At 40.6% G+C, this 59,314-nt stretch overlaps 1 protein-coding gene across 1 annotated transcript; it reads right to left on the reverse strand.

Moving 5' to 3' along the window:
• Positions 1-31,334: 31,334 nt before the first annotated feature.
• Positions 31,335-41,343, reverse strand: LOC145401635 (ionotropic receptor 21a-like). The gene is made up of 6 exons (XM_080273828.1): positions 41,172-41,343; positions 38,826-39,007; positions 38,084-38,242; positions 36,806-37,054; positions 31,951-32,118; positions 31,335-31,454 (listed from the first exon to the last, which is right to left on the reverse strand). Exons 1-6 carry the CDS (start codon positions 41,341-41,343, stop codon positions 31,335-31,337), a joined length of 1,050 nt encoding a protein of 349 aa, XP_080129954.1.
• Between the last annotated feature and the right edge of the window lie 17,971 nt (positions 41,344-59,314).

Below are 59,314 nucleotides of genomic sequence, written 5' to 3' on the forward strand. Positions count from 1 at the left end.
CAAGGCTTGGCGAATAAGTTTAATAGAGTATATAAGAAAAGAAATCTAACGGTGAATATAAGGAAGAGTAAAGTTTTTTTTTTTTTTTTCGAGAGAAATGGTCACTGAGTGCACAGTGAGGTTGGATGATGAGGAAATGGAAAACATGAGCAGTGCATTTATATACCTGGGTTGTGTGATGAGTAAGGATAGAGGTTTAAAGGATGAAATGCTTGAAACAATTCAACAGGGAAGAAATGCTGCTGCTTCTTAGGAAGATGTGATAAGCATATGGTACATGCCCATAGAAGTAGAAGTCATTGCATGATAGCATTGTGATACCAACTCTAACATATGAAAGCGAAGCTTGGACAATGATGGAAGAAAACAAGTCAGGAGTGAGAGCAATGGAAATGAGTTGTCTGAAAAGAGCTTGTGGAGTTACATGCAAAGAAAGACTGACAAAAGAGGAAGTGAAGGAGCGTTCTGGTGTGGATGTGGACGTGGCTGAAAGCGTTAGTATAAGTACAATGAGGTGGTTTGGCCATGTAGAGAGGATGGGGAGCGAGAGACTAATGAGGAGAGTGTATGTTAGTGAGGTGGGGGGGGGGAAGAAGGATGAGGAGATCGAGAATGAGTTGGCTGGAAGGAATGGAAAGGAATCTGAGAGAGGGATATTTGAGCTGGGAGAAGGGCAGAAAAAGACGACTGTACAGTTTTACATTAATCAGAAAGAAGACAATGGTACAGGTCTAAATTCTTTTTATAGGACTAGCATTATAAACTAAGGTTTTTTGTTACGGCCTAGATAGAAGGTGGAAAGATGAGAAAGTTTGCAGGGAAAACGTTGCCGTTATTGGCTCAGTCAAGGAATTCGTGGAAAATGATGGGGGAGGCCTTTGTTCAGTAGTGGACTTGCCGATGATAATGGTGATAACTGTGTGTGTGTGTGTGTGTGTGTGTGTGTGTGTGTGTATATATATATATATATATATATATATATATATATATATATATATATATATATACACTAAGGAAAAAATGAAACAGACTAAATCCTGTTCTTTCTCCCCTAGAAGTCATAAGATCCTCTGTTGTAGCAGTTTTACAGAGAAGTCAGAAGTTCTTTGGACAACTCAGCCATGCTGGATAACAATGAGTCGCCACTCAATGAGGGTCGGGGCACAGCCAGAAACTCATGGTTTTTGCCTCGGTGCACATTCTCCTTGCGAAAATCCCTTCTAACTCCACTTATTTTATTTGAGTTGACAGACTCCACTGACATGGGTTACATTCAGCGATTGCAGTCAAACAGCATTATATTAAGGGGTAAACGGGACACACACATCGCTCCGGTACGGCCTGTGGACCCTGCAAAATAACGTCGTCTGTGGTACTTTGGAGCTGCGGATTGCGAGGCCATCAGGCAGTGCTTCTTTGATTTTCCCAGGAATAATTATTGCTTCCATGGCCGGGAGCCATATGAGTGTGCCTTGCACATGACGCAGGCTATTCTCTCGGGCATGGAAGCATACATTTCTTTCTCATATCCTGTGACTAATGCAAGAAAGCCTTGGTTTAATCACGCTTGTTCTAATGCTGTCCGCAACTAGGAGAGGGCCTATAAAAGGTACCAGAGCCAACCTACCCCTGAATCACATCTATACGTTTCTGCCCAGAATCGTGTTAAGTCTGTTCTTCACTCTGCTATAAATAATTTCATCCGTACCAAATGCTCTCAACTCTCCAACTCGAAATCTTCCCGCTCCTTCTGGCACCTTGCTAAAAACCTTTCTAACTACTTTACCTCATCATCCTTCCCTCTTCTTTTCTACTCTGATGGTTCTGTAGCTCTTTCTTCTACTGATAAAGCAGATGTCTTCGCTCAGACTTTCTCCTCCAATTCCACCTTAGACAATTCCAGTGCTGTTCCTCTATCACTTCCCCCCTCTGACTTCTTCATGGCTGACATTAAAATTTCTTCAGCTGATGTATTTTCTGCCATTATAGGCCTCGATACTGACAAGGCATATGGGCCTGATGGAGTCCCTCCTGTTGTTCTCAAGAACTGTGCTTCTGCCCTTACACCCAAACTAGGTAAACTCTTTCGTCTTTGTCAACTTGTACCTTTCCTTCTTGCTGGAAGTTTGCTCTCATTCAGCCAGTCCCAAAGAAGGGTGGCCATTCCCAACTTTCTAACTATCGTCCAGTCACTTGAACATCTTGTATCTCAAAAGTTTTCAAGTCAATTCTTAATAGAAAAATTTTAGAGCATCTTTCCTATCACAACCTTCTTTCTGCTCGTCAGAATGGGTTCCATCAGGGACGCTCCACTGGCGATCTTCTCACCTACCTTTCAGACTCCTTGTCATCCTCCTTTCGGGACATTTTCGAAAGTTTTGCCATTGCACTTGACATCTCAAAGGCTTTTAATCGAGTCTGGCATAAATTTTTAATTTCCAAACTGCCCTCTGTATGGTTTCTATCCTTCTGTCTGTGCCTTCATCTCTAGCTTCCTTTCTGGTCGTTCTATAGCTGCTGTAGTAGACGGCCATCGTTCTTCTCCTAGATCGATCAACAGTGGTGTTCCTCAGGGCTCTGGCCTATCACCAACTCTCTTCCTTTTATTCATCAATGACCTTCTAAGCTGTACATCTAACCCTATCCCCTAATATGCTGATGACTCCACCCTTCACCTTTCCATTCGATTCCCACAGCGTATATCACACCAGTTACTTCAATAAACAAGGGATGAGGCTATGGCACACCTAATGTCTGACTTGGCTCGTATCTCTGACTGGGGTTGGTTTTAATGCATCAAAGACTCAGTTCTTACACCTATCAACCCGACAAAATCCTCCACAGGTATACCCACTAATGTTTACTACTATTCAGCTTAATCCTGCATCATCCTTGAACATGCCTGGGGTTTCATTTACTCGGGACTTATCTTGGAAAGATCACATTACATATCTCGTAAAATCTGCTTCCAAGAGATCAGGTGTGCTAAGCCGACTCCATTCCTTCTTTACCCCTGCACAATTGCTGACTCTATACACGGGTTTTATTCCCCCCCCCCCCTGTGTGGAATACAACTCTCGTGTGTGTGGAGGTTCCCCAATACAGCTCTTGTAAATAGGGTGGAGTCACAGTTTTTTAGTCTCATTAATTCCTCTTGCTCTTACTGACTCCCTTCAAACTTTTTCTCTTCGCCGCACTGTTGCATCTTTAGCTCTTTCCTATCGCTACTTCAGTGTTCACTGCTCCTCTGAACTGTCTGCATGCATTCCTCCACCTCTACGACAGGCGCGTAGCACCCATCTAGCAGCAAACTCTCATCCCTTTTCTGTCCAACTCTTTAATGCAAGGGTTAAATGTTACTTCCAGTCCTTCGTCAATGCAACAGGTCAACTCTGTTACTGTCTCCCTCTGTATTTCCTGCTTCCTATGATCTCCAGTCTTTCAAATGCAGTGTGTCCAGGCATCTCGAAATGATCAGATCTTGAATTTGGCTATTTCTTTATTTTGCTTTTCTCTTGGAAGGAACTTTTATTGCTGGCTTGTGGTCTTTGGTTCCTTCTTCCTTGCATACAAAAAAAAAAAGGTTTTACTTCCTCGTCCTGGTAAATGGTAAAGTTAGACCGTCCTCAGTCTATCCACTGTATGCGACAGCATAAGATTCATCGTCAAGCATTTATGTCAAATTATGGTTTATCCAAAAATTCTCCATCAGGCACTGCTGGACAGGATTTTGACCTAACCAGACACATTGCAGACTAATCTGCACACCAGCCTGGTATGCAAATCATCAGGTTGTGCCAGCCCTCCTTGGATGTCTCACTGACTAAAGGGGAGTGGGAGGAACAATCTTCACCACGTTGACCCTGCACTAGGGCGAGGGACTACCCTGGATCTTATTATCCCTGAACAATAACAGCATCCCTGTAGCAACACCAGAAGCTAACACTCAATGAGGGTCGGGACACAGACAGAAACTCAGTCAACCTCTTGCTCCATTGGCAGGAGCTCCCATTTCATCAGCCGTCATGACTAACTCCTGACCATCCCCATTGCTGAACTTTTTTATAGTTTCAAGAATACAGAGAGTAGGCCAGAGAGCAGTCCAATACAAGTTCCTCTTACTGTCAACACCAAACTACATGCACATTACACAGTACATTTCTTATTCAAAATTAGCAAAATGATGTGCCAAGATCAATCCTCAGAGTACCCAGCAGGGGATGGGGACCACAAATGCCCCCACCATCTCCCCCTTTCCTAGTGATGACCCAGAGAGACGCCTGGAACCACTGTCACAAACGTACATCTTTTCCATCCTTAATAACCTAGAACAACTTGTACAGTACCTTACCTGCATCCCTGACTGCCTTGGTGAGTGTTCCAACATACTTGACCTCTTCCTTACAACAAATCCTTTTCCTTAATGCTGTTAATCTTTTTTCTGCATTGAGCACCTCCGATCAAAACCTTATCGCCTTAACCTGTATTCTTGTTCCAGTATGGCCTATGGATCCTCCAAAGAAACGTCGGTTGTGGTACTCTGGAGCCGCTGATTGAGAGGCCTTCAGGCAGCACCTCTCTGATTTTCCCGGGAATGATTATTGCTTCCATGGCCGACAGCCTTCTGAGTGTACCTTTTGCATTACGGAGGTTATTCTCTCGGGCATGGAAGGATACATTCCTTTCTACTTATTTGATTTTCCTTGGAATGATTATTGCTTCCATGGCCGAGAACCATCTGAGTGTGCCTTGCGCATTACAGAGGTCATTCCCTCGGCCATGAAGTATACATTCCATTCTCATATCCTTTGACTAACGCAAAAAAAAAAAAAAAATTGTTTTAAGCCCACTTGTTCTAATAGTGTCCACAACAAGGAGAAGGCCAACAAAAGGTACTGGATCCAGTGCACTCCTGATTCTCATCTCTTTTATGTTTCTGCTCGGAATTGTATTCAATCTGTTCTTCACCCTGCTAAAAATAATTTCATCCATACTAAATGCTCTGAACTCTCCAACTTGAATTCTTCACGCTCCTGGCACCTTGCCAAAAACCTTTCTAACTTCATCATCCTCCCCTCCTTTTTTCCATGCTGATGGCTCTATAGGTATTTCGCCTACTGATAAAGCAGAAATGCTTAGACTTTCTCCTCCAATCCCACCTTAGACGATTCCGGTGCTGTCCCTCCATCACTTCCTCCCTCTGACTTCCTCCTGGCTGACATTAAAATTTCTTCCAATGATGTTATCTCTGCCATCACTGGCCTCAATACTAAGAAGGCATATTTGCCTGATGGGGTCCCTCCTGTTGTCCTCACGAACTGTGCTTCTCTTCTTACACCCTGCCTAGGTAAACTATTTCCCTTTTGTCTATCAACTTGTACCTTTCCTAATTGCCGGACGATTGCTCTCATTCAACATGCCCCCAAAAAGGGTGACCATTCGCAACTCTCTAACTATTGTCCAATTACTTTAACATCCTGTATTTCAGAAGTTTTCGAGTCTGTTTTTAGCAAAAAAAAATTTAAAGCATCTTTCCTGCCACAACCATCTTTCTAATCGTCAGTAAGAGTTCCGTCAGGGACGCTCCACTGGTGATTTTCTCACCTACCCCTGAGATCACTGGTCATCCTCCTTTCGGGATTTTGGCGAAAGGTTTGGCATTGCACTTGACCTCTCAAAGGCTGTCGATCGAGTCTGGCATAAATCTTTAATTTCCAACTGTCCTCTTACGATTTCTGTCCTTCGATCTGTGCTTTTATCTCTAGCTTCCTTTCTGGTTGTACTATAGCTGCTGCTGTAGACGGGCACCGTTCTTCTCCTATAGCTATCAAGAATAGTGTTCCTCAGCGCTCTGTCTGATCACAAGCTTTCATTCTTTTATTCATCAATGACCTTCTAAGCTGTACGTCTAACCCTATGCACTCATACAATGATGACTCCACCCTTCACCTTTCCATTTGCTTCTCAAACTCCCTTCACCTTTCCATTCACTTCCCACAGCGTCCCTCTCGGCAGTTACTTCAACAAACAAGGGATTAGGCTATGTCACACCTAATATCTGACTTGGCTTATATCTCTGTTTGGTGTCAAAGTAAAGTTGTTTTTAATGCATCAAAAACTCAGTTCTTACATCTATCAAACCAACAAAATCTTCCACAGGAGGATCCTCTATTTTTTAACAATCTCCAGCTCAATCCTGCATCATCTTTAAACATACTTGTGGATTCGTTCTCTCGGGATTTATCTTGTAAAGAACACCTTACCCCTCTCATAAAATCTGCTTCCAAGAGATTAGGTGTGCTAAGCCGACCCCTTACCTTCTTTATCCCTGCACAGTTGTTGACTTTATATACAGGTTTTATTCGCCCCTGTGTTGAGTACGACACTCATATGTGGGGAGGCTCCCCACATACATCTGCTCTCAACAAGATGGAGTCGATGGCTTTTTGTCTCATCAACTCTTCTCCTCTTACTAGCTCCCTTCAACCTCTGTATCTTCTACGTACTGTTGCAGCTTTATCTTTTTACGATCGCAACTTCAATGGTCACGTCTCGTTTGAACTGTCTGCTTGCATTCCTCCTCTACTACGGTGGGCACAAAACACCCGTCTAGCAACAAACTCTCATCCCCTTTCTGTCCAACTCTCTAATGCAAGAGTTAACCGATGCTCCCAGTCCTTCATGTATGGAACAGGTCAACTCTAGAAGTGTCTCCCTTTGTCTGTATTTCCTACTGCCTATGATCTTCATTCTTTGAAATGCAGTGTGTCCAGGCATCTCGAAATGAATAGTTCTTGAGTTTGTCTCTCTTATCGCTTTTGTTTTTTGTTTTTTTCTGGGAGGTAATAATTTACAGGCTCCTGGCCTTTGGTTCCTACTTCCTTGGATAAAAAACCTTACACACTAGCTCACATCTCTCTCTCACCCAGTCTCTCATATATATATATATATATATATATATATATATATATATATATATATATATATATATATATATATATATATATATATATATATATATATATATATATATATATATATATATATATATATATATATATATATATATGTATATATATATATATATATATATATATATATATATATATATATATATATATATATACTGCATATGTTTTCATTTCCATATGATCCTATTCACCTCAGACGAGATCTCTTGTCCTCAAATGGCCTAGGCTCACCTGGATGTGAACCCAGTGGGCTGCAGGCTGAAGTTACCCTTCTCCTGCAGCTCATCATTGTCTTTTCATGACACAGAGATGGAGCTGAGGGACGTTTGTATAAACAGGCAGCACAGCTCCCCAATCATGACAGTGCTACCAAGTTAAAACCTCCCTTTTCATCATCTGAGAGTTAATGCCGGCTATATTTAATTCTACTGTTAAAAGAAGGAAAACACTCCTGATCCGAGTATAACAGTACTGAGATATAAGTCATCCCAGAGTTCACATGTCCATATTCCTCCTTATCATTCTGTATACATTATCAAAATACCTCTCACACTGATACAGTGAGGAAATAAGTATATTGTGAACTCCTCTTTCCTTCGGGAGTTTTTCTAAGTCAATCTGTTATCCATTATTAAGTCTGGGACAACAATTCACCAATATATCCACTGTGTCACTTTCACACTCCGGCATGTATTACCATCCTCAATGACGCATTACATAACAGAACGATCTTTGGGCAGAGAAACATGCCATGCGCCTCACAGCATAACAAGTACAAAATTAGTAGATGTAGGACCTTCAAGGCAAATCGATGAATGCCTCTGGTGTAGTGTGATGTGAAAGGATGATTTGGTGTGATGTGGTGTGGGAGGATGGTTTTGTGTGGTGTGGTGTGGGAGGATGATTTGGTGTGGTGTGATGTGGGAGGATGATTTTGTGTGGTTTGGTATGGAAGGATGATTTTGTGTAGTGTGGTGTGGTGTGAAAGGATGATTTGGTGTGGCGTGGTGTGGGAGGAAGATTTTGTGTGGTGTGGTGTGGGAGGATGATTTCGTGTCGTGTGGTCTGGAAGGATGATTTTGTGTGGTGTGGGAAGATGATTTTGTGTGGTGTGGTGTTGAAGGATGATTTCGTGTCGTGTGGTCTGGAAGTATGATTTTGTGTGGTGTGGGAAGATGATTTTGTGTGATGTGGTGTGGGAGGATTATTTTCTGTGAAGTGGTGTGGAAGAATGATTTTGTGTGGTGTGGTGTGGGAAGATGATTTGGTGTGATGTTGTTTGGGAAGATGGTTTTGTGTGGTGTGGTTTGGGAGGATGATTATGTGTGGTGTGGTGTGGAAGGATGATTTTGTGTGGTGTGGTGTGGAAGGATGATTTTGTGTGGTGTGGTTTGGGATGATTATTTTGTGTGGTGTGATGTGGGAGGATTTTTGTGTGGTGTAGCGTGGCTGGGTGATGTGGCTTGGATTCGTGTTCTTGTCGGTTAAAGACACTCCCTAGCACCTCATTTTTAGCTATTTACTTTGTATATGGCTGTTTAATATACTTTTGTACCATGTATATGCTGAGTATGGCAATGTTAATAGGATTTGTGTAACACAGTATAGGACAGTAAGCTGCAATAAGCAAAATAACTCTCTTAGGAAAAGGTGTTAGAGAGCTTAACCGACGAGAAAAGGGGCCTTGGTGTGGTGTGGCTTCATTAAAATTACTAAAGTCTATGGGAAGGAAACACCTCGCGTCTGAATACTGTTAGTGGGCGACTTACAGCCTTGCTTCTTGAGGGTCCTAAAAATGAATAAATAAATAAATAAAGCCAGGAGGGAACTGTAAAAAGTAGACGTGAATATTAGGTGACAGTTTATCCCAGTTTGTAAGTATTCTTTTTTACCATCTGACTCTGTGTGGTATATACAGTAAGGAGCATAATTGTTTTTTCCTCACCAGTGTCACTGAACCATGAAGTTACTTTTTGGTGGAATATGTAAGGGTGAAATGTAATATGCTACCGACACATATCTTTATTGCTGTGTGTGTGTGTGTGTGTGTGTGTGTGTGTGTGTGTGTGTGTGTGTGTGTGTGTGTGTGTGAGAGAGAGAGAGAGAGAGAGAGAGAGAGAGAGAGGTTCTTGTAGTAGAGGGGACAATGGCAAGTGGGACTTCCGAGGTTTATGTTGCTGTGAGGTGGTGTGTACTATATTATCACAGCCAAAAATACATGAACACTTCCAAGGCTTTAAATTATAACGCAAAATTTAAATACTTGCCAACTTGAAAATTTCTTCCAATATTCCTTGTTTGGTTGCGTCTTCACTAATAATTTATTCCAGCTGACGCCGGACAATTTTATTGAGCTAAGAGTGAATTAGAGAAACCCAAGAATGACAATACGATTATCATTTACCCTTCCATAGACGGAACTGCTCAAGTACTCTCTTATGCTTAGCATTAGGGGATTTTGTTAAGCTTGGAGTGTCACAGAAGGGTGATTCCTATCCAGTCTATGCCTGTTAATTACTTACTTTTCTTAATGTTTTGGTTATTGACAGACATTAGGCTTAAAAGAAACGTAGTGCACCTATGCTCTACTCTGTTTAACTACACTAAAAATGATGATGAGCTATACCACGAAGTTAAAACAAGACGTGTTAGTCGGGAAAAAAATTCTGTAGGAAGGAAGTGGGGTCGTAGTACTGCTTCATTCAGCCACTGAACTGTGACAAATAGGCTGAAAAACAACGAAAATCGCCAAGTAATTAAACTGTAGTAAGACCGCTGTGGGCGTGACCAAGAAATTCAGTATTAAACTCAGATCATGAATGACGTTTCCTTAAGCTGACAGATACTCACAGTAGTCTATCTATCTATTTCCATACGTCTTAATCCCGAAAGGGGTGGCCACAAACGAATCGTCTCCATGTCGCCCTTTCCAAAGCCATTTCACTGCCATGCTCCCAGCTCACACACCCCTCTCTCATATACCTCTCCACTCCATCCCTCCATCAGATCCTTGGCCTCCCCCTCCCTCTCTGTCTCCATCCACTTCATTCACATACACTCTCCTCGTCAGTCTCTCACTCTCCATCCTCTCCACATCACCAAACCACCTCATTGTGTTTCTCTTAACGCTAGCTCCTTCATTTCCTCATTAGCCAGTGTGTCTCTCAATGTGACTCCACATGTACCTCTCAAATAACTCATTTCCACTGCTCTCACTCTTGACTTGTGTCCCTCCAGGAAGGTCCAAGCTTCACTTTCATACGTTAGAGTTGGTATCACAATACTGTCATTTAGTAAAATTTTCACTTCCATGTGCACTGCTTTCAAGGAACCAGCAACCTTTCTTCCTTGTTGTGCTTTTCCAAGCACTTCACAGTGGTCATAGGGTTAATGCAGGGTGGTTCATGTATTGCACTCCTATTCCACGTCATCCAGGGATTTCCCGTGTATTGAGGGAGCGGTTCAGTCATCATTATTAGTGGCTATCCTGCATCCTTCATTCATTTGACTCTCAGTGCCACACCCACGCCCATATCAGCAGACTAAGCCGTTCCATATCAACTAAGATTGGTGGAAATCGGTTTCTAGTGGTGTGCAGTATATGAACCACGTTGTGCAAGGATGTCTTTTAATAGCTTAGTCTTTTAGCTTCCAGACCAACAGATTCAGGTTACGAAAATCACTTGGTACTAAAGCCTTTGCTGAAAACTGTATCTAACCCCTCCAGTTCTCTCAAGACACTAAAATGTCATAACAGAGTAAATATTAGCTAGTGACATATATGATGGTAATATGTAATATAGAAGTTTGAGGAAAGTTGTGCCTAAAATTGAGAGAGATGGAGGAAACAGCAGTGGAGATTCTAGCCATAGAATTTTGTACATAGCATATTATGACGGATTGGAAAACTCACTCCACACACCTGATGGAACTAACCAAACGTGCTCACACACTTGACCCAACTTGTCATATACAGGGGAAATTGGAGAGTAAAGGCTGAAGGAGTTCGGACGCGATAGGATACAGGAGAGGCACGGTGGAAAAGGAAAGAGTAGAGGGCACAGAGTTACAGTAGCTAGCATAAACCACTCTCACCTTAGTACTGCTCTTGTCAATATAACTTCCTCTTGAGAATAAAACTGCAATCAAACCCCAAATTCATCTTTATCTTTCTCCTGCCATCCACGGCAAGATCAGCTTGAAAATTCTCTCCTCTTACAACCCCAACATTCTAACATTTTTGGGAACGTCTCGGCAATGGCTTCAAGATTTTTGGTGGCAGCAATCCCACAAACATGACTACAATTCTACAGTTGAGTTTACATTAACCTCTTAACGCGGGGCGTCACTTTCGTGACTCTTGGGAGCAAGGGATCATACCGTGGGGCATCACTTTTGTGATTCTGTTTTATTTTGAATTTGGCTTTCAAGTGGTGGCTTCTATCATCTATCAGTACTCCCAGTGTCCAACACTAGTCAGCACTCCTAATCTCATCTGAACTCCCATCCATTGTTGACAATTTAGCCATTATTCCCCGTTCTTCACTCCCTTCCCTACCTCCCCACCATTACCCTCTCCTCTCGCCTGCCCGGCCGTGCTACGCAAAGTAAATCTTCCCTGAAATTTTCCACTCATTTCACCCATTGAAATAAGCCCTATGCCCTATTCCTATACCAAATAATACATACAAAAATGAAATAAGGTAAGTGAGAATGCCATACGCCTGGAATTGGTTAATTATCACCTTACAACACCTCACGTGCACTTGTTCACTAATTTTTGCTGTTTATTTCCCCTTGCAATATGCCGTATAATCTATTCTCGTAATAAAAATATATATAAGAAAGGAACCGAGAAGCCTAAGTGATATTTACATTCACCTGGAACTACCTAATTATTGCAGGCCAAGCACTGTATTCTATGCTAAGTAAATCTTTCCTGGAATTTTCCACTGACTTCATCCATTGAAATAAGGCCTATGCCCTATTCTTATACCAAATAATATATACAAAAAAGAAATAAGGTAAGTGATAGTGCCATACACCTGAAATTGGCTAATCATCACCTGACAACACCTCACGTGCACTCGTTCGCTAATTTCTCTGTTTATTTCCCCTTGAAATATGCCGTATAATCTATTCTCGTAACAAAAATATATATAAGGAGAGAAGGGAGAAGCCTAAGTATTATTTACATTCACTTGGAACTACCTAATTTATTATGTATTGTCTAGATTTCCTGCCAATCATTTCATTGCTATATATTAACAGCTGTCACAAGGCTGACGTTGGCAGTATTGCACTCCCCCTAGGCAGGCCACCAGTATCAGTTTACTGTTCTCTTTCAAGGTGAAAGTACGTCGGATTCACGCCTGTCAAATTCCGACACTTTTTAGCGCCATGCAAAGGGCCCTGTAACCTCTACCCCCTACTAAACCTCGTGTGGAAAGAGGTAAAGGGCTGACAAATGATACAGAGTGATTACGATCTTTCTGGTGAGTAAAACAGTGCAAGTGGAAATGTAAATGATGTGTAAACAGCAAGTGAAAACAGTGAAAGTAAATATAAGTGAACAGTGGAAAATAGTTTTATAAGTTACTGCAAGTGACAGTGCCTAACACAGTGTAAATAAAATAGAAATGTAAATAATGTAAATAAAATAGAGAATGTAAATAGAAATGTAAATGATTAGTATTATAAGAATACGAGTATGTAGACTAAGAGTAATGAAAGTGAAAGTTTCACTCTAGCATGTATGAATACTATGAGTTATGAAAGTGAAGGTGAAAGTGACATTCACTCTCAACGCTCGTATACAGGACGAGAAAGTGAATGGTACGTATTTTACTGAAAGGGAAATTGAATGCCTACAATGACAATAAACTACTATTACTGAAGGAAACTTATGGATAAAGACTGTAGATATATGTAAGTGTTATATAGTAATAGAAATATAAAGTGTGAGGGGTTTTATGAATAATAAATGACAGAAGACCAGCGGTGAACGATGTCAAGTGGGAAGATCATGCGCCCTCGTAATTTTCATTGCTTTCACAGTTTTTTTTTTTTTTTTTTTTTTTCGGAGTATGGATTCCAAACTATTTGAGAATCATAGACTAGTGTTTCTAGTGATAATATAAGGCTGTGGTAATCATATTACGGGTTGTCGGGAAGTGTAGAATGGAGACTTCGTTACACAACTTAAGAGGTCTCTACAAGTCCTACGGTACTAGACGAAGGCTCAACAAACATCCCAGGAGAAAGCTGAAGGTATGTGCCTTAAGCATATTTAATTTAAATATTCTAGGAATAATAACTGATTTTTCACAAATATTTTTAGACAGTCTGTCAGAGCGCGAATATGCCCGCAGGAGCCGCAAGTCAAAGCAAAACAACCCCGTGGTTTAGAGGTTAACAAGACAGAAAATAAGAACTGCTACCGGTACAAGTTTCCGCCATATGATGTCTTACGACTTTATATGCACCAGCTGACTACCCTGAACCGCTACGAAGAGAAACAACAGCAGAAAACAAAGCCTATTGCAGTCTCTATAAACATTCAACGAACAGCTTAAGAATCATCGCTACAGTCAAAACAAGATACTGTACTATGATTCTAAAAGTAAACTACAGGCAGGTGAGACAGTAACCGAGATCAGCTATAAGTTCGCACCATACAGCAAGAAACTACAATTAAATGCTGGACAAGTAATCACAAGCCTACAAGTTAATCACAACAAGAAGAGGAAGTCATGCAAACAAGCAATACAGCAGAGTGTGAGGAGGCACTGAGGAGGTGACGGGAGATACAATGCAGCAACACCTAACCCTGCATTCACCGGCCCTGACTCACCATTACTCACCTCACTCACCAATACTGGCCGTTACTCATCGTTATTTCATCACCACAATGCTGAGTCTTTGAGGGTGACGGGGCAAGGTGACGCCAGCAAAACAACCATCACCCACCTGCATAACCTAATACACCTTCACCTTCAGTCTAGTGAGTGAATATACTTTTACTCTATTTCTTCCAAGGAGCTTAAACATACAATTCTGTATTTTCTTATAAATTCACAAATGAATTTCACCACTAAAACTTCACTGATACTTTATACTGCTTATATGAAAGTGATAGGGAAAACACTTTGCACAAAGATATAAAACGTGCTTTATAAATACTTCGTACAACTAAAAATTATCATTTTTTCGACAGTCAAACTAAATAACAGTTAACCCTTTCACATGCGGATAAGTGAATAAGTTTTCTGTACCATGACACATTGGCTTTTTCCCCTCCCCCCTCAGCCACCGCGCGCTCCAAAACAGTGTATCCTCGGCTTATTTTCACCAAACATATTTATTTTGCCACAAAACCCACATATTCCTATTCGTTGATGTTTATTGTACACGATAAGCAAAAACAAACACACACACACACACACACACACACACACACACACACACACACACACAAATGTACTATACATACATTAGGGCTGTGTGAATAAACATTCAGGAACAAACATCTCACATAAGTCAAATGTTTACTAATCAATCTCTACATGTTGTACAATCACCGGAAAGAGAATTTTATTAGCTTTCGAATGCCGGAGGTTTCAGTTTGATACAAGGTATGGTGTTCGGGTAATATGGAAAAAAGTAAAACCCTTTTCCAACAGACAACAGATTTTTTATTCGGGAAGCTCTAGCGAAAAATTATCTTGCCACTGTTATGTTTTTATTTTATCATCCTATGCAGAATTTCATTGGCTTTTATTTGAGCCAAAAACGGTGATCCTAAGCCTAATAGTTAGCGAGAAAAATGCAAAAAAACTACAGTGTACCCACGCCATGTCGTGAATGTAGGGCCGTTTCCTGCCTTCCTCTAAGCTACTGCTTGTATTTCACCAATTCTTTGTATACTAGATATGCACAATGTATTCACATGATTCACTCACTTTTTTTCTTATAGCTGAATACTCACATTTGGTGCAGGGTAGAGGCAGTGTAGTTGATTAGAAACAGTAGCACAATCTTCTTTGGGCCAATGGCTGATAACGACCAGGAATGCTTCACAAACACCCAATTTCCTATTGCAAACACCAAATCTAATCGCAACAGTGTCCAAACACTATCCACAAGCACTGCTGGTGTAATGAAATATGATGCACGGCTGAGATGGGGGTAAGAGTGGAAATTTAAAGGGCCAATGTCAGTTGATAGTCAATAACCTGTCCACTCTCTTGTCAGTACTTGGACCCACAGTTGCCAACTCATTACTTTTGAGGAGGAGCAGGGAAGCTATGACGCCTCCAAAATTGACACCGATTGGCCGAAAACTCTTCCTTTGATGAAAGTTTTTATGCTTTAATGATGACAAAAGTGTCATTGTGTATGGGCGCAGCCACACCCTGTTGACAACCAACGCGTAATCGTGTACAAAGGGGTTAAGATAGGGTTATTGGGGATAACAGAGTTAAGAGAAATTAAAAGCTAACATGCAGTGAGAACAATTACGACCTGACTTTGACACACAACTGACCCTGACCGCCCTCTATCACCCACTATAAGCTATATTAATTTTTACTGTTTACGACATTTAACCATATTCTTTCTAGTAATATAACAGTAGCACTTCATTTATATACAAACTTAAGTATGAGCGCTGAAAGAAGTGATGACTCGCTTTCTTTAAGTTTTGGACAAAACTTTCAGGGTCTAGCAATGTTCACTTGGGAGACGATCTTTACCTGCTTTGCAAACATATTTATGGCATAAAAAACCTAATCCTGTGAAAATATTAGTTAAATTTAGCATTTTTTACATCAATCAATAATTAAAAAGTGACATCTGGCACATTTTCACGATGATTTAGGGGTTTTAAAAGCAATCTAGCTGGCTAAAAAATTAAATTATTACAATTATATGTTTTTTTTTAAAGGTGTTGTCTATTTTTTGTTTCGTCTGTTTCCCACAGTCTGGCGGATTTTTACCGCATTTGAGACTAATTTAGCGGATTTTTATCATTTTTCCTTTGGTAACATTGCACGCCAAGCCTTCCATGTTCCATCAGTCATTACCAAGCCATGGGCAGTAGGGGATGTCTCGGCCTTTGTCACTGACCCCCCCCCTTTTTTGTTTTACTACAATCCTTTTTGTCTTTAGTTCTCTTCGTTGTCACACCCTTGCTGTTGACTATCACCCTCTCCCTCTTTAGTTCATTCATGAAACTACCCTAAATATTTTATAACATGTTGGAATTTCATCGTGTGAATACAAATGTCCAATTTTCCGCTTATAATTGTACTGCTTTCATTAACTTCACTGAATGCCAGCAGATTAATTTGCTTTTTGATAGCAACACAGGTGTTATGGGTTGTTCCTGGGTACATCGTATTAATTTGTGTGTCTTGGTCTTGTTTTGTGCTATGGGGGGACTCCATTTGGGAAATATCCCTTTGTTCTACCCCTCTCTCTATCGCTTATCTGTCCATTAACTCTCTTCTTGAGGTTAAGCTGCCGGTATATCTGTCTTACTGGAATATTTGCTAAATAAAGAGCAATAATCTGCTTACACTGGCAGGCTGTAGTATCGTGTTGACGATCCATCTTGCTTACAGTGCTCACGGGTTTTCCCATGTAAATATCCTGCATAGAGAATTAAATGTGGATGATAGTATATTTTTAGATGTTAATTGATGGCAATAGTGATTTCGACATTACCATTATCTGGGTTTTATTTTACAGGACATTTTTCCTTCAGTATTGTTAATTAAGGATGCATTTTAACCCTGAAAGTGATAGGCTGTTTCACATTCTTTCGTACGGCTAAGTCTTAACTTTAGTATACTATGGTTTCCTCTTCCGTAATACATGATATACACAGTAAAAAATCTGATATATTTCTTTTTGGCGTTGTTTTCCTAAATACTGCTCTTTCAGGTGATATATATAGATATAGGAAATATAATATGGCCGTGGCAGTTGCCAGATACCACTTTCTGAGCGAAAGGTACTGAGAATCGGGTCATTACTTCCTTGGACGTTTGTACAAATACCTTTTTCAGATGTCTACAGTATATTAAGTCCATTACTAAGTACTTGCACCAGCAGTAACAATTAGACAAAGAGAGAGAGAGAGAGAGAGAGAGAGAGAGAGAGAGAGAGAGAGAGAGAGAGAGAGAGAGAGTGAGAGAGAGAAATAGAGAGAGAACATTCATACATCAGATGTTTCATTAGTACATCTAAGCAACAATCCATAGCAATATGTTCCCCTTAATTAGTGATTAGTGTTGTTACGGGACGTTAAATTAAACACACACACACACACACACAGCTTTAGTGTCAGAGGGGAGAGCATTAGAATTACCCTGTGACGATTCACGGTTAGCAGATCGAGAGGAAAATATAACTAACACACACAGTTCTCCACAAACAGGAGATCAAAAAGCAAACACTTCTCCTGTGTGAGTTGTGGAAAATGACGTTTCTTGGACAGTTTTCTCTGATGTAAAAATCAAAGATTATAGATCAGTCCGTCATACTTATGAAAACTTATACAATAGGATAGATAGGTCCGGAAATACATATGCAGCAATTCCTCATAATGACAAGGGATTTCAAGTGAATTTTTACAAAACAGCAAGCAAACAAACAAACAAACACAATGGTAAGCAGACCTAACACTACAGTTTCAACTTTCTCACATCAAGTATTTGTGTACCATGGAAATAAAAATCTCACAAAATTCTGAGGCATAGACAATGATCGCATCGATGTAATGTCACTCTAAATGAGTGTGAACAACTTTTTGTTAAAAGGCATATAACAGATGAGAATGAAAAGATAGCTGTTTTTTTTCACCAAGGACTAACCAAGAAAGGTGCCCAGTTGGCGATCTGCTTTGATCTGATAAGCTCTTGCGAGCTCAGACATATGAAGAGTTTGAAACAGATTTCCTGAAAAAAAGTTTTCTAGAGGTAATTTTTTTTTGCCTGGAATAACTTCAGAATTACATAAGATCATGGATCTTATGAGACAATATACCACAAACCCTGTTTTATGTGACATAATCGAGATGTGTCCACAATTAAGAGAACTCTGTTAGCCAGTATAGAAAACTAAAATTGGGTCACATCTGATGGGAAGATGTCACCAAAGCATGTTGTTGACACCCTTGGTTATGTAGCTGCATTGTGGTAATTACTTGATGGTGTACTAGAGATAGCAAAAACAGTTGCTTATACCTGAGGAATGTGTTTATTAGATTTTATGACCCAGGTAGAGATAAATTGAAGCAACGCAGGGTTGAGTGAAATATCACAATCCAATTCAACAAGGATGAGAATCACAGACACAGTGGCAGCTATGAATACATCTAGCACAAGTACAGAACAAGAAATATCGCGACCTGAGGACAAACAAAAGCAACATCTGACATCAAGGCAGCATTCCCAAACACAAGGCCACAGGCATCCTAAAAAAAATTTGTATGTAGTCCATGCAGAAAACGTGTCACAGAAAAATCAAGATATGGAAAGCCATCTCGTGGGTCACATTCGGATAGGCCTACTCTATGTTATTACTGTGTTAATCCCGGTCACATGAAAGCTGAGTATTATATCAAACACAAGGAAGATAAAGAGGAAGGGGTGCAGCCATACTGCACAAAGCATAAAACCACAGGAGACTGGAAGTCACACTGCAACACAGATGAAAGATTATCTGTTTCTAAGTCGGTGGAAGGGCATGCCACTACAAAAAAAAATGACCATACACAAAGAAAAACAATCATAGAGTGCATATAAGAAGCATACACAGAAATGAGTGTATTTTGTTGTCCGCTTCCTGTGAAAATCAAAATAATTCATTATTTAAGGATTTAGGCTCACCAGTGAATTTAACAGCACACGACGAATTAGAGAGGGTTTTTAGGAATAAGAAGAAAGTAACCTTCGTAAAAGAATCGAATTTAGACTGATATGTTGCAGATGGTAAGCAAATAACTGTAAAGGGCATGATACAGTTAGACATCAATTTTACAGAGACTGCAAAAACAATCACCAGTAATTTCTATATAGTAGAGAACTTAGCAATAAGAGCTAATGTGTTAATGAGCTAACATGTTTGAGAACCATGAGGAAAGAGAATATTATATTGTTCCCACACATGGATGTGATAGAATATGACAATGAATTTATACGGGAAATTTCACCAGAAATATCATCCGACAACTGCACAAAATTGAAGGGTGTTGGAACTGTTAAACAGCTTAGCAGAACGATTCAGTCTGACCCTGAAGAAAACGAGAATAGAAATCCACTCACTAAGACTACTCAACCTTCCCTCCCGTCCCTACCATCCCCATTACCCAGGGACCGAGGTGACAGTAAATTTCCATCATTAATTCCCGCACATCTCACCAATGATGTAGTTATTCCACCTAAATCATATATGAAGGTCACTATAAAGGGTAAATTGAAGAATGGTAATGTCATTATCATAGAAGAATCATGTAAAGTGAAAAGACCCACGGGGAAAACTTATCTAAATGACAACAGGGAAACATGTCTTCCTAATTAATCAGATGAATGGAGAAGTGCAGATCAAAAAAAGGAACTTGTATATGCAATTTAGAATATTGTCCAGATCCTATACGTGAAGTAATAATAGGTGGAACATCAAGTAAGAAAAAATCGACGGACAAAGAGTGCATAAAGGAGAATTATTTTGATTTACTTATGAAATTCCAATGTGGAAAATGATCTACTGGATTTATTACAAAAACACCAACAGACAGTCACATTACCTGGGGAAAAACTAGGTTGTACTAACCTGATTAAACACAAGATTAAAATGCACCTGGACACACAACCATATTATGTACCAGCATATAGGGTACCACAATCACAATGTACCCTTGCAAATGAATGTGTTGATGAAATGTTAAAAATGGGTCTTACTGAGTCTTCAGTCTCCCAATGGAATGCCCCATTATATTTCGTGCCCAAACGAAACGGTGAAATGCGTGCGGTCATTGATCATCGTAAATTAAACCAACACACAATCCCAAATCGGTTTACTTTGACAATGTTAAGTGATGTCTTGCAAAATTCTGGACCAGAAAATATTGTATTTTCCACAACCGATTTAATTAATGGATATAATCAAGTTAGACGACGAGTCACGAAAATACACTGCTTTCTTTACAGATACAAGGCATTATCACTATAAAGATTGACGGTGGGGTTAATGATAGCTCCAGGCACATTCCAACGATTATTGAATAGTATACTGTCAGGAATGTTAGGAAATAAGCTGTCTTAATGCAAATTTTGCTTTAAAGAAAAAAAAATCATAGGCCACAGGCTTGATGCAGAAGACATACACACCTCAGACGAGAAAATACAAGCAGTAAGCGATTTCCCTGATCCCACAAATGTGGATGATGTAGGACAATTTTTAGGACTAGCAGGATATTACAGATGATTCATTCAACAATTCTCTCACATAGCAGAACCATTATTCCATATACTGAAAAAACAAGCTGTATTTCAGTGGGGAGAGGAACAAAACTAGCTTTTAATGAATTAAAAGATAAACTTACATGTGCACCTTTCTTGGCCTATCCCAATTTCACAACACCATTAATAATTTGCACAGATGCATCTCTTAAAGGATTAGGGGCCGTACTGATGCAAGAGGATAAGTGCGGAAAAAATCAACTAATTGCATTCGCTAGCAGACAAATACAAGGTGCAGAAAGAAATATTGCACTACAGACCTAGAGGCACTTGCAGTGGTCTCAGTACAAAAGTTTCGAGACTTGGTATATGGTTACGAGATTCACCTATTCACTGTCGATTAACCACTTGTGGGCATGTTCCAAGAAAAACTCCTCTCATGGAGGAAAGTAATTTGGAAATGTATGGTTGAATATTATAATGTACATATTCACTGTATAAAGTACAAGGAAAAATTATTTTAGCCACGGACGCATTATTTAGGAACCTGACGATAGCTCATGTCGCAACATTAGGTCTAAGGGAAAAAATCACGAACCATGACGAAATCTTGACAGCACAGACTTCCTCCAACGTGGTCTAAAGTTATATACAAGCTGGAGAGTGTCGAGGAAATAATATTATCTAAGCTACTGCACATGTACCACTCGAGCACTTCACACTAATCAAAAATGCCTTCTATAGGATCAACCCAGGAAAACCAAATCATAGAAGAAATAACAGACGGCTAATGGTACCTAATGATATGATACCCCACATTTTAAGGACAGTACACGGTAGTTCACATGTAGGACATCCTGGCAAAGATAAGACGGTCAGACAGGCCCGGATTTTTTACTACTGGCCATCGTCACGCAAAGACATACACAATCAAGTAGACAGATGAGAGTCATGTGCAAGACACAAAGGCTACACATTAACATGTGCACCTATAGGGAAATATCCTGTACCTAACCAACTGTAAGACGTTGTTGCGGTTGACTTAAGTTTCACTTATCTTACAGTAATAATCAATATCTCTTCGTTCCTACAGATCATTTCTCAAGATATGTTATTTTGGTCCCAATAAAAGATAAGACAGCGGAAACAGTGGCAAGGGTAATCATAAACCATATTATCTGTAGATTCACCACGCCAAAGGTGTTAATAAATTATGATGGAGGTGAACTTAATTCTGAAATCTTACAGATAATATGTAAATAATACAATATAAAAAAGGTCAGTGTCTTAGCCTATCACCCAGTATCCAATGAGTTGATAGAGAGACAAAACAATAAAGTGTTGGATGTGCTACGACACATTCTCAATGAAAATGATGCAACCTGGGATGAGTAGATCCCAAGAGAGGAAGCATCAATTAATTGTGCAATACACAAATCTGTAGGAGACACACCCCATTTCATTATCTACGGGACAGACAAAAACTTACCGTACGATATTCTGGAAGGTGAAAATTTGTCTCTATACAGTTATGACAATTATCCTAAACTCAGTTTGCATGAATTCCAAGAGATACAGAAAATGGTGAGGAAACAATTATCGATGTCCAAGGAAGAAATGACGGAGCCATTTAATAAAAAGGTAAAAGAATCAACTATCACCACAGGTGACACTGTCTATGGTATGTTACATAGCCTATGATTTCATCATCCTTTGTGTAATTTTAACGCATAGTATGCTGCATGTTTGATCATGAGCGTGTTCTGCCTCAGTCCCCCCCTTCTACCGTTATAGTAGAGTAAGTCGTCTTTTCTGTTGTTCAGAGTAGGATTGTCAGCTCTTTGTCCCCTATGGCTTCATTTGCGCATCCTTCTTACAAGTTGTATCAAGCTCTGCTGGCCCCTATATAATGAGCTCAGTCTGCATTATTGCCACTTAGATCTGCTCCTCATTTTGTTCACATCTCTGTCCTCCCCTGTACAGTTATTGTTGTGAGTGCTCAGGAAGTCTCCAACCATCTAGCATCTGTGTAATTTGAGTATAACTGTTGTTGCATTTTTCCTTGTACTGTGTAGCGTATGGTGTTGATTTGTGGGCCTAGTGAGTATTTTTTTGTAATTTATGTTAAGGTTCTTGTTGTCAGCCTTCATTAATAATATTTTGTATCTGTAATAATTTATCTTGCATTAACTGAGCATTATCCAGTGTATTGTCATTTTATCAGGGCTGACTTAGATAAATTTTTCTCTTGCTAATTTCGTGCAAATAGAGGCTGTTGCAGTTAACCATATATTTAACATGTTTTTGCCATTACATTATCCTTATGAGTCCTGATTGTTTTGTTGTTAGTTTGAGCATTAAACTTTAACTTATAATTTTACCTAACTCTGTTTTGAACCTGGAACTTTACGGGACAGAAGTGATTTTTAGTATTCTCACTTAAAGTGTACATTATCTTTCGCTGTTCCGTAACATAAATTTGGCGACCTCATATCAGGATATTCAGGATATTATCATAAGGATATTTCTTGATATTTTGTGACTGTGATTTATTCATGATGTCTACTATTACTACACTTGATGAAGCCAAAGATTTTTTGTCAAATGTGCAAACAGTGTGTGATGTAGAAAACAGAACAAAGAATGAACTTAAGCTTGTTGCTCAACAATTGGGAATTGCAGTTCACTCTCATCATTCTAAAGATCAAATTGTTGGCATGATTAATAAAAGCTTGTTTAATGTAACTCATCCAAATGAGCAAACGCAGATTGAATTAGCTAAGTTACAGCTAGCCCTGCAGGAGGCTCGTGTGAAGGAAGCTGAATTTCAAGCACGTGCTAAGGAGGCTGAGTCTCAGGCTAAGGAGGCTTGTGTTAAGGAGGCTGAATTTCAAGCAAATGCTAAGGAGGCGGAGTCTCAGGCTCGTATTCAGGAGGCACAGATACACGCACAAGTTGAACTTCCCAGGATTCAGGCAGACTATGAGTATCGCATGAAACAAGGTGGAACTGGATCATCTAGCTCTGATGATTTTGATGTGGCTAAAAATGTTAAACTTGTCCCTCCTTTTAATGAATCTGATTTAACAAAGTATTTTCAGTTGTTTGAGAGGGTAGCTACAGGTTTTAATTGGCCCAAAAAGTATTGGCCAGTACTCCTTCAAACTGTTCTCACCGGTAGAGCTCAAGTAACTTATGCATCTTTGCCTCAGGATCAATCTGATAATTATGATGTAGTTAAGAGCTTGATTCTTAAGGCCTGTGAGCTTGTTCCTGAAGCCTATAGATTAAAATTTAGGACAACTTACAAGCAAGATAAGCAATCCCATGTTGAGTATGCAAAAATCAAATGCTCTGTTAGAGCAGTGGTTAAATTCTAAGAATGTAAATTCTGATTTTGATAAATTCAAGCAGATGATTTTGCTGGAGGACTTCAAAAGGTGCATTAATAAATATGTAAGCCTATATCTTGATGAGAAAAGAATAGATAATTTGCCTGATGCTGCAGTTTTAGCTGATGAATTGTTCTCACTCACAAGAGATATTCTAAAGAAAAAGGGAAAGCTGAGAGTAAGTACGTTGCCTCTACTCAGAGTACAGGTAACAGGAAAGAGAATAAAGATGATGTTTCTCAGGAAGTAAATACCAGCTTCACCTCTAGATTTCAGAAAAGTAAATGTACTTATTGTAGTAAGCTTGGTCATACTACGGAGAAATGTTTCAGGAGACAGCGTGATGTGAACAAAAAGGAGTCTTTAAATATTCATTCAATTGGTCTAGTGTCCACTCTTGAGAGTTCCCAGAATTCTTTAATCGAGTTAACTGAACCTGCTTTGAGGGGTAACTTAAATTCTCATGATGGAGCTCCTCTTTTGAGCAGTAACGTGGGTGACACTCTCAAGAGTTCAAGTGCTAATTTCCTGTCTGATGGTTTTGTCAGTCCTCTGGACAGTAATGACAGGAAATCAGTTAAAATATATCGTGATACAGGTGCTTGCCAATCCCTTATGCTGACCAGTGTTCTAGGCTCTAATGTTAATTCCTCTGATGAAACTGTAATCTTACAAGGTGTAGGGAATAATTACTTCTCTGTTCCTCTGTGCAGAGTGAATTTAGAGTCTGGTTTTGTTAATGGTTCCGTTATGGTTGGGTTGGTTGAGACACTCCCAATGTCAGGTGTAACTTTCTTACTTGGAAATGATATTGGTGGAAGTCAAGTGTGTCCAGCTCCTCAGTTGTCTAGTGAGCCAGTGGCTGCGACCCAGGATTGTGGTGTCCCTGATGTGTTCCTTGCATGTGCTGTCACTAGGGCTAAGTCTAAAGTTACTGGTGATTTAGAGGATAATGATGATGATGTTATCCTAGCTGACACTTTTCTTGCTAATTTAGACCACTCACCAGATGAGGCAGTACCCCGTAGTGTTGATAATTTGTCTCGTCAAGAGTTGGTTGAGTTGCAGGTTGCTGACCCTGAGTTGAAAGGTCTAGCTAACTCTGCTTGCAGTGAGGAAGAGTCAGCCGGTGCTTCTACTTGTTATTATGTAAAGTCAGGAGTACTTATGAGGAAGTGGAGACCCCCAACAGCATCAGCCGACTGTGAGTGGGAGGTTGTACATCAAGTTGTCATCCCTCGTGTTTGTAGGCAGGATATCATTAGAGTGGCTCATGATTCCAGTTTGGCAGGACACCTTGGAGTGAGGAAGACTGTGGCACGCATTTTGAAACACTTCTACTGGCCAGGTATCTTCAGGGATGTTTCCTGGTATTGTAAGTCTTGTCACACCTGTCAAGTTGTGGGGAAGTGTAATCAGACCGAAAAGGTTGCACCTCTAGTTCCCATTCCTCCTTTTGAGGCGCCTTTCACCCGTGTGTTGGTGGATATTGTGGGCCCTCTTCCTAAGACTTCTTCAGGATTTTCTTATGTGTTGACCCTGATTAATATGGCTACTCGTTATCCTGAAGCCATTCCACTTAGAAATATCTCAGCAAAGAACGTGGTTAAGGAAATGCTAGGGTTCTTCACAAAGTTTGGGGTGCCCAAGGAGGTACAGTCAGACCGGGGAAGTAATTTCATGTCAAATGTTTTCAAGCAGTCTCTGAAAGAGTTGGGCATCGCCCAGATCACGTCTTCAGCTTACCATCCCCAGACCCAAGGAGCGTTGGAGAGATATCATCAAACACTCAAATCGATGCTCAAGAAATACTGTTTGGAACATCAGAAAGACTGGGATAAAGGTCTTCCATTTGTTGTATTTGCCGCAAGAGAATCTCCAAATGAATCACTGGGCTTCTCACCTTTTGAACTACTGTTTGGCCATGAAGTAAGAGGACCCCTTAAGCTACTCAAGGAATGCTGGCTGTCGGAGGAAGATGACGTCAACCTGCTGGAGTATGTGATGAAGTTCAAAGAACGGCTGTCCACTGCTTTACAGCTGGCGAGAGAGAATTTAGGAGCTGCTCAGGGGTAGATGAAGACTTGGTATGATAAGAAGTCCAGGTTACGCCACTTTCAGCCAGGAGATCAGGTTTTGATTCTACTACCAGTACATGGGCAACCTCTTCAAGCCAAGTTTAGTGGTCCTTATTTCGTGGAGAAGAAACTCAGTGATGTCAACTATGTCATCGCCACACCAGATCGTAGAAAGAACAAGCAACTTTGTCACATCAGTGCTAAAGTTATATGACAGGTGGGACGAAAATAATCCAGTCTGCACTGTAGCTGTTCCACCCGAGTCTGCAAGTGAAGCTCTCCCATGCAGCATGAGCCTGAGTGATAGTTTGGGGAAGAATCCTGATATCATGAATGATCTCCAGACTAAGCTTTCTCATCTACCTCCCGAGGAAAGGCAGGAGTTTTCGGCATTACTGCAGGAGTACCCGCAAGTGTTCCGTGCCACTCCAGGAAGGACCACTGTGTTGATGCATGATGTCGATGTTGGAGACGCAAAGCCAATTAAACTGCCTCCTTACCGTGTGAACCAAGTGAAAGTTCCTCTCATCCAGAAGGAGCTTGGCTACCTGTTGGACCACAAGATGATTGAGCCCTGTCAGAGTGAGTGGAGTTCTCCTGTCACTCTAGTCCCTAAGCCAGACCTACTGAAAAAAGGAGTTAAATTTGTCTGGACCGATAACTGTGAATCCTCTTTCAACAAACTTAAAGCTGTCCTCTTAAGTCAGCCAGTGCTCACTACTCCAAATTTTGCTAAGCCTTTTAAGATGGCTGTTGATGCAAGTGATACAGGAGCTGGGGCTGTTTTGCTGCAAGAGGATGATCAGAGTATTGAACACCCTGTATCTTATTACAGTAAGAAGTTCACTCCACCTCAAAAGAACTACTCAACTATTGAGAAAGAGCTTTTGACCTTGATTTTGGGTTTACAGCATTTTTCATTTTATTTGTGTTCTGGTTTTGACCCCATAGTCATTTATACCGATCATAACCCACTGAAATTCCTTAGTAAGTTTAAAGATAAAAATCAGAGATTGACAAGATGAAGTCTACTTCTTCAGGAGTATTCATTAGACATACAACATGTCAAGGGGAAAGAAAATGTTATTGCAGATTGCTTATCTAGACTTTAGACAGATTGTTTTAGAGTAATAAGAAATTTCCTTTGTAAATTTCTTTTTCTTTGTGGGGAGGTGTTACATAGCCTATGATTTCATCATCCTTTGTGTAATTTTAACGCACAGTATGCTGCATGTTTGATCACGAGCGTGTTCTGCCTCAGTCCCCCCCTTCTACCGTTATTGTAGAGTAAGTCGTCCTTTCTGTTGTTCAGAGTAGGATTGGCAGCTCTTTGTCCCCTATGGCTTCATTTGCGCGTCCTTCTTACAAGTTGTATCAAGCTCTGCTGGCCCCTATATAATGAGCTCAGTCTCTGCATTATTGACACTTAGATCTGCTCCTCATTTTGTTCACATCTCTGTCCTCCCCTGTACAGTTATTGTTGTGAGTGCTCAGGAAGTCTCCAACCATCTAGCAGCTGTGTAATTTGAGTATAACTGTTGTTGCATTTTTCCTGGTACTGTGTAGCATAAGGTGTTGATTTGCGGGCCTAGTGAGTTTTTTTTGTAATTTATGTAAAGGTTCTTGTTGTCAGCCATCATTAATAATATTTTGTATCTGTAATAATTTATCTTGCATTAACTGAGCATTATCCAGTGTATTGTCATTTTATCAGGGCTGACTTAGATAAATTTACTCTTGCTAATTTCGTGCAAATAGAGGCTGTTGCAGTTAACCATATATTTAACCTGTTTTTGCCATTACATTATCCTTATGAGTCCTAAATGTTTTGTTGTTAGTTTGAGCATTAAACTTTAACTTGTAATTTTACCTAACTCTGTTTTGAACCTGGAACTTTACGGGACAGTAGTGATTTTTAGTATTCTCACTTAAAGTGTACATTATCTTTCGCTGTTCCGTAACAGGTATCATTCACACTATTGACAATAAACTATCACTGAAGTTTGAAGATCCATACAGAGTAATTAAGAGAACTGCCAATAAAGTAATAATTTAGTCACTGTCGAGTGGCGAAGAAAAGCAAATTCATGTTGATCATTGAAAAAGGGTCTCAAGGAATTTAGCCAGCCATTATGTAACTTCGGACACAACCGAAAAACTGAACACAAACTATGACAATAAACTAGAACAAATTGATACATACCGAAATAAGATAAATTTGCATAACATACAAACACAAATAGGTGCAACTGTTGCTACAAATGCCACAACACAGCATTTACATGGTCTATGTATCGATTTAAATTCCTTCTATTAGTGAAACAGCAAGGAAAGTTATTGTTCTCTAAGAGCAAGTTTATAATGCGCATCATTGCTGTCATCTACCTCAGCATGACAGGATCAGCTAATTAATAATTCTTCAGTTAGACAACACCAGCAATCGTTAACAAACTTTGATAAATGGTATTGCAAATGCCGGTAATGGCAAGATCGCCATTAACTTACTTCCAGTTCACGATCTACGTCAAAGAATCAGTCAAGGCATACATAAACATGGTTTAAAGCCTTTGTTTCAGGACAGGAATCTCATATTAACCACCCTTAAAAGAGACCTTAACACCAACGTCAGTAATAGTTTATGTACCATTCATAACAGATAAGATGTTCACAGTCTATCAAATATACCCTTTGCCTTCCAAGAAGAATGACACCTTGGTCACCATCAAGATCAACACTAACACGGAACTCATCATGGTCTCCAGGCGACAGGACATTGTCACTTTCCCTAGTGAATTAACGATTGAACGCAAGTGTCGTATAACCTTACATGCTGTTCACTTTTGTCCTGCACACATCTTCACGTTTCAGCCAACTGGAAGAGTCCCTTCTGAAATGGCTATCATAAGAAATGATGACATTCATCAGCAATGCAACCTTACATTTGCTCCACATAAACTCACCCACCATCAATGTATCGGGCATAAACAGTTTTTCCACTTCATTCATAACACATCAGTTATTGTTATTTGTCCAGATACACTACCATCTCATACTTCAGCATCAGGACGATACACGTGACTATTGTACTGTACTTACACCATCTTTGTCCACCTTACAGCAGCTACAAACAATATCTATGCCATGCCTAATCACACACATAAACACTTTCAACCACTGCCTAAGATGAATTTAAACATCAGCACAAATATTAGGTCGACTTCACCTAAGTTTGAAACTATGCAATAAATCAATCAAACAATGAAGCCCTGGGAAGAATTGAGTATGAGTATGTTCAATCCATATTATATGTACAGCCCAGCTGCAGCTGTCTTTATAATCTTCCCCATTATATTTAATATATTACTATTAGCTATGCATGGAATGCAAGCAAGTATGGCAAACTTGGAATCAGTATATACGGGAGGAAGAGTAAACATTCAAGTGAAACCCCTTGAGCGAAATGCTTATATTATGCAATATTATAAGTTATATATACAAAAAAAAAAAAAAAAGATAAAATGAAGGAAAATTATCTGGTAGCATATTATATAATCTAACTATGCTTAAATGATAAAACTGATATGCATGAATCCATTTTATATAATAATATATCTCGTATATATATATATATATCTATATATATATATATATATATATATATATATATATATATAGATAGATAGATAGATAAATAGATAGATTTATAGATAGATGTTAGATAGATAATTGGTACATTACATATGCCTGATTCTTAATACAATTGACTACTATGGATTTGTCATAGTATTGCCATTATATTATCATTGTATAAAAGCCTAGATACATTATACCACTACAGTGCAATGTACTGTGTTCAGTTTTTACTACCATGTATTTACCTCATACAATATATTGCTACGATATATTATGCTTCTATAATATTATTGTGTCCGTACTACATTGTGATCAATACCATGTATTAATATATTATGAATGAATATATAAACTGTTAATACCTGCTGTCATAGGTACAACAGCTTAGCGCAACCGAGCTATGTCAGGACACTGAAATATCATATCACAGTACATAATAACTAGTGACATATATGATGTTAATATGTAATATAGAGGTGTGAGGAAAGTCGTGCCTAAGATCGAGAGAGCTGGAAGAAACAGAAGTGGAGATTCCAGCTAGGGAATTTTGCACACAGCACATTATGACGTAATGGAAAACTCACACCATACACCTGATGGAAATCAACACACACGCCCACACACATGACCCAACCAGGCATACAGAGGGGAAATTGGAGAGACAGGGCAGAAGGGGTTGGGACGCGATAGGAAACTGGAAAGGCACGGTGGAAAAGGCAAGAGTAGAGGGCACAGAGTTACAGTAGCTAGCATAAGCCACTCTCATCTTAGTACTGCTCCTGTCAAGATAACTTTCTCTTGAGAATAAAACTGCAATCAAACCCCATATTCATCTTTATCTTTCTCCTGCCATCCACGGCATGATCAGCTTGAAAATTCTCTCCTCTTACAACCCCTACAATCTAACATTTTTTGAAATGCCTCGGTGACGGCTACGAGATTTCAACAGTTCTAACCCAGGCTAAACATAATGTTCAAGTTATGGTAAGACAATTAAAAATGAGAACCTCCTGCTGATTAAGTCGATGGTGTTTCTCACTGTGATACTGTCATTGCCAGAGGATTGTATTCTACAGTATTTAAGAATGACCCCCCCCCTCTCACATTCTCTCCCTTTCTCTCCTCACTGTATATCACAGTACGTATATGCTCCATCTTTATTCATACGTGTAGGGGATGCAAGGCAACCAAAACTGGTGTACAATCTTTCAGCAGAGTTATCACAATTCTCAGGAAGTGGTTGGGTTTTCATGTTAAATGTAGATTAAGAAATAATTCTCAGAAGGTGGCTATATTATCGATGAAACTAGTAGCACCTAAGGATGATTAGGATGCTGAAAAAAACGTCCTTTGAATGAAGAGGTAAATAGTGATCAAGTAAATAACAGATGTAGTGAAAGCTTTTTGTTAGTCTATTTTTATTTATTTATTTATTTTTCTGTAGTCCCCATTACGGCTACTCCAACTGCCTCCTACATTTTCATAATATGTAAATATTATTTTCCTTTATATAATCAATTTGATTTGAATATCCCTTATCTGCATATTATTCATGTAAACATCAACAAATATTACAGAGATTAGTAGAGTGCATCAGTAGTTGCATCAGTAGTAGAGGAATTAATGAGAGCTGAATCAACTCCTCCAGTAAAAAAAAAAAAAAAAAAACCCGAAACCTGATTATAACTGCTTAGAGAGAGAGAGAGAGAGAGAGAGAGAGAGAGAGAGAGAGAGAGAGAGAGAGAAATACAATAAAAAGTTCATTTTACTTAAGGCATTATACATTTAAAGTTTTTAGGTTGATGAGGTGTGTGGGGCCAACAGCAGCTCCAGAAGCAACAGCAACAGCCCGCACCCGTGGCCTAGGAAGAACAGAAAGAAAGCTCCCTGCAGGTGATTCAAGGTGAACACAACCTGGACAAGAAGAGAAGAGACATCATGGAAAGAGATGGAGACACAAAGGAATCAAAATATACTGGTTGTTCTAGGCATTAGTTCACAGCTACACAAAACTCCGTGCCAGTAGCCTAATAGCAGAGCCAGTCACTTTCAGGTATCGTCCAAGAGACAAAGAAAATTGCTGCAATATTTACGAATACATATGAACATACTGCATGACGTTGGTCACCATTCTGTAAACAGCACAATAATTACCAAGCCAATTACTGCCAATGTTAAGAGAGGATGTGAATCTAATGCCATCTTGGTTTGCGCAAAGTATACTGATTTTTAACGAAAAAAATTCCTTGATCTCAAACCTTTGTCAGGCAGGAAATTTTCATAGTTGAGCAAAATAGTACGAAAGTAGCTAGAAAAATATGAAGATAACAATCTACAGTACAAAGGTAACAATCTACAGTACAATGGGCTTAAACCTAAACTCTCTCTCTCTCTCTCATCTAAACCTTACAAGCCTGGGGTTCTTCCCAGTGGCTGTGTCCTCCTGCTCCTGTGATGGCTTCTGGTCCTGGTAATCATTCACATAAACGGCGTACAGGTCATATAGCCACTTGTTGATTAAGCCAGCCTCCACACACCGCCGAATCACTGCGTTGAAATTTTTCAGATAAGGTGCACCCTGAACCAAGAAGCAAAATATTCTGAAGGATGCAAGCCAATGCACAGTTTCTGTTGGTTTTAAGAGAGTTGAAAATGTGTTTATCATAGAGTCACGTGGATTTCACCATATACATATAAAATTTTGAATATCTCACACATCACTTCTTTCTGCCCAGTTCCTTCCAGCTCCTCTCAAAACCACCTCACAATCTTAACCAGCATACACCATGAAAGGTCCGGTATCCCTCCTGCCTCCTCCTGAAAAGCATTCACATCAAGCAACCTTTCCTTTTCTTGCCTCTCAGCAAACACACACCACATCACAAAATGCGAGAACAACTCATATTAACCCTCTCGTCGTCGATGACGCGCAGCAAGTCTTTGGGCCTTTCCGCTACTATCTGCGACGACGCGTTTTACGTCCTCAAATCACAAAAACTTACGTCAAAGTAAAAGGTTCTGCCATCTGCGTCATTTTTGGAAGCATCCTAGTTCCCGCGCCTCTCGCCAAAAGTAATGACTAGGCAACCTTGGGGCCCGAGACGCGCGGCAGCACGCATGGGCGAGATGATTAGTAACACGTCAGCTGTCAGGCAGGAAGGCAGCGCACGGCTGGGGATTTAAATTTTACTCTCTCTACCCTGTCCCGGGACTCGCGTCATATTTCACTGTACCAATAGTGCTTGTGTGTCGTTTTTGTGCACTATTGTGATTAGATTTTATGTTTGTAATAGGGAATTAGGTTTTGGTGAATCAATCGTGCCCGTTATTCTACCGTTGGCCCAACGAAGATACTGGTAAGGCTACCCTGTTTATCGGCGTTTCCCAGCAACTACGCTGCCTCTTCTCTGCACCCAATGTGAGTATTCAACATTTGAATAACAGTGATAGTGATGCAGGTGAATGTAGTGTGCAACAGCGAGCGAGGAAAGACATGGTGAAACGTTTAGCTTAGCTGAGGGAGGCGGGAAACCGCTTGACGACACTGCGTTGTCAAGAACGGAATATTTTCCAAGGTGTGGATGAAGTCCTTGTTTTATGCTGATATATGGTGGATAGTGTTATTGTGCAATAGATAGGAGTATAGTGCAATGAGTGTACGTGATGAAATAATGGCTAGGGCAGGAGTCAGTTTCGCATTACAGCCAGGGCAAGCCGTGGTGAGTAGAGGAAATACAATAGGTTTTTATAGGAGCATTTGCTTTTATCATATTGTTATATTTATTCCATATGCTTTCTGTGTGAAATAAAGCATGAGTGTTATTGGTAGGTTTATCGTATGCTTGTGTGGATGAATGTAAACACTTCACCACATGATCATCAAAAAATTTCGTCTGCGAAACCTTAGGTATCGCAGATGTGACATACAGAGCACGATCAGGAACTGTTGTGGTGAAAATATAATGTATGTTTCATAAAATGATGGATTTCATTATGTGTATTGTGAAAATATCATAAACACTGCAGCGTCTTCTCTGCTACACCTTATGGGACAGGTAAGTGTCACGTATATCTCTTTTGGTGAAATGTACTGTTTCCTATGTATTGATAAACTGGGCTATGTTTTATGTGAAAAGAAAGTGAAAAAGTGACGCACGTCCTCGTAAGGAATAGCAGGTTTTGTTCACCTGAGTTAGCACAAAGGTAGCGAAATGCAACGCGAGGTTAGGTACACATACACACACATGCACACACACATACACATACACACACACACATGCACACACATACACACACACATGCACACACACATACACACACATACACATGCACACACACACACACACACACACACACACACACACACACACACACACACACACACACATATACACACATACACATGCACACACACATACACACACAGACACACACACACAGACACACACACACAGACACACACACACATGCACACACACATACACACAGACATGCACACACACACACACACACACACACACACACACACACACACACACACATACACATTACAAAACTCCTCTTCCAACCGATGTGGTCCTGCAGGAAGATCATCGCCACTTCAGAAGTACGTATATATATATATATATATATATATATATATATATATATATATATATATATATATATATATATATATATATATATATTTACCTCTTTCTGTCAGTATATTTACATATACATATATGTTGTTATTTACCTCAACACAAATGACAGGGAAATAAGTTCTGTTTCTGTTGCTAGCAACAGGTTTTGTGTTCATGTGTGGTTTCCGAGAGGACTAAAAACCAGTCAGTGCGGCTGCCGGCGGTTCAGCGCGCGGCAAAATACACCGTAGTTTATTGCAATTTTCTCGAGAACTATAAGGCCTTGGATTACCGTACTTGTCTTAAATGAAAGCCAATGAAATTCTGCATCGGATAATGAAATAAAAACTTATTGCTCTCACTGAAAATTCGCCATAAAATCTCTCCGATTATAAAATTTGTACTCTGTCGAACCAGAGTTTTTACTTTATCGCTTATTACTCGAAGACCATACCTCGTATCAAACTGGGACACCCGGCATTCGAAAGCTAATAAAATTCTCTTTCGATTGATTGTATAACATGTAGAGATTGATTCGTAAACATTCGACTTATGATGTTGGGAAGTGAAATCGGCGTCACGAATGTTTATTCTCAGCTTCCTAACATCTGTATACAGTAGTGTGTGTGTGTGTGTGTGTTTTTTTTTTTTTTTTTTTGGCTTATCGTGTAGAACAAACATCGGCGAGTACCATATGTGGCTATGATGGGAAAATAAATATTTCTGGGTCGTGAAAATAAGCCGAGAATACACATTATTGGAGCGCGTGGCCGTGGGGGGGGGGGGAGATTGTCACACCCGCGAAAACTTAAAAACTTATGTGAGAGCGAGGGGGTTAATATATAGAAAAGCAAAACAATAATTTACAGGTGTCAGATAATAAGGGTGCATAAGAAACAAGAAGGATCACATAGAGAGCACAACACTCATGCCCACCAATTAGTTTTAGGGCCGACCATCTGACTTTGCCTGCGACCTTTATCTTCGACTGATTGCTCTCAAAGTCGAATTAATCTTCCCTGACCTTTAACTATGTTATGAAAACTGGACCAAAGCTTTTCTGCACTGAATTGACCTTGTCCTGTTGCCCTGACCCTTTGACAAATTGATCACATAATGGAAGCTCTGTTTCCTTGCCTTTCCACGAAAACTTCCTCAAAATTTGGTTTAAATTAACTTCACCAGTTACCCTTCAACGTTGACTTTTTTTCTCTCTCTCAAAAACAATAAAAGAATCCCTCGTCTGATCCTTAACTCATCCACCAGGTACAGTCGAATTGAGATCAACTCTGTTTTACTTATTTTGTTTATACAAGGACACATGGGCAAACTTTGATCTTGTCCTTTGACCTTAGCCTTTGACTGATTGATATAAAAACTGAATTCTTTCACACTTCCCTAATCCTTAGCCCTTCAACCAGATTTGGTATAAACTGGATAAAAACTGGCTAAGATTGGTCAAACTTTTGTTTCCTTATAATCTTGACCTCTGACCCCTTGTCTGACCCTCAACACTTTTACCATTATTTTGTTCACACACACACACACACACACACACACACACACACACACACACACACACACACCAATCAAAATATATATAAATAAAGGGCATCTATTAGCCAAGCCTCATAGTCCCCAGGGTGGAGGGGGAAGCATAAATGTCCCCACCATCCGCCCCTCTCCCGATGACGACTCAGCGAGCTGTCTGGATCCACTGTTTGAACCACTTCTTCATTTCTGCAACATTCACTGCCTTTCCTATAACTTTCTCTCTGTTGAGCACCACCTCTCCTCCTCTAAACTTCACCTTCCCTTCATAACTGAGACTCAGCTGTCTGAGGCAACTGATAGCAAACCTTTTTCTGTATCCTCCTACTTTCTTTATATCATTTCAAAGCCAAAGGTGGAAGTTTGTAAATGTATGTAAAGACTTATCTTCCTCTCGTGTTCCTGAAATTTATTCTTCTGAAATCTCTACTCTCTAGCTTCGGCATTCCTGTCATTCTCTAAGTAAATCTGTGCTGTTTACTAATCTCCTAATTCTGCTGACCTGGCTATGTAAAATTGTTTGACTATCTTACCTCTACGATGGAACACATCTTCTTCATTTCTCTTTTCTCTGAAATCTCCATTCTAGGAGATCCACCTGGTGATTAAACCTAACTCATTTCTATCCTTAATGATCTAGTGCAGTTTGTACAGCACCCTACCAATATCCCTGACTGCCTTAGAAAGAGTTCCAACATACTTGACCTCTTCCTTACAACTAAACTTGCTGATTGCACTTTTAATCTTCCCTCTCCATTGGGCTCCTCCGATCACAACCTTATTACTTCAACCTGTCCTATCTCTCTAGTACGGCCTGTGGACCCTCAAAAGAAACGTCCATTGTGGCACTTTGAAGCTGCGGATTGGGAGGCCCTCAAGCAGTACTTCTTAGATTTTCCCTGGAATGATTAATGCTTCCATGGCCTGGAGCCATTTGAGTGTACCTCGTGCACTAAAGAGGTTATTCTCTTGGGCATGGAAGCATATATTCCTTTTTCATATCCTCTGAATAATGGTTAAGCAGAGAGATATCTGATTAGGTGAACGAGAATGCTAAAAATGACTCTAATTTCTTCTGCCCTTACTTACTTTGGGCAAATACCACACGGTTACGATTGGAAAGAACATCTCCGTGGCCACATGTAGATCAGTCTTTCTCATGGGGTTGCTGTTGTGTATCAACATCTGAAGATCGAGGGAGCTGCGGTAATGTATATAAGAGTAAGTGCCCTCCACCACCATGCGCCTGCTGCTTTCGTCGTTGTAGAATTGCACGTTCCTCCACAGCCTTTGGTACAGTGGGATGCGGGATGTGGAGAGGAGCTGGTATTCTGCTCCCTGATTGTTAAGAACAGTAGATGAAGTTAAAATGCTTATCATTTTAAGTAACCTTTATCCTAGTCAGTGCAAGATGTCAATACATTGATGAATACAATTATATGATAAAGACAAGAATAAATGATAACAAGATGTTGTAGGGGATGTGCTGTTGTTGCTATTGTAGTCCCAGGCTCATATGAAAGAGAACCCAGTGGATTGTAGGTTGTAGCTGCCCCTGTCCTGCACCAGCCTTCCTCCTTTCATATGACAGGCAAGGAGTTCATGGTTTTCTGATTGATTGAACAACTTCATCATCCGGCTATACCTCTGACACAACGTGATGGCGTCCCTTTCCTGTACCAGAGATGGTGGATGTAGTAAAAGAAAAGAATATAATGTTAGTCAATACTGATGTGGTGTTCTCATTGCTGTAGCATGGCACGTCCCTGTACACCCTTTGATACACTGGGATGCGGATAATTGATGTTCCGAGCCGTAATAGGAAGAAAAGTGAAATAAGCTGACAAGTTTCACCATAGAGAGCGTGCCACTATAAAGCTGATTTACTCGATAGGTCCTGCTTGACAGTGAGGATTTGTGTTGCCTTCAGAGTAGGAAGAATGTAAATGAGTTTCTTATATTGTCCAGTTACATTTTGATTACCCTGTACAGTCTCTCTCCCTTCCCCCTACCTCTTACACACACACACACACACACACACACACACACACACACACACACACACACACACACACACACACACACACACACACACAGGCACGCACGCACGCGCGCTCGCGAACTGTGCTGAGACCCCTGCCCTCGATATGACTGAGCATGAGTGATTTTTTCCCCTTTGTTTTGGCTGCCTTGTAATACTGAGTATCTAAAAACTAAAATTTGTGTCAAATTATTTTAACCGATTATCCAAGAGAGTAGATTACGTTATATATTCACTGAAGGAGGATGAAATGATAAATCAAATCAAAGTTCTTAATGCCCTACCTCAAATACATACAGGTCTTGGTCTGTTTGGTGAATACCTACCTTAGCTTCATCCACACCATACTTCAGGTTGGACCCAAGGAGCTGCTCGAGTGTGTCTAGCGGTGGGGGAATGAAGGGCACTGCTAAATTGCTGGTGAGGGAGGTCTTGTAGTGGGTCGTTACCAAGAAGGCGTACAGGAACCAGAACCCGAGAAACACCTAGGGAAAGATGACAGTTTCTACACTGCTTTCAAAGCAATGCTACTAATATTCCTCAATACTTCTCTTTTTTTTTCTGTATTTATCTTCTGCATTTTTTACACACCACCAAACCAATGTATAAACATGATATTAGATTAGGACTGTAAAGATTGGACGTCGTGACATCATGACATTTTAACTGAACAACAAATTATCTTGGTTGTGTTGTATAAATCTGCGAGACTTGTCACTGAGCAGTGTATAATAACCTTGCTTCCATCCTTGCAATTGTAATAGATTATGTGATCAAATATCGGCTTAGTATTTTCAAATTGCCAGAAATTTTAATTGAATGAAGCGTTAGCAAAGTAAAGTGTCTATTCCATTATATACTTACAAAACGGATTACATTAATAAGTACTTTAGCACCCGGGTGTGGTCCCAGTTTCTCAAGTGACAGTTGAGAGTATGCCTTTGATGTGTGTGTGTGTGTGTGTGTGTGTGTGTGTGTGTGTGTGTGTGTGTGTGTACTATATCCTGAGTAATGATAAGTGCAAAATAAAAGCATATGATGCTGAAAGGTAATGAGACTCATGTTCACCCTGCCCGCAGAGAGCCAGAGGTACTGACAGAGGGACTGGCTGAGGAAGGAAGCCAGGATCTGCATGAAGGCATCGGAATCCAGGAGGTGGGAGGAGGAGATGGTGGTTTGAATGTGGTAGAAGACATGGTAGAGCAGTACCCCACCACACACAGACACCACCATACACACCCACACCTTCACTGGAATAGAAGTTGGAAAATAATTAGGTGTAACGTATACTGTATAGCTGAACAAAAAACTAACGATAAAGTACCGAAACTTAAAATTGAACACAATCACACAAAATTCACCACATACACCCACACCTCCACTGCAAGGAAAGCTTCATAGGGTATACTGTGGAAAATTTTTAACGCTCCAGCAGGGAATCGAACCCGAGACCTCTAGCCAGAAGTTAAGCACTGTTACCACTACACCATGGCGTGATAAATGCTATGCCACCTGAATTCAACGACGAACCAGGTAAATCCGATTTAGGAGTTAATATTTCAACACCAACCCATATGATGATACACATTTCACACGTATCAAATTTTTGTTTAGCCCCACGCAACTCTGCAAGTGACAGAGCAGTTTTAATTTATCCCAGCCAGTAAACAAGCGTCTTCCATTTCATATTTTGGAGAAACGCACATTACACATACATATGTGTACATATGTGGGAAGTTTTCAATGCTCCAGCCGGGAATCGAACCCGAGACCTCTAGACAGAAGTCAGGCATTGTTACCACTACACCGTCTAGAGGTCTCGGTTTTGATTCCCGGCTGGAACGTTAAAAACTTCTCACGTATGTACACACGTGTAATGTTTGTTACTTCAACATAAAGGGTAAACTGTGTAAACGAAGAAGACTATGGCGGTCTGAATATGGTAAAAACTGATACAGCAGAATCCCAGTGCAAACAGGCACCACTCCACACACTTATACGTTCATTGCAATGGAAGTTTAATTAGTTAATATGAAATGAAGAGCTGATATACATAGATAAATTACAGTAAAAATCTCTTCATCCCCTGTATACATCACCGCACACATTCAAACATCTACTGCACTTCATGTACATAGAGTTAAATCTGCAGTAAAGGAAGTAACCGAGATCAGCTCATGTAAAGATAATAATATAATGTGGCACAGGAAGACATTCTGGGACATATTACGTTTGCACAGGAAATAATAAAATGCAACTCAGTGGCCACTACAGATGTATGAGTTGACCTTACCTCTACGAGGAATATCTCAGCAAGTTTTGTATGCACAATCACAAGACCATTCTTCTTCATCAGACATTGCTTTTCAGATCCATCCATCTTCGTCTTGGTCTTTCATGGTACTCATGCCTGATAGATCAAGACAAAGATGGATGGATAGGATATGTATGTGTGTGACCAAAAGACAACGGGTGCTTGATGGTTTTGCAGTCATGTACTGTCCCCACTGGAAGCAGGCTAGTGAACCATCCTTAATTTATTTAAGACAGGAAAACAGTGGCCTACCCTCAGGCTCCTACACCTCCAAGAAGGTTAAAACTATTATGAAGCTCGGCTACTACCGTTTGTTTTACGCACTTTGACTCATGTTGAGAAAGTATACCTTGACCAATGACTGTGTACAACTGACTCACGATTATGTTTGAATAATTTGTTGTCAAAGCTGCAGCTACTTGGCTTCACTCACGCTGGAATACTCTGACTTACTTTGGGATCGCCTACTTCGATTAACTTTGAAATTATGGTATAAATTTCTCACTTTGACTCATTCTAGAAGTATGAAAGAATTTCTAACTTTGACTCGCCATGGAATTTCCGTCACTGATATCAAATAGGTGTTTCCTACACTGACTTACGCTACCAATTCCTACACCGTTTTGCACTGAAATTACACACATGAAATTAAACATCATACACTGCCTTACGGAGGAATTATTTACATTAACGTTACATTTTCCTGCATTGACTTACGTTGGAAATGTGAGACTGAATTGCACTGGAACTTTCTATATTCACTTGTACTGGAAAGTCTTACACTGATGTGCCTGAAAATTGCTACTATGATTTACACAGGAATTACCTATTCTGACGTATGCTGTCATTTGGTTGAAATGCCCTAGTCAGACCCACTTCAGAAATTCTGATTTTTTCCTCATGTTGAGGTTGAACTGTTTACTCTGACTCATGCGACTGACAAAGAGAGCACCAAAGTACTGTAAGACTTGCTGCTGAGTCTTAAGGATGGAGGGGGATATAGGATGAAATAACTGGCAAAGTGGTGAATTCCAAATTGAATACGAGCCGGGGCACAACACACCATATTGTTTATGCTGGAACATCCTTCTTTAACTCACGCTGGAAAGGAGTGATGAGCTTCTGCCAGGGCACACTCGGGGGACTCTTGGCTGTGATGAAGGTGACGGCATCCATGAAGTACATCGTGGTAGGATCCAGTAAATTGGCTCGCTCATGCATCATGACTAGGCCTAAGGAGAAGTTGGCTCGCCCAAATTCAACGTCGCCCATTATCCCAGTCCAGTGGCCCTGGCAATGAGCGAAACAGGTAGAGAAGGATGGGATTACGTATTTTTTACATTAACTTGGCTTAAAATTGCTATATAATTATTTAGAGTGCTGATTTTGTAACAGCAGATTAATACTGAAATACGGTGCTAGTCACCAAGAAGTGCAATGGAAAAGCTTAGTGTTGTCTTCGACAACTGAGCTACGTGAAGTAACCAGAAAAATAACGAAAATCTTGGTCATGTTAAGGCGAAAGAAGTATGGTGAATTCGTTGGTATCATGCCGAGCACAAGCAGAAGTTGGCTTTCAACATTACCCATGACGCCAATGGTCTTTCTTGATGGAAGACAAGATTGAACTGCAAGTTATAGTCGTATACTTAAAAATTAAACAGTGATAGGGAAAGCAAGCTCCGAAAATGAGAGATGAGACATAATAAGATACAATGAACTTGGTGGCTCTGAATAATGACCAGGCTAGAGGAAGTAACTTTGATGAGAGACACATTTTGCAGACCTGTGTAATGAGTAAAGAGAGCATACAGATTGACAGTGATGGGGTTCACTGACATAGTTTGCTCCTGCTTCATAGTTTTAAATTCATCGTCACTTATAACGTTCATCCATATGCCCCGAAAATGAAGGAAGAGATTGGTTCAGGACTTACGGCCGTATCCTTAAAACTTTAATGGAGAAGAAGACAAGCCTCCAGCATTTTGTAATGATTTTCGAGTGCTTGACAAAGACAGAACATCACCAATAACCCAGTGAATTTGCTCGTTCCCGTACCATGACTAGGCATAAGGAGAAGGTGGCTTGTCCGAAGTCGACATCATCCATGACTGTTCAGTTGGCCTTGAAATTAAGAAAGGAGACAGGTTCAGAACAACAGGATTCTATAAGCAAGACATTTGATTTATCCAGACTCAGTGTTATCCATGTTCCTAAACCAGGTACTCTTTTGGACGAGTAACAGAAGAAAGAAAATAATGGGATCCACTGACTTTGCTTGTTTTTGCGTCATGACCAGAGTACAAGGAAGGGTTGGCTTATCCGAACTCAATATCAACCATAATGTTTAGTGAAGATAATGGCTGGTGCAGCTAATGTGTGTTTGGTGCAACTAATGTTTGATGCACTTAATAAATACTGCACCTGTTATATACTAGGTGCTGCCAATTGTTGGTGCTACCCCCCCTGGGGGTAAAGGGGTTTCAAGAATACTCCCCCAGTATCCCTGCTTGTCGTACAAGGCGACTAAAAGCTTTGGTGGTGGGTTAGTGCCCCACCCAGTAAAAGAACTTAACAAGTGAATAAAGCGCCTTGGACCAGGACGGACCCTACGTTGACGACTAAGGAACGGACAAAGGACATTCTGAGGGTGGGGACAAGGAATGTGAGAGGAGTGAATGATGAAGTGAAAGATAGAGAGATTATTCAGGTGCTTGAGGATGCAAAATGGATATATGTGGATTGACTGAAACGAAATGGGAAGGTGAAAGGGTGAGAGAATGGGAATATGGTTTAGGTATATGTGTGGGAGTTAATGAGAATGAGAGGGCAAGAGAGGGAGTATGTCTGATGATAACCAAGACGTGGAAGGAGAATATAAGAGAGTATGGAACAGTGGGTGCAAGGATTGTATGGGTGAGGATGAAAGTAGGTATACAAGCGTGGGCGATTGTATGTGTGTATGCTCCGACAGAGGACCGAGTGGCAAGAGTGAAAGAGGAGTTTTGGGCGAGAGTAGAAGCATGTATGGACATATTTGAGAGGAGCGAGAGAGTGCTTTTGATTGGAGACATGAATGGCAAAGTTGGGAATGTACGAGTGGATTGAGTGGTTGGTCAGTGGGGTGTGCCAGCTGAAGTAGATGGGAATGGTAGTGCTTTGGTGGACGTCTGTGCTGGTAAGGGGTTGACAATAGCCAACACCTACTTTCGGCGTAAGATGATCCACCGGTATATATGGAGAGTAATGAGGAGGATGGATGGTGAACTTGTTGAACAAAAGGCAATGATAGACTACGTGTGTGTGGATGCGCGAATGAGAAGACAAGTGTTGGATGCAAGAGTGTGGAGAGGGTGGGGGAACTGAGTCTCGGATCATCACTTAGTGATGGCCAAGATAAAGCTGCAACGAAAATGGTTAAGGAGACGAAGGGGAAGACAGGAGGAAACAGCTCCTTTGAGAAGAGTGGAGAATTTGCAAGATAGTGAGAAAATGGCAGAGTATAAGACTATAGTGGAAGAAAGATTGGGAAGGTATGAGCTAGAGCAGATGGAAGGGGTGGAAGACCTATGTAAGATATTCACGGAAGAGATAGGGGCAGCATGTGAGGTGGTTTGTGGAGTAGGGAGGAGATGCAGGGGTGTGCAAAGGACAGCATGGTGGAATGATGAGGTGAAACGAGCTGTGGAACAAAAGAAGAAGGCATATAGTGAATGGTTAGCAAGTAGAGGTAGGGGAGAAGATGAGAGAGAGAAGAGAGAGGTATATGTGAGTACGAGAAGTGAGGCGAAGAGACTGGTGAAGGAGAGTAAGAAGAAAGTGGATGAAGATTTTGGGAGGAATCTGAGTGTGAAATGGAGGGAGAGTAAGAAATTGTTTTGGAAGGAGGTAAAGAAAGTAAGGCAGTGTGAAAGGGGATATAGTAGGGGATTGAAAGATAGGAATAATAGATTGTTGGTGGAGAAGAGAGAGAAATTGAGGAGATGGAAGGAGCACTTTGAGGATTTGTTGAATGTAGAGAATGAGAGCAATGCGAGTATAAGTGGTTGGGGAATGGCTGGGAGAAGAAGAGATGAGAGGAGGGAGGTAGAAATCAGTAGGGCGGAAGTAGTGGAAGCAATGAAGAAAATCAAGATGGGAAAGGCCCCAGGAATTGATGGAGTGTGTGGTGAAATGCTCAGGTATGGGGTTGAGATTGTTGTGGAGCGGATATGGAAGTTGTGCAGATTGGCTTGGGAAGAGGGAAGGGTTCCAGACGACTGGAAATCAGGTATAATTGTTCCTTTATACAAAGGAAAAGAGGAGTGAGAAGTATGTGGTAACCATAGGGGTATTTGCCTTCTAAGTGTGACTGGTAAAATATATGGTAGAATACTCATTGATAGGGTTAGGCATATGACAGAGGAGCTAGTTGGAGAAGAACAAGGGGGATTTAGGAAGGGAAAAGGGTGTGTAGATCAGATATTTGTTCTTAGATGTTTGGTGGAGAAGTATCTAGAGAAGGGAAAGAAAGTGTATGCTGCCTTCATGGACTTGGAGAAAGCTTATGACAGAATAGATCGGCAAGGTGTGTGGAAGATATTAAGAATATATGGGTTGGAGGAAATTGTTGAATGCTGTGAAGAGTATGTACGAATGATCTAGGGTTATGGTGCGAATGGATGGTGAGCTGAGTGAGTTCTTTGATCTAAATGTGGGACTGAAACAGGGTTGTGTGATGTCTCCATGGCTGTTTAATATATACATGGATGGGGTTGTGAAGGAGGTGCAAGGTAGGGCAGTGGATGTGCGGGTGGCTCAAATGAATGAGGATGAGATTTGGAAGATTCCGGTGTTGCTGTTTGCTGATGATACAGTATTGTTGAGTGAAGATGAATGGGAGTTGCAAGGTTTGGTGAATGAATTTGGGACAGTGTGTAGGATGATGATGCTGAAAGTTAATGTAAACAAAGTAAAGTTATGGTGTTTGAGAGGAATGAAGTCACAATGTACAGTGAGGTTGGGTGGTGAAGTTATGGAGAATGTGAGTGCATTCAAGTACTTGGGTAGTGTGATGAGTAAGGATGGAACTTTGGGCGATGAAGTGCGTGAAAGGGTACAGCAGGGAAGAAAGGTTGTTGGTTCACTGAAAGCAGTGATGAGAAATAGGGAGGTGAGTATGGAAGTTAAGAAGTCACTGCATGATAGTATTGTGATCCCTACCCTGATGTATGGAAGCGAGGCGTGGACTTGCAAGAGGGGAACAAGTCAAGAGTGAGAGTAGTGGAAATGAGTTACTTGAAAGGAGCATGTGGAGTGACATGGAGGGACAGGTTGACGAATGAAGAAGTGAAGGAACGTTGTGGGGTGGATGTGGATGTGGTTGAGAAGATTAGGAGAAATACACTGAGGTGGTTTGGACATGTGGAGAGAATGGATAATGAACGACTGACTAAGAGGGTGTATGTAGGTGAGGTGGAGGGAGGGAGAGGGAGGGATAGACCGAGGATGAGGTGGAGGGATGGAGATGAAAGGTATATGAGGGAGGGGGGGGGTGAGTTGGGGGGAGGGTAGTCAAATGGTGGGTGACAGCGAATTGGAGGCGTTTTGTCTGCGGCCACCCATTGCGGGATTTGGGCGTCGGGCTATAGATAGATAGATAGAAAGAATTAGATGCAGCCAATGCTCTTTTGTTGCCGTTAATGTTTGGTGGAGCTAAAGTTTGTTTGGTGCAGCTTATGTAGCTGCTGTGATATTTAGTAAACATTTACCCGAATATGAGGGTACGCATTTGAGTTAAAGTTCATCACTGTAGGCATGATGGTTAACTATGTAGGACAAATTAATAAATAACCAGAATCTGTACAAGCAAGCCATATTTCTGCATCAGCATGTCCTGTACAATGCCATGAAACACGTCTGTCTTTATTGACATCATGTGTACTAGATGTGAGGAAAAACAGGACTTGCCAGAATTTTTATTTTAGCTTTTGACTGAAATCACACACACACACACACACACACACACACACAGAAATAAGTATACATGTCAGGACTCCATATTATAATAATACAACTCATAGCATTATCGATAGATAGATGAATAGACAGATAGTAGATAGGAGAACCAGCTAGGGTGTGGGAATGGGAAATGTGTCAGCAAGAGTTGACCAATGGAAATGTGTTTGCGATTTCAGTGGGAAAGAAAATGTGTCTGCATTTATGTAAGCAATGCCAGGCTTGCACTATGTCACCGGAAATGCTAGATACACACAGACACACGGGCTTCTCAAACATTCACATGTGTCTTGCACACGTGACACTAGCCCTCCTAGGAAAGGAGGGAAGAGTTAGAGAATCAGAAAGGAGCTAGCCATAGAGCCGAAAGGTTGTACAGAGAGGATGAGAGAGAAGAGCGGTCCGACGAGACAGCTGGTAAATTACGTTCCTGTGTAATACATACACTACCCAACGTAAACTTTTCCTTGAACATAATAAACTATGATCAACACTCTGTATCCATGTTTAACATCTGCCTTCGACTACACGATAGCAAGAACCAAATCTCAAGATCTGCATATTATATGGTCAATATACCACACATCATAGTTGATGACAGTAACGGACGAACCAACGCCTTCAAACCATCACTTCTACAGTCAATTAAAGCACAGTCGAGTATACAATAAGAAGGACGAGTTGAATGAGGAATAACAAAACAAGCAAAGAGAAGCAAGTACACAGCAACAACCACCTGACCCGCGACGCTCTCGCCAACCGTCCCCCAACCTCCACCAAGCTGACGCAGGAGTGCAGCAGGACAAAGCAAATACCAAGCCCAAATTCACAACTCATCTTTCTCACCTTTCTTCACTCAGGTTACTCACCTGTACTCGTTTACTCACCACAGCTACCAGAGGGTGGGAAGTCGACATCACTGTGCGTGTTTGCTGAGACGACGCCACGTCAATCATGTGTGTCTGACACCACACACCTCTCACTCACTGCTCTTTACTCATCCTTATTTACACATTCCTACTCATACTCATTCATTTCCAACATCTATTGAGTGGGAATTCGATGTGCATGGTCGGGTTCGACTATGACTAAACATGTTGTGCACTACAATCAACACTGAGATCACCAAGCCCTGAAAATTCAAGGAGTTATATCATCTATCAACACAGCCCTAGACTTACCGAGAATGAGACCTTCTATCAACACTGCACTTACCTTCCGAGAGTGACATCTCTATCGACAAGCCTCTCCGAGTGACATCATCTGTATCAAGTGGGTGTGATTATGCTTTACTTATTTCTTCCCAGTACTTTAAATTAGGTACAATCGCCTCCTTTACATATTTTTATATACTTAATATCTTTCATTCATTTTACCTCATTTACTCATGTATTCAGTTAAGACATAAATAAAAGAAGTGTTTCATAACACCATACCCTAGCAACATAAGTCATTTTAGCTAAGTGATATGACCGGGATATTTTCGCCACCACCCGTGTTAGTAACAGATGATACACAGTTAGTGACCACTGCAGATCCACAATTAGGAGAATAACAGGACAACACACCCACCCTACAAAATTCAACTTAAACAAAAGACAAAGAGAAAAATACATCATTTCTAGATGATAATGATGATTCTTGGGAAACTCTCTCTGATGTAGCAAGTGAGGACTTTGTCTATGACTTGCATGTCTATCAAAATTTACTTAACAGAGTTCATAGCTCAGGTAAAACCTATTCTATTATTCCCGCACACAACAATAAACATGTCCAAGTTAAATTAACAAAGCAACCAGTCAAAATGAATAACGCAAGCAATACCACAGATCAAACATCCCATCCTCATGTTTACATTTATCATGATGATAAAAACATCCCAAAATTCTCGGGCACAGAAAAAGATCGGATTGATGTAATGTCTTTCATCAACCAGTGTGAACAAATCTTTGTAAAGAGGCATGTAACAGATGAACAAGAGAAAATATAATTTTCCTCCGGAATTAATCAGGAGAGATGCCCAGCAGGTGATTTGCTTAGGTCAGATAAGTATCTTAAGGCTAAGACATATGATGAGTTTAAAACAGAATTCCTGAAAAAATTTCCTGGAGGCATAAACTTTCTGCCAGGCATAATCCCAGAATTACATAAGATTGTGGATCTTGTGAGGGAGCACACTACAAATCATGTGCATAGTGAAATAACAGCAGACGTCACTGCCACTAAAAGAACATTATTAGCTATCTATCTATCTCTATCTATATCCCTAGGCTGCTTCCCCCAAGGAAAGGGAGATAGCCGAGACAGGACGACACATTCCCCATTTACTCATCCATTCAAACACATTCATTCGCATCTTAGCCCCAAAGAGGAGAACGGACAGATTCTCACCGCACCACACCGCACAAGGGTCAACTGCAATCAGTGACATCCGCGGCAGGGCCCGACAGCAGAACTGGTTTACCCCTGCCGCATCATAACAGACCCATCCCCTTACCTGCACCTGACCTGACTAGCTGACCAGATCAAATGCGGGAGAATATCCCCTCAGGGCTCCGTCATCACTTATTCATTCACAGTTTCTCTCCATTTATTTCTGTCACGTACAGTCACTCTTCCTTGCTCAACAGACATCCCTCTCGCATCCAGCGCTCTCTTCACACTCTCCATCCATCTTATTCGTGGTCTTCCTCTCAGCCTTACACCTCTCACATCAAATCTAGTTATCTTTTTCACCAATCGCTCATTATCCATTCTCTCCATATGCCCAAACCATCGCAACACCCTCCGCTCAACACTACCAGCCATCTCCCGAACAACACCAGTTCTCCTTCGCACTTCATCATTTCGCACTCAATCCATTTGCGTCCTCCCACACATACTCCTCAGACACCTCATCTCCATTACATTCAAACTTTTCCTCTCTGCTACACCCATATTCCATGTTTCAGCCCCATATAACGCAGTCGGTACCATAACACCCTCATACAGCCTTCTCTTTACATCCATTCTAAGCGAACGACTTCTAAACACTTTTTTCATTCCTCCCAGCACCTTTCCTACTTCATTTATTCTAAACTTCACTTCTGCATCTATTCTTCCATCCACAGCAACATGTGACCCTAGACACTCTTCCTCCTCAAGCAACTCACCATTCAAAACTATATTCATTCCCCTACCATCTACCAACCTCATACACTTCATCACTTTACTCTTATTCTCATTTACTTTCAATTTCCTCCTTTCACACACCCTTCCAAACTCCTCTACCAACTGTCTCAATCCCTCCTCTGAATCAGCCACCAGTGCAGTATCATCTGCAAACAGCAGCTGCTTCAGTTTCCACTCTCCATTATCAACATTCACCAGACTCAGACCTCCACCTAAAACTCTTGCATTTACCTCCCCATACAACACCATCCATGTAAATATTAAACAACCAAGGCGACATCACACATCCCTGTTGCAGCCCCCACTCTCACGGGAAACCAATCACTCACAGCATTTCCCACTCTTACATGCTCTGCTATTTACATAAAAACTTTTCACCCCTTTTAGTAACCTACCATCAAGTCCATACAATCCTAAAACAGTCCACAAAGCCTCCCTATCAATTCTATCGTACCCTTTCTCTAAATCCATGAATGCCCAAAACACATCCTTGCCTTTCACTAAATACTTTTCACACACTTGTCTCACAGCAAAAACCTGATCCACGCATCCCCTCCTTCTCCTAAAGCCACACTGCTCACCACCAATCACTCCCTCTGTACCCTCTCTAACTCTCATAATTAACACTACCATACACCTTACCTACAACACTCAACAGACTTATACCCCTAAAGCTAGTACATTCATACTTATCACCCTTGCCTTTATACAACGGGACCACACAGGCACTTGCCCAGTCAATTGGCACCATACCTTTCACAAAGCACACATTCAACAATCTTACTAACCAGTCAACAATAGTCACTCCACCACCCTTCAGGCATTCCACAGCACACCCATCCATACCCGCACTTTCCCTGTTTTCATCTCCTTTACTGCCTTCTCCACTTCCTCCTTCGTGATCAAAGAATCATTCAACTCTCCCAACACATATATTCCTTGCACCCTTCCATCTGTCACAATCTCAGCCACTCTTTCCTCCTCTACATTTAACAGTCTTTCAAAATACTCTGCCCATCTCTTCCTTACTGCATCCATCTCAACTAATATCCTTCCATCCTCTGCTTTTACTCGTTCTTCCTTCCCAGACTCTCCCTTTCGCACCATTTTCACCTCCTTCAAAAACATTTTCTTGTTCTGTTGAGAATTCTCTGTCAGCCGCCTACCCCACCTCTCATCTGCTGCCACTTTATCATCACGCACAGGCCTTCTCGCCCTATTCCTCTTTTCCTTGTACCTTTCATATGACATCTCATCCTTCCTCTGCAGCCACACTTCATATGACGTCTCTTCTCAGCCACAGCCATACTTACTTCCTCGCACCACCATTCACTTCCTTTTCTTACACCACCACCCACACGTCTCGCACCACACACCTCTTCTGCATGCCCCACCACAACACTCTTAAACAACTGCCATTCCTCCTCCACACTGTCCTGCTACTCTATCTTTTTCTCTCTTTTATCCAACTCACTCACTTGCAAAACCTCCCTGCCACATCTAACCCTCCTAGCTCTCACCCATCTCTTACCTACTCTTAACTTTCCCTCCACCAGGCAGTGGTCAGACATACCTCCACCCTCCCCTCTCAGAACTCTTACATCCAACAATCTTCCTATTACATTCCTAGACACAACCACATAGTCCATCAAAGCTTTATCAACAACCCTTCCACCCTCCTGTCTCACCCATGTATACTTATAAATATCTTTGTTCTCAAACAGCGTATTTCCAATCACCATCTCTCGTTCAACACACATCGCTATCATTCGTTCCCCATTTTCATTTTCTTCCAGGCACACCATGCATTCCAAGTACACCTTCAACTGCTACATTTCCCACTCTAGCATTCAGATCTCCCATCAGTACCACATTTACATTCGCTCCAAAACTCTGCAGACACTCATCAACATCATTCCAGAAAGACTCCCTCTCTTCTTCATCCCTTTCACTACCAGGCCCATATGCACTCACAAACACCCACAACTCACGTTCAAATTTCGCTTTCACCCACATCAGTCTCGATGACACCTCCTTCCATTCAATCACACACTGCTGTACTTCCAGACTTACTAACAAGGCCACACCTTCTCTTGCCCTTCCTCTATCAACACCTGACAATCTTCCATTCACACTTCCAAACATAGACTCACCCTTCCTTTTCATCTTCGTTTCACTCAAAGCTAACACATCCAACTTTCTTCTCACAAACATTCTCCCAATCTCCTCCCTTTTAGCCTCAATCGTACTACATCGACGCACATTCATAGACCCAATCTTCAGGGTACGTGGATAACTCCATCCCCCATCCCTTTTTCTGGCCGGTTTCTTTTTAGGAACTAAAAAACAGAGGAGGGGTCCCTAGTCCCCTCATCCCGCCCCTTTTAGTCGCCTTTTACGACACGCATGGAATACGGTAGCAGTATTCTTCCTAACACAACCTGCCTGCAGAGTAGTAGTACCACCCCATTGTACAATTTTTATATGAAAAACTTTGAAGGTTTTCTTCAGCATTTTGGAGATGAAGCATTATTCTTTAAGAAAACTAAATTATATGGGTTTCAAACAAAAGGTGCAGCTAGAGACTTGTACATATGTGATGAATGCTGTCACACCCAGTGTGCCTTCACGGCTTCTATAGTAACACTTCCTGCATTTATCGCATTAAAGCATATCTAGGAAAATAGTAAATCTACTAAAGAATAATATCATGAAGAACTGACGTGCAGTGTCAATAACTATCATGGGAGAGATTTTTGAAGATATGCGACTTCTGTGGTCTCTGCATGAGTAGCCCGACTTCCATACTGAACTAGCTGGCTACCAATGACAACTCTTGAGTTAGTGACGGTGGGAATTGAGGCGGTGGCTCAATCGGTAGAGAGGTGGCCTGCAGTCCTACCGGACCCAGGTTCAAATCCTCGCTGGGGCGGGGAACAGCTTAAGGATTTGAATTTCATAAAAAGCAGACTTTATCGATCTACCAGAAGACCCGCCGACATGTCGTAAAAATACCCCCGCTAATACCAATACACCAGTCCTGTATGAGACAGCCCTAGCATGTATTCAATATTTGACGGTGGGTGTTAGCAGTGAAGTGGTGACATGTAGAGGTATATGATATGTAGGAGGACTACTGGGCCTTGGGAGCAGGCTGTGAAGCCTATGCCCAGAGTCGAGCACATTTAAATAAAAAAAAATCTCAAGATTTACATATTATATGGTTAAGTTACCACATATCATACAGATTATCTACCGTATCTGTCTATCCAACCTAGCTTTTTATTTTTCTACCTATCTATCTGTTTATCAATATCTGTCTCTCTGCACACACACACACACACACACACACACACACACACACACACATAAGGTTGCCTGACAAAAACGTTGTACTATACCAAACACATTTCAAAACTTTGGCCTCTTTCTGAAAGGTGCCATGAATACAGAAATACTTTGGACTAACTAGGTTACCTGAATACTTTCTAAACTGTCAACCTCTGTCTTCGCATGGTGCAATGGATGGTACTGTACAGGTACGCTGTTGAATTTTTGACGATTCTGAAATGCCCATTGCACCTCAGTATGTATGTTTATTTTAATAAGGAGGCATGAACTATTCTTTCATCGATTTATCTAACTATAGCCAAACGTCTAATCCCGTAAGAAGTGGTCAGAAACAAATCGCCTTTATATTATCCTAATCCAAGACATTATTCTGCCCTCTCTTAAACCTCCAGCTCCTGAGTCCTATTACTTTCCACCCCATCCCGCCACCTCATCCTCGGTCTTCCCTTTCCCTCTCCATTACAGTCACAAACACTCTCCATTCTCTCTACATGGCCAAACCTTCTCTTAAACAAATGCCATTCCTCCTCCACACTGTCCTGCTACTCTATCTTTTTCTCTCTTTTATCCAACTCACTCACTTGCAAAACCTCCCTGCCACATCTAACCCTCCTAGCTCTCACCCATCTCTTACCTACTCTTAACTTTCCCTCCACCAGGCAGTGGTCAGACATACCTCCACCCTCCCCTCTCAGAACTCTTACATCCAACAATCTTCCTATTACATTCCTAGACACAACCACATAGTCCATCAAAGCTTTATCAACAACCCTTCCACCCTCCTGTCTCACCCATGTATACTTATAAATATCTTTGTTCTCAAACAGCGTATTTCCAATCACCATCTCTCGTTCAACACACATCGCTATCATTCGTTCCCCATTTTCATTTCTTCCAGGCACACCATGCATTCCAAGTACACCTTCAACTGCTACATTTCCCACTCTAGCATTCAGATCTCCCATCAGTACCACATTTACATTCGCTCCAAAACTCTGCAGACACTCATCAACATCATTCCAGAAAGACTCCTCTCTTCTTCATCCCTTTCACTACCAGGCCCATATGCACTCACAAACACCCACAACTCACGTTCAAATTTCGCTTTCACCCACATCAGTCTCGATGACACCTCCTTCCATTCAATCACACACTGCTGTACTTCCAGGCTTACTAACAAGGCCACACCTTCTCTTGCCCTTCCTCTATCAACACCTGACAATCTTCCATTCACACTTCCAAACATAGACTCACCCTTCCTTTTCATCTTCGTTTCACTCAAAGCTAACACATCCAACTTTCTTCTCACAAACATTCTCCCAATCTCCTCCCTTTTAGCCTCAATCGTACTACATCCACGCACATTCATAGACCCAATCTTCAGGGTACGTGGATAACTCCATCCCCCATCCCTTTTTCTGGCCGGTTTCTTTTTAGGAACTAAAAAACAGAGGAGGGGGTCCCTGAGTCCCTCATCCCGCCCCTTTTACTCGCCTTTTACGACACGCATGGAATACGGTAGCAGTATTCTTCCTAACACAACCTGCCTGCAGAGTAGTAGTACCACCCCATGGTGCGGCCAGATTGTGTCGCCCCCGCCACAGGGGGGGGGGGACACAATCTACACAAGCTACTTTAGAAAAAGAATGACTGCTCTATCAAAGCAAAAGAGGATAAACAAAAGACACAAGGATGTGATCCATACTGTAAACATCATCGGTCTCAAGGTCATTGGACCAGCAATTGTCAGATAGCAGAGAAAGTAGTTTCTATATTCAAATCGGGGGAAGGCCAAGTCACGACAAAAAACGATCAAACGTAAACAAAAGCAAGTCTAAAGTACACATAGGAGGCATGTTGGGAAGTGTTTGTATCTTGATACCAGCTGTATGTGAAGGTCAAACAGTTTCATTGTTCTTAGACACAGGCTCTCCAGTGAAAGTAATAACACAAGAAAGATTAGATAGAATTTTTAGCAATAAGAAGAAAGCAGCTTTTCTGGAAGAATCTGATTTAGACTTATATACACCAGATGGCAAATAAATTACAGTAAAAGGCATGATACGGTTAAACATCAGTTTCACAGAGATTACAATACCAATTTCTGCATTTTTTTTTTTTTTTATAATGTTGAAAACTTAGCAATAAAAGCTGATATGTTACTGGGCTTACGATCCATGAGAACAGAAAATGACTTTACTCCTACAAATGAATGGAATAAACTTTGATAATGAATTCATAGAAGAATTGCCGGTGCCATCAGATTTCTTACCTTTTAGTAAAACAGAACTAACATGAATTGGAAATATTAAAAGCCTAAAATTATTAAAAGCCTAAACAAACATACACAAAGAAATGAATGTATAGATCCACTCACACCACCTTCTCCAGCCTCCTGCACCAGAGACCAAATAATACTGACTCATCAATTTTTCCCGCCCATCTCACCAGTGATTTAGTTATTCCTCCTAACTCATACATGAAAGTTACCATAAAGAGTAAATTGAAGGATAGCACTGTTCTTGTCTTGGAAGAATTATGTAAAGTGAAAGGACTGTCAGTAGAAAACGCATTGTCAGATGAATAACGATGGGCAAACTCAGATCCTCCTAATTAATCACATGAATGGGGAAGTACGGTTGAAAAAGGGGACAGGTATAGTTAATATTGAAAAATGTCCCGCCCCCGTGATGTAAATAACTTTAGCTGGAACAACAAGTAAGATAAAATTTACGGATAGATAAAGCGTAAAAGATTATTTAATTCAGGTGAATTTGATGAAGACACTAATTTGTTAAACCTGTTACAAAAACATAGGCAAACAGTGGCTTTACCTGGAGAACAATTAGGGTGTACTAACCTGATCAGTCACAAAATTAACGTGCACCCAGACACACAACCTGTTTTTGTATCTGCCTATAGAGTCCCATATTCACAACGTACACTTGCAAACAACAATGTCGATGAAATGCTAAAAATTGGCATTATTGAGCCATCAGTCTCCCCGTGGAATGCCCCATTATTTGTCGTGCCCAAACGAAATGGAGAAATGCGTGCGGTAGTAGATTACCGTAAACTAAACAATCACACAATACCAGACCGGTTTCCCATGCCATTGCTAAGTGACGTCCTGCAAAATATTGGACCAGAAAATAATGTATTTTCCACAACATATTTGCTTAATGGATATTACTAGATACCATTAGATGAGGACTCACATAAATACACTGCCTTTTCCACAAATACAGGTCATTATCAATACAATGGAGAGGATGGAGGGTGAAAGACTGACGAAGAGAGTGTAGGAGAGTGAAGTGGGAGAGGGGAAGAGGGAGGGGAGGCTGAGGATGAGATGGAGGGATGGGGTGGAGAGGTATATGAGAGAGGGGGTGTAAGTTGGGAGCAGGGCAGTGAAATGGCAGGGGACAGGGCGACTTGGAGGCGATTTGTTTGTAGCCACCCAAACGGGATTGAGGCGTCTGGCAATAGATAGATAGATAGATCAATACAAATGAATGCCAATGAAATTAAAGACAGCACAAGGCACTTTTCAATGTTTGATGAATTACATATTGCCCGGACTTCTAGGAGAAGGAATATTCGTCTATCTTGATGATATAATTATCGCAACGAACAACATAAAGGAATATCTCCAGAAATTATACCAACTCCTATAAAAGCTTGGTGATGCTGGTTTAAAAATTAAGCTGTCTAAATGCAAATTTTTCTTTAAGGAAATAAACATTCTTAGGCCACAAACTGAATGCAAAAGGCATACACACATCCGATGATAAAATACTAGCAGTGAAAGACTTCCCTGAACCAACTACTATAGACGAAGTTAGACAATTTTTAGGTCTAGCTGGTTACTATAGGTCATTCGTACAACAGTTCTCTCATATAGCTATTCCTCTACTCAAACTACTAAAAAAATATGCTATATTCCAATGGGAAGAAGATCAAAAACAGGCATTTAATTAATTAAAAGGATAAACTCACATATGCCCCATGCTTAGCCTACCCTGATTTCACAAAACCATTTATAATTTCCACAGACGCATCAATTAAACGATTAGGGGCTGTATTAATGCAAGAAGATAAGAGAGGAAAGAATCAGTGAATTGCATTCGCCAGCAGACAAATAAAAGGTGCAGAAACAAATTATTGCACTACAGACTTAGAGGCACTAGAAGTCTTTGCATTACAAAAGTTTCGAGATTTGATATATGGCCACGAAATTCACTTATTCACCAACCATAAACCGCTAGTGGGTATGTTTAAAGAAAAACTCCTCTCTGGGAGGGGAGCAAGATGGAAGTGAACAGTCGAAAACTACAATGTACACATTCATTACACACAAGGCAAAATGAATCTAGTAGCTGATGCTCTATTTAGGAACCCGAATATACTTCCTGTCGCGGCATTAGATCTCGAAGGAAAATCCCAGACCATGATGAAATCACGAAAGCACAGAGACTTGATCCAACGTGGTCTAAAGTTAGAAAGTGGAGATGACATACAATTACCCAAGCTACATGTACCACTCGAACAATTCACAATAATTAATAATGCCTTATACAGGATCAACCCAGGACAAATGAAACGCCGAAGAAATAACAAACAATTAATGGTCCCTAATGACATGATACCCCAAGTATTATGAACGATACACGATAGCCCACATGCAGGCCATCCGAGAAAAGACAGGACATTTAAACAAGCCCAGCTGTTATATTACTGGCCATCATTACGAAAAGATATAAACAATCATATAGACAGATGCGAATCATGTGCAAAACATAGAGGGTACCCAATCACACTTGCATCTATAGGGCATTACCCTGTACCACATCAACCACGGGACGTTGTCGCGGTTGATTTACTCAAGTTGCCGTTATCATACAATAATAACCAATACCTATTCGTAGCAACGGATCATTTCTCCCGCTATGTAATCTTAGCCCCAATTAAGGATAAAACAGCAGAAACAGTAGCAAAGGCAATAATAGATAATGTAATATGCCGCTTCACTACCCCAAAGGTACTAATAAGCGATAATGGAGGTGAATTTAATTCTATCTTACAAGAAATATGTAAACAATACAATATAAAAAAGGTTAACGTTTTACCCTATCACCCAGCATCCAATAGGTTGGTAGAGGAGACAAAATAAAAAAGTATTAAGATGTACTACGACACATTCTAAAACTAAAATTATATGCAAGCTGGAATGATTGGATTTCAGAGTAGAAGTAGCATCCAATTAATGGATCTATAAATAAGTCTGTAGGATACACACCACGTTTCATTATATATGGGACAGATATAAAATTGCCATAGTGAAATTCCTAGAAGGGTGATAGAAATCTGTCCATAGTACAACTACGGATGATTACCCCAAACTCCGTTTACGTGAATTCCAGGACATACATAAGGAAGTGAAAAAACAATTATTGATATCCAAGCAAGAAATTACGGAGGCATTTAATAAAAAGGCAAAAGAATCAGCCCATCAGCTTAAAAGACACTGTCTATAGGTATCATTCATACGAGAGACAAAAAACTATCCCCGAAATTGGAGGGCCTATACAAAGTAATCAATAAGACAGAAAACAAAGTTGTAATTAGGTCACTGTCAAGTGGCGAAGAAAAACAAATTCATGCTGATCATTTAAAACAGGTACCAAGGGAATTAGCCAAGCAATTATACAACCTTGGACACCACCGAAAAAACGAAAAGTACTCATGGAAACCAATCAAGAAGACAACAACTACAAAAATAAATTAAGGTCTCTACATACCAAACAAACAAACTATGGAGGTGAAACTGTTCCTAAAAAAGGCTACGGAAATTACAACATTTACACGCTCTAGATATCGATTTAAACTCCTTCTGTAAGTGAAACAACAAGCAAATTATTATTGTTTTCCATGGGCCAACCATGTAACGCTCATCATCACTATCATTGACCACAGCATGACTGGATTTTGAAATTAATAGATTTTGTTCTTTTTTCGGTAGGTAACAATGAAGGGACTTATACCATGGATTCTTCTCTACATAGCAAGAGGATATGCTCAGTTAGATCCTCAACATACTGTACGACAAGGATGCCTCATAAGCTCCAATGGCCACGACGTCAATTGTGAAAGATGTGATGAGTATTGAAATAAGCTTAGACTATTTATACGAATTACCAACCTATTTAGAGAGTGTTGTCAAACCAATGAGAAACCTGGACCTCATGACAGGAGGCTATGCTTCACAAGCACATAACACAAAGGAAGTGACTGAAATAGTGAAAATAGCGAAATGGAAGATAGAACAGGCTAAGTCAATTATGCTCATCATGATTGAAGATCTCCATTCTCATGGACAGTGCTAGGAACGCTACTAATGGCAAGTAGCGGCGTTCCCATTCCCGTTACTAGCTCGAAAAAGTAGATGCGTTACTGGTTGCTCTACTCCAATCTGATACGAAATGTAGCAGTAGCTCCCGCTCCCACTTCTCTGGATAGAGAAAAAGGTAGACGAAGGAAAGGTTAACAAAAATCTGTGATATAGCAATACACTATATACTGCTTTGATAATATTAGTCCAGTCTGAGTGGGTGTGTACCAGTAATGTCAGTATATTCTTGTGTGAATATAGAAAACATCATATTACTGTACATGTCGGTGTCACTTTAATGAAGCTTAGAGCCGAAGGTACAGGAAAAAGCTA

This window comes from Coenobita brevimanus, chromosome 56 (assembly GCF_032717465.1).
Source record: "Coenobita brevimanus isolate Jiangsu-jjx chromosome 56, ASM3271746v2, whole genome shotgun sequence".
NCBI classification, from domain to species: Eukaryota; Metazoa; Arthropoda; class Malacostraca; order Decapoda; family Coenobitidae; genus Coenobita; species Coenobita brevimanus.

Coding starts and splice junctions, on each gene's coding strand:
- LOC145401635 (XM_080273828.1), bottom strand. CDS start 41,343: ATGGGCGACGTTGAATTTGGGCGAGCCAACTTCTCCTTAGGCCTAGTC. Junction 39,008..41,171: donor GCTCATCACTCCTTTCCAGC/GTGAGTTAAAGA, acceptor CTTCTATTCCAG/TGAAGGTGTGGGTGTGTATG. Junction 38,243..38,825: donor TCTGGCTCTCTGCGGGCAGG/GTGAACATGAGT, acceptor ATCTTTCCCTAG/GTGTTTCTCGGGTTCTGGTT.